The sequence below is a fragment of the Rattus rattus genome, chromosome 2 (genome assembly GCF_011064425.1).
Source record: "Rattus rattus isolate New Zealand chromosome 2, Rrattus_CSIRO_v1, whole genome shotgun sequence".
NCBI classification, from domain to species: Eukaryota; Metazoa; Chordata; class Mammalia; order Rodentia; family Muridae; genus Rattus; species Rattus rattus.
In genome coordinates this window covers 170,450,037-170,521,658 of record NC_046155.1, presented here as the reverse complement: position 1 = coordinate 170,521,658, position 71,622 = coordinate 170,450,037, and the positions used below count along the sequence as shown (strand labels likewise).

Below are 71,622 nucleotides of genomic sequence, written 5' to 3'. Positions count from 1 at the left end.
AAAACCAGAGTTGCATACCATTTAAGGCTTCAGGACACTGGACATCTCTCATTACAGCTCCTCTGCCAGGCTCTCATGGGAAGCTAGACTCTTCTGGGGCTCCACAAGCAGCTGAGATGGGTCCAGGAATCCCGAGCAGCGCCACCTCAGGCAGAGCCCAGCTAGAGAGGACCGGCCGCCGCCTCCGCCGCCGCTTCCACCGTCGCCCACTTCTCCCCGGCGCAGACTCCGTCCCCGAGGAGACACACCGGGAGCACGAGCGCACAGGGCCACAGAATAATCCAGGTTCTCACTTCACTTAAAGTGCCACCAGGCCGCCTTGGCTTGAGGAAATGGAAGCGACTTTGGCAGCTGCGGGAGCGGGAATGCCTATTCCCAGAATGCCTCAGTGGAAGCGCCTAGCTCTGGTGCTCTTCCCCAGAAGACATTCTGGGACTACATTTCCCAGAATGCTAACGTTTGGTTATACTCCAGGCTGTTTTAACTATAGTTAGGTAGTTAGGTCCCTAGAAATAGCTTTTTGGGAGCTTGTTCTCCTGAGTTGCTTTTTTTTGTTTTTGTTTTGTTTTCCATTTGTAAAATGCCACGAAAAACAACTGTAGATACATTTTTTGGGTGGTAGTGGTGATGGTCGTGTCCTGTCCGCCCCCCCCCATCCGTCCGCGTCCCTGTTCCGTCCGTTTCCCCCACCCCGCGTGCGCAAGACAGAGTTTCTCTGTGTAGCCCTGGCTGCCCTGGAACTCCTTCTATATCCAGGGTAGCATGGAAGTCTTAGACCTACCTGCCTCTGCCTCCCAAGTGCTGGGATTAAGGGCATGGGCCACCATGTCCTGCTGTTTTTAATAATAATGTCCACCATGCAATGTTTTTTAAACATTGAAGTCCTGTATTATATTGCATTATAAAAGCTAAAACTTCAATTTTGAAGCTATAGGAGCTTGATTCAGCAGTAGAATCAGAGTCCCTTCACAGAATCCCGGTGAGGAGTGAGGGTACAGCACCTGCCTAGAATCTTCTAGAGAGGGGCTGGGAAAAGTGACCTGGTGATAGAACACAGACTATTTTTGTCAGTGTTAGGTTGCTGTGAAGAGACACCATCACCAAGACAATTCTTAAAATAGAGAGCTTTTATATGGGGACTTTTTAACCCTTTCACACCTTAGTCCATTATCATCGTAGCAGGAAGTGTGGCAGCCAGCTATGAAGAGCCATTCAAATATTTGAACGTTGGGCAGAGGCTACTCTTATCTAAATCACCACACTCCACTCACTCCCTCATCCCCATAGGGTTATAGGTACAACATAACGCCCATGACCAGCAAAATTGCTTGGCAGGTAAAGGCATTTACCCAACCCAGCTCAAGGACCCGAGTTCAATCCTTGAAATATGAAGAGTGGGAGGAGAGAACTGACCCCTGTATATTTCCTTTGACCTCCACCAAAATTGTTGTAGCACACTGATGCACACACACACACACACACACACACACTTAATTAATTAATAAAAATAAACTAATGAAAGAATAAAAAAATGCAGCTAAGAAGTCAGAAGTTTAAAAAAGCCCCAAATACCTCAAATTCCAGACCCTGCCCTCTACCTGTACTAGCTGACCATAAAGTTAGATTAAAATCTTAGAAAATAATCTTGAGAAACAGGAAGCTCCTCCCAGGAACTGATGGACCATAAAGTTTAACAATCTTGAGAAACAGGAAGCTCCTCCTTGTAATTTTTCATTAGTATTCTCGACACTTTCCAATGACACCATCCCTGCCCCCTCGGGTTGTGGTTTCTCCCTTTAAATACCCTTTCTCCCAGCCTTTCGGGGTCGAACTCCACTGCCCCTGCGTGGGATAGGAGTCTCGACCCCAGTGCACTGGTTCCTATCAATAAACCTCATGTTTATTACAGCAAGGACGGTCTCACGTGAGTTCTTGGGGGGTCGCATCATCCCGAGACTTGAGTGAGGGTCTCCCCGCTCCGGGGGTCTTTCACTACAAGGGGTTAGAGCACTTGCCTAGCAAGCTCAAGGCCCTGGGTTCGGTCCCCAGCTCCAAAAAAAAAGAAAAGAGAAAAAAAAAAACCTACAAATTATAAGAAGACAGCTTACTTTGTCTCTGTTTCACTGAAAATCCACTTCAGACCCCACCATGCCACAGCAACTATGTTATTATGACTCTTGCCCGAAGGACAGTTCAACTCAGTGTTACACTCTCATTCCCACTCTCTCCCAAATCATAACAAAAACATGACCATTCACCATGCATGGCTGCAGGAGCCCTGAGTCTCAGAATGAATCTGCTATAAATTGTAGTTCAGGTTATAGGTGTGTGTATAGAACAGTGAGTCACAGAGAGAAGAATATAGACTCTAATCCACTGGTATACACCCATTCATTTCCTTAAAAACCAGATTTATTTTTACGTGCGTGTGTGTGTGTGTGTGTGTGTGTGAGAGAGAGAGAGAGAGAGAGAGAGAGAGAGAGCGCATACAAGAGGGTGTCAGGTTCCCTGGGGTTGGAGTTACAGGCTGTTTGTCAACTTGACGCTGAGAGGGAAGAGGAAGCCTCAACTACAAAGACGCCTCCATGAGACTGGTCTGTAGGGAACTTTATGAGGCCTTTTCTTTATTCATGATTGGTGTAGGAGAGCCCCACTCACTGTGAATGGTGCCATCCCCGAGGAAATGCTCCTAGGTTGTATAGAAAAGCAAGCTTAGCAGCCAGGCCTGTGGCCTTTGATCTCATCTCTCAGGAGGTGGAGGTAGGAAGATCTTGGTGAATTTGAGTCCTGCTTGGCCTACAAGGTGAGTTCCAGGACAGCCATTGTGATCCCACATCAAAAAACAAAGAAGGAAGGAAGGAAGGAAGGAAGGAAGGCAGGCAGGCCAGCCTACCAAGCCATGGACAGCAAGCCTGTGGGGCAGTGTTCCCCCATGGTTCCTGCTTCAAGTGCTACTCTGGCTTCCCTCAGTGACTAACTGTGATTGGCATGTGCAATCCGAATATACCTTTCTTCCCCATGTTGATTTTTGCTCAGTGTTTTGTCACAGTTACAGAAAGCAATCTAGAACAAGGAGTTTTCTCCTGCTTTTGGAAATGTTTTCAGTGTAGCTGTGTTTTTGTTACATTGTTTTGGCTCCTGGTGGATCACACCCATGTACCCACCCAGGAGCTATCTTTGGTTTCATGAATGAAACACACACACACACACACACACACACACACGTGTGCATTAGCTTATTTTTAAAATGCCTTGGCTACCTCGAAGGCTGGGCACCCCTAAATCTTCCCCTGCTTTCCCAGGCCCAATTGGGGAAGTGGCCTGTGGCCTCTTACCTGAAGTCTCACAGGGCTGGTTGGTTTATTTCCTGCCATTCCTGCGCCCCATCCTTCTACATCAAGTCATGGGGATTCTTTCATTTCCTCAACTCACAGGGTCCCGCCCCATGCTCAGCCATTGGCCATTGGCATCTTTTGGTTTTGAGTGATCAAAAACCAATTGAGAACAAGGACTTTTATCATTTGGACATGCATATTCCTGATTGAATCAAAGCATTAGAACCAGTCTCTAACACCTCACTTTTTCTGTCCAAATTAAAAAAAAAAAAAAAACCTCTCAGACATAAATTGACTACAACCACAATTATGCAAATCATAGAATATGATATACATTAGCATCTAGTTCATCATATTTGTCAGTTAAAGTACTCTACCATCATTCCTAACTTAAAGAGTTTATGATCTACACCTGAACTGTGTCTTGATTTTAGCCTGTAACACCATCTGAAAACCATATTTTAACTCTATATCATATCTTTTAATGTTAAACAACTTAAGTTTGCTTATGGGACTATAATTAGTCTTCAACCCCATCAGAGATCCTAGAACAAATTAAATATTACCTGGGTATATAGGTAGTACCAAACATAGCTTTCTACTAGGAAAGCTCATTAAGGATTCCACTGCTTTCCAAATCCAAAGTCCCCAAATCCACATTCTTCCAAACAAAGCATGGTCAGGCCTAACACAGCAATACTCCAGTCCCTGGTACTAACTTCTCTGTCTTAGAGATTTACTGAGGTGAACAGACACCATGACCAAGGCAATTCTTATAAGGACAACATTTAATTGAGGCTGGCTTATAGGCTCAGAGGTTCAGACCATTATCATCAAGGCAGAAGCATGGCAGCATCCAGGGAGGCATGGTGCAGCTGAGAGTTCTACATCTTCATCTGAAGGCTGCTAGGAAAAGATTGACTCTCAGGCATCTAGGACAAGGGTTTCAAAGTTCATGGCCACAGTGACACACCTACTCCAACAAGGCCACATCTCTTAATAGTGCCACTCTCTGGGCCATGCATACACACACACACACACACACTACCAAAAGAAGATGACACTTTTTTTTTTTTTTTTTTTCTGTGGAACCTTGAGCTGACAGGCTCCTCTGTTCATTTCCTGATAGCAAGAGGTCACCTTTTATGTCTCTCTTGAACCTCAAATCCTTAGTCCAATCTTTGCCCTTTCCACAGTGGTAACAATTCACTGGAAGCTTTCGTGTTTCATAGCAAGCGGAACCTGTTGGTCTCTTCTACAAATACCATATTCTCCAGAGTCAATGCACGTGTGTGTTGTGCTCCAAATATTCTAGCCTTATAATTTCTTACAATTCACCACAATTAAGGCATCAGGCATTTTGACTCTGGAGACTTCTAGCTATGGCTCGCCCTTTGATATTGGCAAGATGCTCCTGAAAGCCAACACCAGTTGTCTCACTTAAGGGTGCATTGATCAGGGCTCCTCCTGCTTTCAATGGTCTGGATGCTCTCTTTCATTCAGTGTTTGCATTTTCAAATGCTAAGATCTCTATCACTGACTGTCTGATTTCAGGGTCTTATAGGACTCGACAGCTGAACCCAAACTCTGTAAGAAGTCAGTAAATGCTGACCCTGTTTTACCTTAGTAAGTGTGGTGGATTTTTCCCCGGCTCCTAGATCATAGCTCAAGCTTTGAAAGCTGCAAGACAGCATTGTTCAAGTATGACATCTTCAGATTGGGTTTGTTATTGTCAGTTATCCATACTGCCCATCACCTTGCTTTTGGTCTTTACCAGCATTTATTCCCTCTGCTATATTATCTTGTTCTATTTTTGTGACATCGTCCCCCCACCAGGATAAACACTGTCATTGTTGACTAGCTTCTAGCACAGCTGACAGCAATCCCTTCCAATCTTGGGGAATAACTATGCTGCATAGCCAGTTACTTAACAATTGCTTAATAAATGGAGAATGCAAGCCATACAATACAATAGCCTCTTTAAAATGTTTTAGATCCAACTCATTGTGAACATAACCACCATCTTTGGCAGGTATATGCTGTACAAAGACCGGGAAGGCCCAAGGTGCCTATGTAGCCCCCAACCAAATCCTGTGGTGGTGCCCTTGGCTGAACACTAACCAGTTATTCCTGTTCCACCACCTGCTCTTCCGGACACCTTATCTCACAGAGGTGTTCTGGGCACCCAGCAGTGAAAGCGCAGGAAGCAGGGTGGGGTGGCAGTTTGCTTTCCAGCCTAGTTTGCTTCTCTCTTCTATCCTGTGGTAAATTCCTGGCCTCAGGCACCAAGCCTGAATGAACCCTGTTATTCTCTGCCAACTGGCTCTTTTGCTTTCTAAGCACTTTAACCGCTATCCACAAACTCTCTAAGTACATAGCCAACTCTGATATCCTTTCTAACACACTGGAATTGACTGAACCTTCTGAGTTTTCAGCTTTCTCCCCAACATTTTTCAAAATGGTATACATTAAGAATATGAAGCAAAACCAGAAAAAGCCCTCCAGGAGAAAGGGAGGAGACCACCCTGTGGCAGTAGCTGCCATTTTGCCAACCTCCTTAAAGAATATCATCATTCCACCAAAATCTGCCAAGTCCTCTACTTCAGGTTCAGAGTGACTCACTGTGCCTAAGCCATGGTGGGTGCCACTTGCAGGCTTAGATTTTTCAGAACCTACTTTAGGGTTCTTAAATGCTTCAACCTCCCTTCTAGCCCACTGACCAGAGAGGTAGGGGAGAAAAAAGGTTGATAGGAAAAGGGGGTTGTGAATTTGTTTAGAAGTAGTTCCTTAGAGTGTGAGGGAATCAACCTCTTTTGTCTCCAACTTGCTTTTTGATCATGGTCTTTTGTTGCAACAGTAGAAACCCTAACTAAGGCAGATAGTAGTAGCACGTAGCTTTAATCCCATGTTGTCTGTTCACAGCAATGAAACCCTAAGGCAGAAGTTGGTACAAGGAGTGGGGTATTGCTGTGATAGGCCTGACCATGGTTTTGTTTATTTGTTTTTTGTTTTTTTTTTTTAAGTAATGTGGATTTGGAGACTTTGGGATGCTTTAAGTTGGGCTTAATGGGTCATCCTAGCAGGAATATGGAAGACAGTGGTGCCATCCAAGTAGGTATATGGACACTATTGGTGCCGAGGGCCAGATTCGAGAGGTTTCAGAGAAGAAGGCTAGTGTGTGGCCTAGAGACTTGTGTGCTATTTTGGTGATGAATGTTGCTGTTCTTTGCACTTGTCCAGAGAGTCTACCTCAGGCTAAGGTGAAGAGATATGGATTAATTGTGCTAGCAAAGGAAGCCTCAAAATGGCCTGGTATAAATTCTGTTGCATGGTTACTAAAGTTCACTCTCATGAAGAGTGTTTTGATGAAAAGGAGCAAACGACTAGAACTCATCGTATATCTAGAGATGACCTTGGGCTCCTGATGATTCCCGCCCCATCTCCTCAATGGTGATACCACCATGCCCTGATGTTATGCTTGTGACCTATTTGAGTATTGCTGGCAAGGTCTTTTATTGCTTTTGGGAAGTTCTCTCCCCACCCCACCTCCCCTTTCCACCATGAGTTTCTAACCATCCAAATATTAGCTTCCATGTTATCCTATTCTTGGATGTGTACTTTTGGATGTATTTTTCTGTTTTCCCTTTTTAAGAAAAATTACAGCAAGATGACATGTAGCCCAGGCTAGCCTCAAAGTTGCTCTGTCATGAAGAAAAGCTCTGAATTCCTAATACTTCTGGTTCCACCTCTCAAGCACTAGGTAGTTTGGGTTATTTCCACTGACCTATTGTGAAGTTCTCTTATACATTTTCCAGCTATCTCACGTAGGAGGTTGGTCTGGTGTTGCTTGCATTCAAATGCTGAATTCTGTACTCCAAGATCTGGTTTCTCCAAGGTGAACAGATGCTCATGGATACCAGCCCTTGTAGTGTAAACCTTGCTCCCTGGCTTAAAACTGTTGGTTAAATAAAACTGGTGACAGCCAGTTACTGGGGGGAATAGAGAGAGGTGGAGTTTGAGTTATGTGCTCTTTTGAGTGGGTGGTCTTTGGAGGTTCAAATACTCAAGCCAAGCCCAGCGTCTCTCACTTCCTGCTGCCTGAAGATCCGAATGAACAACTCTCTACCATGCTGGCCCGGATGCTGCTGCGCTCCCCATGATAATAACAGACTAAACCTCAGGAAGAGCCTCCAGTTAAAGGCTTTCCTTTGTAAGAGTTGCTATGGTCGGGGTTGGGGATTTAGCTCAGTGGTAGAGCGCTTGAGTAGCAAGCGCAAGGCCCTGGGTTCGGTTCCCAGCTCTGAAAAAAAGAAAAAGAAAAAAAAAAAAAAAAGAGTTGCTATGGTCACGGCATTGACTAACACACACTCTCTCTTTCTCTCCCTCTCTCTCTCTCCCTCTCTCCCTCACTTTCTCACAAAGAAATGTTTCAAATGTTTTATTTTTTTTTCTTTTCTTTTTTTTCGGAGCTGGGGACCGAACCCAGGGCCTTGCGCTTGCTAGGCAAGCGCTCTACCACTGAGCTAAATCCCCAACCCCAAATGTTTTATTTTAAAATACAACATCTATGTGTAAAATTCAGTTTTAAAGAATAAAGTGGGGGCTGGAGAGATGGCTCAGTGGTTAAGAGCACTGACTGCTCTTCCTGAGGTCCTGAGTTCAAATCCCAGCAACCACATGGTGGCTCACATCCATCTGTAATAAGATCTGATGCCTTCTTCTGGTGTGTCTGAGGACAGCTACAGTGTACTCATATACAATAAAATAAAATCTTTAAAAAAAAAAAAAGAAGAAAGGAGGCTGGAGAGATGGTTTAGTGACTCAGAGCACTGGCTGCTCTTCCAGAGGACCCACGGTTAGTTTCCAGCACCCACATGGTAGCTCACAACCATGCTATTCCAGATCCAGGCTATCTAGTGCCCTCTTCTGGCCTCTGTGGGCATCACAAGTGAGTGTGGCACAGACACACATGCAGACAAACACTCAGATAGACTTGAAATACAAACTAAGTAAACCTGAAAGGAAAGCAACACACACACGGGATGTGAACTTCTGACATCGCCAAGGACACAGGGCCCCAACCTCACCCACTGCCAGGAGGTTCCTGAGGTTCTCCAGCATCACATCGTGGTACAGCTTCCTCTGGGCAGCGTCCAGCAGCCCCATCTCCTCCTTACTGAAGACCTCGGCCACGTCCCTGAATATCACTGCCTCCTGTGACAGCAAACACATGACACCACAGTTCCATATCCAATGCCACTAGGACCCAAGCATCTGTTCACACAGCAACTATTGTCTTAGTTATGGCTTCTATTGCTGGGACAAATCACCATGGCCAAAAGGGCAAGTTGGGGAGAAAAGGTTTTATTAGGCTTACACTTCCATATTGCTGTTCATTATTAAAGGAAATCAGGACAGACACTCAAGCAGGCCAGGAATCTAGAGGCAGAAAGTGATGCTGAGGCCAAGAAGGGGAACTGCTTACTGGCTTGCTAATTAAGGTTTGCTCAGCCTGCTTTCTGGTATAAACTGGGACCTTCAGTCCTGGTATAGCCCCACCCACAGTGGGCTGGGCCCTCCCACACTGACCACTAATTGAGACAAAGCCTTACAGCTGGATCCTAAGGCGGCATTTCCTCAACTGAGGCTCCTCCTTCCCTTCTGACTCTAGATGGTGTCAACCTGACACACATCATCAGCCAGCACACCTATTCACATGTTTCCATGGCTACAGGGGTGGGGTAAGGGGCAAAGAGAGAAAACTGTGCAAGGATCTTGATGTCATTTCCACAGCTGGGTCAGTAGGTCCATCGCTGTTAAATGGGAAGTCACGGATTTCAGAGTCAGAGAGCGCCAACCTGTCAGGATAAGGCGCTGACTAGGCTGACAGCTCTTGGTGCTATAAGAGGAGACTGAGCAAGCCATGGAGAACAAGCCAGTTAGCAGCACCCTTGATGCCTCTGCATCAGCTCCTGCCTCCAGGGGTTTCTTCTCTGCTTGAGTTCCTGCCCTGGCTTCCTTCAATGGTGAATAGGTGACATGGTTCCCAGCTTGGCTCTGTGGTCATGGTGTTTTGTTGAATAAATAGTAACCCTAACTAGGGCGGGCCATGGTGTCACACAGGAAGGCGGATGTCCGAGTTCCAGGCCAGCCTGATGCAGGGGATGAAACCCTACCTAAGACACAGGCTTCAGGAACCTTCAGGAACCAGACATGCAGCTCTCATTCTGTGTCCTCAGGGACACACCTCTGCTAACAGCAGCAGTGTTCAGGGTCATGGGTTCGAGCACAGGCTCTGCAAACCTTAAGCACCTCAGTCCACACTTCAAGGGTCTGCCCTGATGAGCTTGGGCAACTTCTCCATGCCTCAGTTTCCCCGTGTGTGTAACAGTATCTCCATCCCAATATCCCTGGAGGGACTAAATGAGACCACAGAGGGACCCAGGACACAGTAGGACATGCATTAAGCAGCCAATATATGTCCAATAAAACTATCATCATTGTCTGCATTGTGCAATCATGGCCACACAGTGTTCCATAAAGGTTACATTGTGTAGTTATATAATGTATTATTTATTATATATTATATATGTTAAATGTTCCACTCATATACACTATATATATATATATATATGTTAAGTGTTCCATCCACATATGCATAACTTTAAGACAAAACATTCAATTAAGTGAAAGATTAAAAAACTATTTTTAATCACTTACCAAAGTACCCAATAATTTTTTAAAGTGTCCATTTTAGGCCAGAATACAGAGAATCAGGAATACTTACTGCCTATCAACTAACTTGACTAACTTGGAATAAAGCACTGTTATTAGCAAAACAAGCATCTACTCCCCAGAGCTGGTGGTCCTGGGTGGCTGGAGAGCTTGGTTGAACACCATGTAAAACACACCCTTTGCCTTAGCAGTCATGTTTCAGTTTCCTGAATCAGGACTCCTGGTACTCAGTGGTGTCTAATAAGTGCACTGAGTTCCCAGGCTGCTGGTGTGTCTCCATCAGAGCACATGGATCATTCATTCCCAGCTTGTCTGTGCACGTGTCTGTGAGTCTGTCCTTTCTTCATTCCTTCCTCACCAGACTTGTGTCAACCACGGAAGCTGTGCAGTTGGTGGCAGCCAGATGCTCCCTGGTTGTTCAGGAAATGACTGCTCAGGATGCCCAGTGCAGGAAATGAGGGTGACCAGTGATCTGTGCATGTGTGCACACATGTGAGTGTACATATATACAAAGGGTATACATGTAAGTACAGGCTACAGCCCAACCGGGTGTCCTTCCTTAGGTGCTGTCTAGGGGTTTTTTTGTTTGTTTCGGGAACAGGGTCCTTTAGTGGCCTGGAACTTGCCAAATACGCTAGGGCTAGGGCGGCTGCAGAGCACTGGCCCAGCACTCAGGGATCCTCTTTCCAATCCTAGCCCCGTGGGGAACGGGGAAGCAGCCCGACCTACCTGTAACTTGGTCATCGTTCTCTTCTCTTTGAGACAAGGCAGGGCTCTGGGAAGCAAGCTGGGGAAGGAAGGGCTTCGTGAGCACATTGCTAGGACAGTCGATCCACATGGCTTCCTCAGCTTCTCCATCAGCCCCAAGTGCTGTGCGGCTGAGCCGGCTTTCCTACCTACTTCCTGCTGATCCCTAGTGTAAGGCTCCGGGGTACCGGACCACGGGTGCCTCACCTCACTCACAGCAAAGGGTTAGGAAAGCCACATTCTCTATCTCTGAGAGCTTCGGGGGTGCGGGGTGCCCCCGCCTTCACAATGCTGCCTGTGGTGATGGGTTTCCCAGAAAAACAAATGTTTAAGAAGCCCCAAACTCTACAATGAACTGTGTCACCACTCTTAGAAGGGCCTGTTAATTTGATGGCTACCTTACACATACTTTTTTCTGTATAGGAGTGAAATCTCGCTTCCCCGCCCTCTGTCTCTACCCCTAAAAGTTTTATATTCTAGTAAAGATTGCTCATTTGAAAAAGCCTCCAAAAAGTCTCTATTCCCATGTGCATGAAATAAGGACCAATAGAAGCCTGAACACTTTTCTTAAAAAGGGAGTTTTTGGCCATGCGATATGGCTCAACGAGTACAAGTAACTGCTGTGGAGCCTGACCACCTGAGTTCGAATCTCTGGACCCCACATGGTAGAGGAGTGACTCTACTCCCACCGTTTATAAGCTGTGGCATGTCCCACTCTTTAAATAAATAAACAAGGAAATAAATGCAAAAAAAAAAAATCACATAAAAACCAGAGTTGTATACCACTCAAGGCTTCAGGACACTGGCCATCTGTCATCACAACTCCTCTGCCAGGCTCCCATAGGAAGCTAGAGTCTCCCAGGGGCTCCACAAGCAGCTGAGATGGGTCCAGGAATCTCAGGCAGCGTGGTGTCAAGCAGTGCCCAGCATAAGAGGACTTGTGGCCACCACAGCCACCACTGCCACCTGCTTTCCCCGGACTGCAGACTCTGTCCCCAAAGGACACGCAGAGAAGGGCTGCAGGACTCTCCACATCTTCTCTCACAGGTACCCAGCAAGGAAGTCTTGCCCTATAGAGCCAAAGCGACCTCGACAGCCATAGGCGCCAGAACTACATTTCCCAGAATGCATCAGCAGAAATTCCTGGCTCTGGAGCACATCCAGGACATCATTCCTTTGAAAGATTACACTGTTTAAATTAGATTGAGGTCAGCGGAAATCGCTTTCTGGGAGCTCGCATTCCTTTTCAGTTTATTCATTTCTGAAATGCCATGAACGACAACTATGGATACTTTTTTCTTTTTATTTTTCTTTCTTTCCTTCTTTTGTTTTTTTCCTAGACGGTTTCTCTGTGTAGCCCTGGCTGTCCTAGAACTCCCTCTATAGACCAGCTACCCTCAACTCACAGATCTGTCTGCCTCTGCCTCCCAAGTGCTGGAATTGAAGGAGTGGGCCACCACGACAGGCTGTGGATACTTTTTAAAAACATTGAAGTCCCATACTCTATTGTACTATAAAAGCTAAAACTTACCTCACAACTATAGGCGCTCAATTCCACAGCAGTCAGAGCCCCTGCGTAAAATCCTTCTGTGAGAGGGTGTGGCTTAGTGGTAAGAGCCCCTGCCTAGAATCCTCCAGTGAGGGACTGGGGGTGTGGCTTAGTGGTAAGAGCCCCTGCCTAGAATCCCTTAGTGAGGGACTGGGGGCGTGGCTTAGTGGTAAGAGCCCCTGCCTAGAATCCCCTAGTGAGGGACTGGGGATGTGGCTTAGTGGTAAGAGCCCCTGCCTAGAATCCCCCAGTGAGGGACTGGAGGAGTGACCTAGTCAAACAGACTGAGTCAACATTCTGTTGCTGTGAAGAGTCACCACCTAGGCATCTCTCTCTGCCTCCCTCCCTATTTACCCCTCCCTCCTTTCCCTTCCCTAACCCCCCCTTCCCGCCAACTCCCCCCACCTCTCCCCCCCCCCCACCCCGCTCTTGACCAAGCCAGCTCAGTCAGTCAACAGGTTCTCCCAGGCAAGAGCAAGGATTAAAAAGAAAAAAAGACAATTAGATGACACTGTAGCATGACTCCAGCCAGTTCTGAGGCTGAGGCAAGTTTAATTTTTTCCAGTCTTGCTTTTATATCACTCTGGGTACAGGTAAAGAATATGGTCAGTCCTTAATGCACAAACAAAGTGGGCAAGGAACAAGCAAAGCACAAACAAAGTAGTCAAGGGACAAGCAGGGCAAAAATCAAGGCAATAAACAAAGTCCGTGGTCACCATGTTTAGGGGTTTCTCAGGATACTCCAGACACAAGGAATACAATACACTCCTCAGCTGTATTTGCTTTGAGCCTGCTTCATTGTCCCAGCCTGATATCAAATTCCTGCCAAATTACTAGAAGTGGCCCCAAAAGCTCTCCATACCCTTTCAATAATTTGTTATTTTTTTTATTCACTTTAATCCCAATCACAGCACCCTCCCTTGTCTGGTTCCAATCCTACCCTTACCAATGCCTCTCCCCACTGCCCTCTTTTGTACCACCCCACTCTGAGATATCTAATCCTGGCAGAACTAGGCACATCCTCTCCCAGTGCAACCCAACCAGACAGTCCAGGTAGAGGGAAGGGATCCAATGGCAGGGAGCAGAGTCAGAGACAGCCCTGACTCTACTGTTACAGGACCCACATGAAGACCAAACTGCACAGTGACTACAAATGTGTAGGGGTCTAGGTCCAACTCCTGCGTGCTCCCTGGTTGGTGGCCCAGGCTCTGTGAGTCCCCATGGACCCAGGTGTATTGACTCTGTAGGTTTTCTTGTGGTGTCGCTGACCCCAGAGCTTGCTAACATCTGTCCCCAACTCTTCCATAAGACCCCCAGGGCTTTATGCCTGATGTTTACCTATGGGTCTCTGCATCTTCCTCCTTCCTCTGCTGGATGAAGCCTCTCAGGAGACAGTTATGCTAGGTTCCTGTCTGTAAGCATAGCAGAGAGAGCATCATTAACAGTATCAGGGGTTGGCTCTCTGACATAGGATGGTGTGATGGTTTGCATATGCTTGGTCCAGGAGTGGCACTATTAGAAGGTGTGGCCCTGTTGGAGGAAGTGTGTCACTGTGGGGGTGGGCTTGGAGATCCTCCTCCTAGCTGCCTGGGGATGCTCATTCTGTTCCTGACTTCCTTCAGGTGAAGATGTAGAACTCAGCTCCTCCTGTGTAGGATGATGTCACAGGTGAGGCAGGCACAAGATAGAAGGAGGCCTGCCATTGGATGAGAAGGAAGGATGGAGGAGACTAGGACAGAAAGGTAGAGACGGAGAGAGGGTGAGAAGCCACGGCAGGTGATATTAAGATTCTGCTCTGTGTACTTACAGGTTGTTATTAATGTTCCTAAGGGATGGATGGTACCGGGCTTTGTATGTTTAAGTGGGCAATTATATCTTACCATTTAGGTCAAAGGTTATTGTGTTGTGTGTTCTTTTATGTGACGGTTTGAGTGTAGGAAAGTGTGTGGTGGCAGGAGACACTGGGCTGCCGCGGAGTTGGGATGTGTTTCTGCCAAGATAACTAGCAGATATCTTGGGGCACTATGGTACTGGACCTAGCAGGGTAAAAGACAACCGTACGTTTTTTTATTTTTATATTTTTACAAGAACACTCCTGCACCATGCCTGCCTGGATGCCGTGATGGTGCCATGCTCCCTGCTATGATGATGATGGACTGAACCTCTGAACCTGTAAGCCAGCCCCAATTAAATGTTGTTCTTTATAAAACTACATTGAGGGCTGGAGAGATGGCTCAGTGGTTAAGAGCACTGACTGCTCTTCCTAGAGGTCCTGAGTTCAAATCCCAGCAACCACATGGTGGCTTGCAACCATCTATAAATAAAACTACATTGATCATGGTGTCTGTTCACAGCAATAAGACCCTAACTAAGACAGATGGGTCTCAGGCTGGGGCAGCCATTGGCTATCTGTTCCCCCCGTCTCGGCTCCATCTTTAGCCCTGCACGTCTTGTAGGCAAAACACATTTTGGGTTGAAGGTTTTGTGGGTGGATGGATGTCTGCCTCTCTCCTCTGGAAGTCCTGCCTGTCTACAGGAGGTGTCCGCTTCAGTCTCTAATCCCATTCTCTCAGGTAGGGTCGCCTCTAGACTCTCCATATTGTTGTCCATCCCAGGCTTCCAGTCAGTCACCAAATTCCCCTACCATTTTCCATTCTAGCTTCTAGTCCTTTCCATTCCCATCTTCTCCCCATGCAGAGAGCCTTTTGGGGCCACTTGCTTCACCTCTAGACACTTGGCAGGAATCTGACCTTATCAGGACAAAAGAATAAGCCCAGGACAGGAGTCTGGCTTTAGCCTTGGGCTCAGGAAATGGCCCTAATTAAGAACATTTACATTTGAGTTAATGCAAAGCTCAGAGCAGGCTCAGCAGAAGCATGTGTGGCAGTCCTTTTGTCTTGGTCATCCTGACTAACCCCGAGAAAGGTATTTACAGAAACCTTGCTTGTTCTTATTATTCTACATGTAATTAAAGTAGTATAAAAGCAGATTGGAAAATAAAACATCTCCTTCAGCCTCAGAACTGGCTGCAGTCATGTCAAATGTTGTCTAACTGTCTTTTTTCTTTCCAATCCTCACCCCTGCCGTGTAGAACCTGTTGACTGACTGAGCTGGCTTGGTCATCCCCACACCTGATATCATCCCTGTTCCCCTCCTTACCTCCTCTCCGATCAGTTCCCTCTCACCAGCTACCTCTGATGACTAGTTTCCTCTTCTGAGTGAGAGTCACACATCCTCCCATGGGACCTCCTTATTACCCAGTGTCTCTGGATTGTAACATGCTTGTTCTGCACCTGGCTAATGTCCACTTAGAAGTTAGTACATACCACATGTGTCTTTCTGGCTCTGGGTTACCTCACTCAGGATGATATTCTCAAGTTCCATCCATTTGGCTGCAGAGTTCGTTTTAATAGCTGAATAGTATTTCATTGTATAGATGTACCAAATTTCTTTATCCATTCTACTACCAATATACAACAAGCCAGGAGCCAGCATCAAATGAAATGGAGATAAACTTAAAGCAATTCCAGTAAAGTCAGAGACAAGACAAGGCTGTCCTTTATTCTTGCTCTCTACCCAATATAGTAATTGAAATTCTAGCTAGAGCCATAAGACAACAAAAGGAGATCAAGAGGATACAAATTTGTAAGAAGTCAAAGCATCACTATTTGTGGATGCTATGATAGTATACATAAGCAACCCCAGAAATCCTACCATAGAATGCCTTCAGTTGATAAACACCTTCAGCAAAGTGGCTTGATACAAAATTAACTCAAACAAAACAAAACAAAACTCAGTAACCCTCCTTTATACAAAAAATAAACAGGCTGGAAAAGAAATTAGGGAAACAAAGTCCTTCATTGTCGGTGCAGGCACTGACACGGTACCAAGAGCCAGGCATAGGCCTATGAGGTTTAAGAAAAAAACATATATTCGGGTCATTTATGTTACGAGAATGCCAAATATTTTACTTGATTCACCAAATATGTACCCAAAGTTCACCGGATGGAAAATTCCAGGAAGCACAGTGGAAAAGCCAGCTTACACCCTCAGGAACAAGAAAGAGGAACAAAAGACAGGAACTGATTAGCAGTGTTATTGCCTAGGTGTGCCACCTAGGCATGCTCAGGGCCAGGGTGTTCCTTTGTTAGGAACAAAAAGCTTCCACAAGCATCAGTGAGGCTTCAGCAGGGGTCAAACACTGACAGGGGCCCAGGAGGGTCCAACAAGTCCCCCTTTTTCATTTTTTATTAAGCAGTGCCTGTCTTAGGACACTTTGGGGTGCCAACCTCTTGCCCATCTCTGGGAATCTCTGCCAGTTGTACAACCCCTGTCTTAGGTGAGGATTGGTCCCAAAGAGTTGCCCGTCATTGGCTAACTGCTTCTCGTAAAGACTGAGCCAGATTTGGGCAGAGGGATTGTCTCCTTCCTGGGAGAGCAACACCCACTTAGTCGCTGCCTGGGACTAGGAGTGCTGTCTGCACATGTGATAAGAAGAGCAAGGCTGACTACTGCAGCGCCCGAGGGCCATAACACTGAGGGCCATTGTCAAGCTGTCCCTGTAAGAGCACTGACTGTTGATTTAAATTTATTAATTCTTTTTTTTAATTTATTTTTATTTATTGTACACTGTAGCTGCCTTCAGACACACCAGAAGAGGGCATCAGATCTCATTACAGATGGTTGTGAGCCTCCATGTGGTTGCTGGGATTTCAACTCAGGACCTCAGGAAGAGCAGTCGGTGCTCTTAACCACTGAGCCATCTCTCCAGCCCCTTGATTTAAATTTAGAATTCCCAATTGTCAGCAACTTCTCCTGAAAGTTTATATACTGTGCTTGCCTTAACATCAGCGTGGAGGAGGGCAATCCCAGACACTGCAGCCACAGTGGCTGCTACAATAGCAGCAAAGATTCCAAAGTCTTTCCCATGAAGGTTCAGGATCAGCTGATTTTCTCTCCAGAATGACCAACAGGCAATGGAACCATGCCTGAGATCCACATAACCAGGGCAGAGTTCCCTGGTCCCCAGCAGCCTCATGAAGATTGCATCCCTGCGAAGAATTTCCAGCATTAGGGTAAAACCAAGATCAGCAATCCATTGTTCCAAATGTATAAATCCTCTTGAATACTCAAAACATTAACATTAACATTTTTGCTAAATGAATAACAAAAGTAACCTAACTTCTTGGGTCGAAGCAATAGTGTTATTAATTAAATAGCTATACCACTATACCAGCAATAATCAAACCCACTATCCTATTTCTTCTGTTTAAAGCCTGACTCACTTCTCCCAATATTTGTAAGCCTTTCAGAATATCAAAAAGTCCTATAATACTCACAAGCAATGAAATAAAAGCTGGTATATGCCAGGCTTCAATAGTAACAAAATTAGACAGTGTACAATCAATGTAACTTGCATTAAATATTGTAGAAGAAACAAAAGTAACTTTAACATGACCAATAAATAAAAGATTAGGAGTTTTAGCACATGTGCTAACATTTGTTTAAAGTCCAGCTCCCGTACCAATTTCTTTTTCACTGCCAATGTGACTTCATAAGAGACAATTGTGTACTTTGAAATGTCTCTGAGTTTAAGAAATTTGTAGGCAAATGGTTGGAACTGGAAAATATCATCCTGAGTGAGCTAACCCAATCACAGAAAGACATACATGGTATGCACTCATTGATAAGTGGCTATTAGCCCAAATGCTTGAATTACCCTAGATGCCTAGAACAAATGAAACTCAAGACGGATGATCAAAATGTGAATGCTTCACTCCTTCTTTAAAAGGGGAACAAGAATACCCTTGGCAGGGAAGAGAGAGGCAAAGATTAAAACAGAGACTGAAGGAACACCCATTCAGAGCCTGCCCCACATGTGGCCCATATATATACAGCCACCCAATTAGACAAGATGGATGAAGCAAAGAAGTGCAGAAGTGTAGATCGCTCCTGAGAGACACAGCCAGAATACAGCAAATACAGAGGCGAATGTCAGCAGCAAACCACTGAACTGAGAACAGGACCCCCGTTGAAGGAATCAGAGAAAGAACTGGAAGAGCTTGAAGGGGCTCGAGACCCCATATGTACAACAATGCCAAGCAACCAGAGCTTCCAGGGACTAAGCCACTACCTAAAGACTATACATGGACTGACCCTGGACTCTGACCTCATAGGTAACAATGATATCCTAGTAAGAGCACCAGTGGAAGGGGAAGCCCTGGGTCCTGCTAATACTGAACCCCCAGTGAACTAGACTGTTGGGGGGAGGGCGGCAATGGGGGGGGGGTGGGGAGGGGAACACCCATAAGGAAGGGGAGGGGGGGGGGGATGTTTGCCCGGAAACCGGGAAAGGGAATAACACTCGAAATGTATATAAGAAATATTCAAGTTAATAAATAAAAAAAAAAAAAAAAAAAAATGTCTCTGAAAATGTCCAGAACCAATCTTCCAAATGAAAACTGTTATTTCCAATATTGGATTGACCAGCTTATGGTTGAGTCAGAATAACTTTTCACGTTAAAGGAAAGAGGAGAGTCATAACTTCTCTTTGATTTTCTAAAGGCATTTCCTATAGTCTCCATGTTCTCTGTCCCACAAGGTCTAAAAGCTTAAAGCAAGTCAGGTTGTCCAATCTGGGATAGAGGCAAATAAAGATGGGTCAGGAGCATATGTCAAAAACAGCTTTCCAGTCACTCAGCAAGCTCATGGTCAGCATCATTCTTTGTCCCAGCATCAACATGTCTCACTAGACACTCTGGCAGCTAGCATACACCTGCAGCATCCTGCAGAAAAAACACAAACATGCCCTCTTCCCCATATTAAATAGCTGAACAGGATCATGCCATATGCCAGTATGTGGATCCTTCCATTTCACCTAGGCAGAAGTATGCCCAATTATAGGGTGCCGTAAACACTCAAGAATTCGTTGGCATCCAAATTTTAAAATTTAAAATAAAAAGAGCATTATTTAAATAATTGTATAAAAGAGCATTATTTAAATAATTGTATGGCATACAGGGATATAACTCCCCCTTTTTTTATTAAGATATTGTTTTAAAGTTTTATAACACCTGTTTTATAATGTCTAGTCCTTGAGAATTATAAGGAATCTCAATAATATGGGTAACATCTATTTGCCATAACTTATAAGGTATACTTCCTCAAGGATTAACACCATTGTGCGATACAGGAAGAAACTGAGGACACTGAGGACTTGTATTTACAATTTGGCTTGGGTACCAAATCAGTGTCTCTAGCTATTACTGTTCTGATGATATAAAGAATAAGATTGTTTGGCTAATTGTTCCTATGTAAGGCCTACAATCTGCCTGTACATAAATCTATTGTGGCATTCCCTCCCTTGCTAAGGGATCCAGGCAATCCAGTCTGAGTTCTTAAATGGCCTACATTCTCTTAAACCAGTTGTATTAGCACAAGTAATTGTAAAATTTGAGGGTTAGTAGTATCAAAAAAGGAAAAAAAATTACTCAATTGCAAACCATAAAGCTACATATTGGCTATCAGTATACGAGTTGAAAGCTTGATTTTTTTTTTCAACATTTCAAAAACAGCAGCTACAGCACATAATTCAATAATCTGTGCTGAAGCAGGGGGGAACTCAAGAGAATAAACATGTGATCTAATTACAGATGTTGCATTCTCATTAGATGAACCTTCTATACATACAGTAAGCGCATTTTCTATGAGCTGCATGCACAAATTTACAGGAAATACAAAAGCACACATAGAGGGAAACTATCAATTTTGTCTGAAAAGTTTGTATATGTAATAGGCCAAATATTGGTATTCTGTAATAACCAATTTAATTGCTGTTTGGAATAAGGTATGTTTCATCAGGTTCTTTTTCAAAATACTTCCACGACTCTATCCTACAATTCTTTATTAACACAGTAACAGCTTCATAATAGAGTGTTAAAACTTTTACTTGGAGAGGAAAAATAAGTCCATATTAACAGTCTCTTTTGTCAAAGGACTACTGTGGGTATAAATAACAACAGTTGATCATAGTCTGTATAATTAATGTATCTGTTGATGACACATAGCTTTCTCTGTTTTCTGCAAAGCTATTCCTTCCTCATCAGTTAATTGTCTAGAAGAATTAGGATTTGCATCTGCCTTGTGGATATCAAAGGCTTAAGTCCTCCATAGTAAGCTTAAGGTGAGGTCTTATCCAATTAACATATCTTTAGAAGCCTTTAAAAAATAATTTAAAGTAAACTATCTTGAATTTTCTGTGCCACATTTTTTTTTTAAGGATATAACCAACGTCTCAAATATTGAAAAGGAATATTGAATCTTTTCTGGAGTGACAGCTACTTCCCCAAAAGTTAAAGCATGTTGTAAGAGCAAAGGCTTGTAGTAAAATTCCTTCAGAGGGATCAGCTAATAAAATGCCTATATAATGAATAATCTATACTGGGAGAGTCAAAGTCCTAACTTCTTGTACTGAAGCAGTGACAAAAGGGCCATAAGTGATTAACTGAGGAAAAACTTTCCAATGATATCACTTCATGGGCTCTCCAAAATTATAAGCAAACTCACTAAATGAAAACAATTCAGGGGCTGGAGAGGTGGCTCAGTGGTTAAGAGTACTGACTGCTCTTCCAGAAGTCCTGAGCTCAAATTTCAGCAACCACATGGTGGCTCACAACCATCTGATATGAGATCTGACGCCCTCTTCTGGTGTGTCTGAAGACAGCTACAGTGGACCCACATATAATAAATAAATATATCTTTTAAAAAAAAGAAAAGAAAACATTTCACAATCACCAGGACGTAAAGCAACAGCAAAAAAAAAAAAAAAAATCCTCTAAATCTATAATGATTTTACATGTATTTCTTGAAATGGCAGTTGGAGTAAGCAAACCGGCTGTAATGCTCTCACAAGTTCCATAGCCTCACCAACCCTTCACAAATCCTGTAACAATCTCTACCTGTTTGATTTTTTTCTTAATTACAAATATGCATGAGGTAGCATCCTGAGCCTTTCTGTGATTGAACTGCAAACCATAGCCAATGTAACACTGGCAATCTTTAATCACAATCTTCAAGTTTTCCTTGTAACACCAGAGCACGACCACAACTTTGGAAAGCAAAACTTAAACTCCAACAAACCATCCAGTCTCCAAAATCCAGTCTCTCCAAAACACCGAGTCCATCTCTCATGTTATAAAGTTTGGCTGCCAATTCCTGTACACAAACGTGCAATAGTGCAGGCTCTGATACCTCAACAAGGAGACAGCACCCCAAATTCTTTTATAAGTCTGGTTTCTAGAATAAGAATTCCATAAAAATATTATCCCAATTTAGACCCTGTTCCCTGGGTTGGCTCATGCCACGTGTTGTCTAGAACGACTCCATCCGAATTATCAGTTTTAAGCCAACTTTCTGTTACCAATGTTACAACCTTTTAACCATACTCAATAACTTAAAAGCCAATAATCCATAGAGCGTTTTTATACATTTAAAACCAATCAGAAAGAAAAAAAGCAATGAAGTGGCTACAGATATCTTTACTATCTAGACCAAACACAATTTTTACCTTTTCTAGCTCTAATTTTAAGAGAAGCACCTTGTTGCCAGCTAAATCCAATAATCACGGTCAGGGATTTTTCTAAGAGACTCCTAGCTACAGGTACGGGGCTCCAGCTCCAAAGGCCAGTTGAAACTGCTTTTTATTTATTTGTTCCTTTTTTGAAATGAGTCAAAACTAAATCAAGGGGTGAACAACCAGCATTTAAGGTTTTTACCATTTTTTTCTTTTGAACATGAAACACAGAACAACATTCAAGCAACAGAACAAAAAACATAAACTGACAGACATGGACAGCTTGGTGCACCAAGGACAGACAATAGACATAGAGGGAAAGAACTAGATGGTGTCCCACCAAAGGGACCCAGATATCCTACCTAAAGGATCCCAGAACTAGAAATAAACATTTCTCTAATAGGAGCCAGCAAGGAGACAGGATGTCGCCCGCCTTTCTTCTGTCCCTAGGAGAGCTCCAAAACAGCTTAAGCTCATTTTCTTTCTCTTTTGCCAAAGCATCCTTGGAGAGTCCAGGAGGACTGTTTTTCTCAAACCCATTCTCTCATATCTAGGGTGGAAACTATCTCTAGTCAGGATCAAAGACTTAAAGTATCTATGAGGATTCACTTTGCTTCTCTAGACTTTAGCATAACTCTAAAAGAACACGTACACAAAAACATTTTACCATTACCTTGTCCTTTTTTTTTTTTTTTTTTTTTTTTTTTACCAGTTTTACTCACCGCTAGCCCATCTTTATTTTTCTTTGCACATGCTTTCAATTCCCGCAGTGTCCTTCACTGTCTCCCACTTATTGGGGGGTCCAACTTCATGGTGCCATTTTACCCAATACATCCTTTCTCGCTTCGCCGGCCGGCTCCTGGGATGACCTCATCAGAAAAACTCTTCACTTTCCTGATCTTGGTGGGACCTCCATTTGTTGGTGCCCACACTGACATGGTACCAAAAGCTGGGTGTAGGCCTTCAAGGTTTAAGAAAAAAACACATACTCGGGCCATTCGTGTTACGAGAATGCCAAATCTTTTATTTGATTCACCAAATATATACCCCAAGTTCACAGGTGGAAAATTCCAGGAAGCACAGTGGGAAAACCAGCTTACACCCACAGGAACAAAGAAAGAGGAACGAAAGACAGGAACCGATTAGCAGTGTTATTGCCCAGGTGTCCCACCCAGGCATGCGGATCAGGGCCAGGGTGTTCCTTTGTTAGGATATAAGGCTTCCACATGCATCAGTGAGGCTTCAGTAGGGGTCAAACACTGACAGGAGCCCAGGAGGGTCTGACGCTTCACAACAGCCACAGATAACAAAGCCTTTTGATGTAACCCCAACTAAGCAAGTGAAAGACCTGCATGAAAAGAACTTCAGGTCTTTGAAGAAAGTAACTGAGGATGACCAAGGCAACTCTTAAAATAGAGAACATTAATTCGGGGCCAGGTTTACAGTTTCAGAGGCTTAGTCCCTTATCATCACAGCAGGAAGCAGGGCAGCAAGCTCAGACCAGCTTCAAATGTATGAACCTGTAGGGCCCATTCTCACTCAGACTACCACATTCCACCCCCTGGCTTCCATAGACTTGTAACTATAACTCTGACATAATGCAACAGCCGGGTAAACTATAAGGTATGCCATGCACGAATAACGTCCAGTCCATCAATTCTGTCGATATATATATATATATATATATATATATATATATATATATACATATTACTGTAGCATCTGTGATAACTTAAAGAGCTTACAATTCTGTGCTTGATTCATGTTTTGATTTTAACTTGCATTGCCATCTGGAAAACATCCTTTCAAATCTGTATCATTTTTCCTGAATTTTAAACAATTTAAGTTTGATTATGAGACTATAACTAGTCTTCAATCCCATCTGAAATTTGAGAATGAATTAAACATTACCTGAATATATAGGAAGCACAAAAATATAGCTTCCAAAACATAAACAAATTATAGACACAGCTGACTACCTGGATAGATCCCCTGTTCCCCTAACACCAGAGCATCTGTCTTTAGCCTTTGGACCCAGAACCACGTGGCAGACCTCGGATGAGGCAGGAACTATAAAAGACTAGCCTACTCTGCCTTGGCAGAGTTAAGTTGTCAACTATCCCACAACATGTGTCCTTTCCTGGACAGTATATTTGTGGATGCATTGGGGCAATTTCTGTCCAGTGACTACCTTGCTACAACTAGAGCAACTCCATATGAAGGTTTTGATGGTCAGTTTCTTCTTTGAACCATTAAGGGGGTACTGTCAGGAGCAGACATGTCCCTAGTCAAATTTTCTAATAATGAACCGATTAAATGTTGTATTTTGTGGATTTTTGATGGGTTTGAAGATATATATATATATATATATATATATATATATATATATCTCTAATCTGTTAAACCTTGATTTCTCTTAGCTATTTCTATTTGAATAATATTCAAAATACTTTGATATAATCAGACCAGAATCTAACCTAACCATGAGTTTACTATCTGGTCCTTAATTTGTGTTACTTAATCACCCTGGGCCAAAGCCTGTATTCTTTTCTTTTTTTTAATTTTTTATTAGATATATTTCTTTACTTACATTTCAAACATTATTCCCCTTATGGTTTCCTGTCCATAAGCCCCCATTCCCTTCCCTTCCCCCATATGGGTATTCCCCTTATACATCCCCCTTATTGCCCCCCCCATTCCCCTGCACTAGGGGTCCAACCTTGGCAGGACCAAGGGCTTCCCCTTCCCCTGGTGCCCCAACAAGATTATTCTCTGCTACATATGCAGTTGGAGCCCTGGGTCAGTCCATGTATAGTCTTTTGGTAGTGGTTTAGTCCCTGGAAGCTCTGGTTGGTTGGCATTGATATTTTTATGGGGTTGCAAGCCCCTTCACCTCTTTCAATCCTTCCTTTAATTCCCCCCAAGGGGGTCCTGTTCTCCATTCAGTGGTTTGCTGCTAGCATTGACCTCTGTATTGGACATGCTCTGGATGTGTCTCTCAGGAGAGATCTATATCCGGTCTCTTCCGGCATGCTTTTTCTAGATTCATCAATCTTATCTAGTTTTGGTGGATGTATATATATGGGCCACATGTGGGTCAGGCTCTGAATGGCCATTCCTTGAGTCGCTGCTCTAAACTTTGCAAAGCCTGTATTCTTAAATGATTTGCATAGGCACTATGCCTATCTAAGAGTAATATTATTAATTTCAAATTTTGTGTCAATATAAGAAATTTATACCAATGAAAATCTTAAATATGCATCAGTCTATAAATTCTGTACCATGTAAAAATTACAACTTCAGTTTGCATCAGTTATAAAGATTTCTACCAATGTAAGATTGTGGCTATACAATGCTTTGTTTAAGAATAAATTTAGTAATTCAGCCTGTTGGTACCCATGCCGCCATGGTATCGAGAACCGGGCATAGGCCTTCGAGGTTTAAGAAAAAAAAACACATACTTATTCGTGCTATGAGAATGCCAAGGCTTTTACTGAGGTTTACAGAATATATACCCCAAGTTCACCGGGTGGAGAATTCCAGGAAGCACAGTGAAAAAACAGACTTATGTCCTCAGAAACAAAAAAAAGGAACAAAAAGCAGGAACCGACTTAACAGTGTTACCATCCAGGATAAACAGAAAGGTCAGGATGTTCCTTTGTTAGGAACAAAAGGCTTCTGCATGCATCAGCAAGGATCAGCAGGGGTCAAACACTAATGGGGCCCAGGAGGGTCCGACATCATCCCATCTACTCCCTCCCTGTTCAAAATTATGACCATTTCCAAATTATCCCTTAAAATGACAGCCTATCTATAGTTTATAAAATAACCATAACCAGACACCCAAACCCGAGGGATGACAACTCTTCACAACTTCTGACTGTTGAATAGGAACAACGAAACAATTTTAAAGGGTGGGGAGGGGTAGGAAAATTAGAAAACTTGTTTAGACTTAAGAAGAAAGGTCACAAGTTTGTCATATCACGAGACATCCTGACGTCAGATGTATTCCTCAGAACCTTGTGCTTACAGCTTTGTTTTCCACATCTATGAAACTATTTCTTCAGCAGCATCACAGCGCCCAGGCAGGCATGATGCAGGAGGAGCTGAGCTCTACATCTTCACCCGAAGGAAGCCAGGAACAGACTGAGCATCCCCAGGCAGCTAGGAGGAGGATCTTCAAGCCCATCCCCACAGTGACACACTTCCTCCAACAAGTCCACACTTTCTAATAGTGCCCCTCCCTGGGCCAAGCATATGCAAACCATCACATTCTCCTCCCTGGCCTCCATAGGCTTGTTTAAACACATGAGTCTATGAAGGCCATACCTAAACATAGTATAATAAAAAAGTACATTTAGTCCAACGTTCAAAGTCAATAGCAATATCAACAATGTTAATGTTAAAAGTCCAACATTCGAAGTCTTTTCGAGATCCACCCAATCACTTAACTGTAATCCCCGAATTAAGGCAGGCAACCAGCTGGGCAAACTTCAAACTCTGCCATCTCCATGTCTGATGTCAAAGTGGTCTTCAGATCTTCAACTCCGTTTTCATCTTTGTTGTCTGCAACAAACTTCTTTCTCCTGAGCTGGTTCCACTCTCTGTTAGCAGATTTCCTCAGCAGATAGCTGGCAGCTCTGGTGGCTTTAGCATCTTTGGGTCTCCAAGGCAGCTTCAATGTTACAGCTTGTTTCAATGTCTGGGATCCACCCATGATCCTCCAAAGGACTGGCTTCACTTCTCCAGCTCTGCCCTCTGTAACACTCAGATTGATCCACTCCACTGCTACTGCTGTTCTTGGTGATCATCCCATGGTACTGGCATCTCCAATACACTAGGGTCTTCTGCTGGATCTCAGCTCCACCAGTATCCTCTCATAGGCTCTCTTCACGGTGCTAAGCCTCAGCTTCTCTTCATGACCCCTTCATGTCTTCAAAACCTGTACCACCTGAGCAACTCTTACACATTACCAAGTGAAAGATCTCTGTAGGGAGACCCTCCCTCAAGTATCGAGAAGTCGAGGACCCAGACACACGAGAGACCGATCTTGAATGTAATACGCAAAAGGTGAGGTTTATTATGGAGAACTCTGGACCGACATGTATCTCATGCAGAAGACAGAGGTGTCGACCCCGAGTGGCTGGGAGAAGGGCTTTTTAAAGGGAGAGGCTGTGAGCCCCAGGGGATGAGGAGATGTCAAAGGGGAATGCCAAAGATACAGGACTGTCTGATTGTTTTACGCCAAAAGTTTTTATGGTCCCCTGGTTCCTGGAACATAGCTACTAAATCAGGAGAAGGGTCGGGTCCTCAGGTCCTCATTATTCCGAGAGCAAATCTTATCTCTAGTCATCTGTCAGAGTAAATGTTTGTCAGAGTTGATGAAGCATCTGCATCTGAAACACATCTGGTTAGGCTTCAGCCGGGACGTTTTCCTGGAATGCTCTCTGCAAGGCACAGTGGGGGCTTAAACAAACATCACAGGGGCAGAACAGCTACTCACACCGGTGATAAACAAGTGTCAGTGTGTCAGTGTCAGTTCTTCTGCAATTTTAACCATCTGTCTTCCTGAGTCAGATCTTGTTGCTGTGTTTTGAGCTAATTTAAAATTCTATCTCTCACAAGCACAGCTGCAGCATGAGGTACAACCTTGGCTGTCTCTGGAACACAGCTTCTTTGTGCTCTCAGAAAACACTTCCCAGAAGATTCCACCTCAGTGACATCGGTCTCTTTCTTAGCTCCAGGGAACCAGCATCAATTGTCTCAGTCGTCTCCTTCTCTTGAATACAAAGCCAGAGACACATGGCTGAAGCTGCTGAGTTCTGCTGCTGGCAGGAGCTGGAACATGGCCCCCTTGTTCTATTTTTTTTTTTTTTTTTTTTTTTTTTTCGGAGCTGGGGACCAACCCAGGGCCTTGCGCTTCCTAGGTAAGCGCTCTACCACTGAGCTAAATCCCAGCCCCCCTTGTTCTATTTTTATCACTAGCTTCCTCTTTTCTAACTCCTTTACTGTCTAAACGTGGCTGTCCTGGGTTGTGCTCTGTAGATTGACCTTGAATTTAGAGATCTGTATGCCTGTCTCCTGGGATTAAAGGTTTGTATGAAATTGCCTGGAGCTAATTTAGGTGGCTGGGATCTTGCCCCGAGGCCATTACTCCCTTAACTGAACACAGGATTCGGCTCCATTTCGCTTCTGGGTTTCCCTTTAATACTCGAACCATATATTTGTATTTTTCCTTTCTCAACTTCTTTTTTCCCATTAAAATGCCCTTCATGAGACCTAACCAGAGAACAAGATCTACGACAGGTGTTTCTGAGATTTCCTTTGTCAACACAATTAATCTGAGTCTTTTTACCTTAGGCTCTTCAGACAAGGACAAAAAGCAGCCCCACTCTTCACCAAAATACCACAAAGGCAGTCTTTACAGCACATACCGAAATTCTTCTCTGAAACCTCTTGGGCCAGGCCTGCACAACTCAATTTACTCTCAGTAACGGAGACTTCCTTCCACATTCCTACTAAGATAGCTGATTGAGCCCCATTTAAAACATTCCACTGCTTTCCAAATCCAAAGTCCCCAAATCCACATTCTTCCATACAAAAGCATGGTCAGGCCTATCACAGCAATACCCCAGTCCCTGGTACCAACTTCTGTCTTAGTTAGGGTTTTACTGCTGTGAACAGACACCGTGATCAATACAAGTCTTATAAGGGACAACATTCACGGGTTTATGGGTTCAGAGGTTCAGTGCATTATCATCAAGGTGGGAGCATGGCAGCATGCAGGCAGGCATAGTGCAGAAGGAGCTTCACCTGAAGGAAGCCAGGAACAGACTGAGCATCCTCAGACAGCTAAGAGGAGGGTCTCCAAGCCCACCCCACAGTGACACACTTCCTCCAACAAGGCCATACCTTTAATAGTGCCACTCCCTGGGGTCAAGCATATGCAAACCATCACAACCTCCTTGGGGACTGACATCCTACTTGGCAAAAAGAGACAGGTATGTGGGCAAATGACACCTGGTTGTCAAGTTAAGGTGTGAATATCAGAAAAGGCAAGTCCCCTGTCACAGTTGAATACCCCAACCAATGGGAACAGGTAAGTGTTGCATAAAGACATGTTCCTAAAGAAGTGCCCTATCTCTAAGTTCTGATTGGTGGAATAACTTGGCACAGACTTGGTTCAAGGTCCCAGTCAGTTCCCAAGTCTAGTTTACAGCCCTGGTTGATTAATCCTGGGGCACGTGTTCAATAAACTATCCATGTCTCACTGAGATCTGTACGCATGAGGTTTGTGGGGTGACTCCTTGTGATGGCTATTCCTGGTTGTCAACTTGACTATATCGGGAATGAACTACCATCCAGAATTGGAGGGCTCACCTGTGATCCAGATTTTGAGGGTGAAGGACACAGGCTTCTGACCTGGATCTTGGCTTGGAAATCTTGAGGCGTAGTGGCCATGAAAAGCTTAGGCCCAGGCAAGGTAGTATACAACCTTAATCCCAGGAGACTAAGGCAAGGGGATTTCTGAGTTCAAGATCAGCCTGGGACAAAGCAAGTCCCAGATCCAGGTATGGTTGTAAACACCTTTAATCTGAGCCACACCTTCTCATGGAGGCCTACATAAGGACATTTTAAGAAGGAAGGCTCATTCTTCTTCAACTGCTTGCACTTACAGCCAGCACATACATTGGAACCTACTTCTACAGAAGACCAGCGGAAACAACTAGCCTCGTGGGACTGAGCAACTACTAGGTCCTTGGACTTCTCATTCACAGCTGCCCATTGTTGGGTGAGTTTGGACTACAGACTGTATGTCATTACAGTAAATTCCCTTAATATATAGAAGCATTCCACAAGTTCTGTGACTCTAGAGATCCCTGACTAATACCTTCCTGGACCACAACCAATCTAAGCCCCCACCCCTGCCCCACCCTGTCATCCTTCATTGATTCCAGCCTGGAAACCTAATCCTGATTGAGAGTTTGGGACCACACTTAGTGATCCTAACCACCTCAGCGGCTATGATGGTGAATGGGATCTGAGCTTGGATCCACCATTCTCATCTGAAATTTGCCCTTTGAAAGCATGAGGACCCAGAACAACAACAGCTCACCAGGCAACACCCAGAAGACCCAAACCAGGGACATATAGGCCAAGACTTGGTTATGAAGGTTATCAGATACCCAGTCAGGCAGGGTAATTATTGACTTCTCTCAGTCTGACTATTCAAAACCCTCTGTACTAATCACCCGCCCAAAGCAATGATCAAACTCTGGTACAGGATGTTGGCCCCAGGACATTAAGGAAAAAATAGTGCCTGGCCCGCTGAATTTCTTGCCAGCACTGAGGATATAAAACTGAGGGAACAGGATGGAAGACAGATAGATAGGGACCCCTACATTAAAATAGAGCTTACCTGCAACCCACACTGTAAGAGTTCCCACGCCCCCGCCCCCGTCATTATAGTCAAATCCTGGGAAACCCTTCCCCCCTTATGCAGACTGGAAGTGGGACTCACTTGGGTATCCAGAGTTTACCTATGCTGATCTGACCGGGAAGCTGGCCTGAGACCCCATTAAGTCACCTGGCTAAAGCGTTGAAAACTGGATCCAGGATAACGCCCTCTAGTGCTGAGATCTACCCTTTGAGATTTCTAAACCACCTTTGCTTCCTGACATTTAGCTGGTAGACACCATACAGGCTATCTTTAAATTTCTCAACGAAACAAGGTCAAATATAACTAAAGACTGTTGACTTTGTCTGGACCCACGACCTCCTTACTAAGGGTGGCACTTAAACATCTTCCAAAAAGCAATTTCCACTGACCTCACTCTAGTTAAATTAGCTTGGAACTTTCTCATTCTGGGAAATGTAGTCCCAGAAAAGCACCAGAGCAATAAGCACCCGCTGAGGCATTCTGGGAATTGTAGTTCTGGAGCCATCCGCAGACGAGTTTGCTTTAGCTCCGGAAGTCTAGGCTACCTGGCAGTGCTTCCAGTGAGGTGAGAGTTTAGGGCATCCCGCAGCCTTCTGTCCTCTGGTTCCCCGGCGGCGTGTCCTCTCAGGGACGAGTCTCCATTCCGGGTAAAAGCAGGCAGCGGTGGCAGCGGCCCGACCTCTCTAACTGGGCTCTGCCTAAAGCCGCGCCACCCGGGATTCCTGGACCCATCTCAGCTGCTTGTGGAGCCCCAGGAGAGGGAGAGTCTAGCTTCCCACGTGAGTCTGGCAGAGGAGCTGCGATGGCCAGTATCAGAAAGCCTTAAGTGGTAACTCTGACTTTTTTTTTTTTTTTGGTTTTTTTAAACATTTATTTAAGAGGGAAGGGGCGTGTCACAGCTTATGTATGGGGGTCAGAAGAAAACTTATGGGAGTTGGGTCTTTCCTTGCACCATGTGGTGCCCAGAGACTCGAACTCAGTCCGTCAGGCTCAGCTGAAGTCACCTCTACCGGCTAAGCCATCTTGCAGGGCCAAACTCCTCTTTCCTTAGAAAGGGCTTAGGTTTTATTGGTCATTATCTTCATGCCTGTGGGGAAAGAGACTTTGTGAAGACTCTTGCAGATCAATAAGTTTGCTAATAATTAAAAACCTTTTAGGGCAAGACACAGAGGGGAATAATTTCACTCCCATGTATGGAAACAATAATATGTAAGATAGCTGTCACAATTGACAGATCCTTCTGAGAGTGGTGGTCAGTCATGACAGCAATCATCAGAGTTTGGGGCTTCTTAAACATTTGTTTTTCTGGAAAACCTATCACCACAGGCAGCCTTGTGAAGTTAGGAGCACCCAGCACGCCTGAAGCTCCTGGAAATAGAGAATGTGGCTTTCCTAACCTTTTGCCGTGAGTGAGATGAGGCTGCCTTGGTCCGGTACCCCGGAGCCTTACACTAGCGATCAGCAGGAAGTAGGTAGGAAAGCCGGCTCAGCCGCACAGCACTTGGGGCTGATGGAGAAGCTGAGGAAGCCATGTGGACCGACTGTCCTAGCAATGTGCTCACGAAGCCCTTCCTCCCCCAGCTTGCTTCCCAGAGCCCTGCCTTGTCTCAAAGAGAAGAGAACGATGACCAAGTTACAGGTAGGTCGGGCTGCTTCCCCGTTCCCCACGCGGCTAGGATTGGAAACAGGACCCCTGCATTCTGGGCCAGTGCTCTGCAGCCGAGCCTCTCTGAACTGCATGAAGTAAGGGGAAGTTGCTGAGAAGAGAGGTCTGGAGGAGGAGGGATGAGAGAGGACAGTGGGGACATGTGCTCCAAGTGCACTGTACACGGGAAAGTGTAAAAGGAAGAATAAAAAGAATTAGAGAAGAGGGCTGGAGAGACGGCTCAGTAGTTAAGGGCACTGGCTCGCAGTGATTCCCAGACCCACGCCTGATAGCTCACAACTGCCTGTAACTCCAACTCCAGGGGACCCAGCGCCCCCTTCTGGCCTCCCAGGGCACCTGCACACACATGTACACACAGAAAGACACAGGGCATGCACATATATCAAAAAAGGAAAAATTAAGTTCACTTATGTTTTAAAAGTTACATCAGTTTCCACAGTTTGCCTAATTTTATTTTACAATTAAGTGTGAGTTCTCCACATTCATGTTTATGAGTTTTGCATTCTTATTGTGTGTGTGGTTTGTAAGCATGTAGGCATCAGAGGCCAGCTTTCAGGAGTCTCTCTTCTCCAATCTTGTTGAAGTAACGTCTCCTGGTTTGGGGACTCTGTGGAGACAGGCAGATCTCTGGTGCTCAGTAACAGCCACCCCAGCCTAATTGGCAAGTTCCAGGCCACTGAAGGACCCTGTCCCCAAAACAAACAAAATACCCTGGACAGCACCTGAGGAAGGACACCAGAGGTTGTACTGTAGCCTGTTCATACGTATGCATGCTCACGTATAATTAAGTGCACTCACATGCATACGTGCATACATATGTGCACACATGCACAGACCACAGGTCACCCTCATTTCCTGCACTGGGCATCCTGAGCAGTCATTTCCTGAGCAACCAGGGAGCGTCTGGCTGCCATCAACTGCACAGCTTCCGTGGTTGACACAAGTCTGGTGATGAAGGAATGAAGAAAGGACAGACTCACAGACACGTGTACAGACAAGCTGGGATTGAATGATCCATGTGCTCTGATGGAGACACACCAGCGGCCTGGGAATTCAGTGCATGCGTTAGACACCACTGAGCACCAGGAGTCCTGATTCGGGAACTGAAACATGACTGCTAAGGCAAAGGGTGTGTTTTACATGGTGTTCAGCCAAGCTGTTCAGCCACCCAGGACCACCAGCTGGGGAATAGGTGCTTTTTTTGCTGACAACGGTGGCTAAATTCTCTGTTAACTTGTAGGCAGTAGAATACAGAATCCCTAAACTGGACACTTTAAAACTCTTGGGTACTTCAGTGATTAAAAATGGCAGCTTGGGGCTGGGGAGATGGCTCAGTGGTTAAGAGCACTGGCTGCTCTTTCCAGAGGACCTGAGTTCAATTCCCAGCAACCACATGGTGGCTCACATCCATCTGTAATGGATCCGATGCCCTCTTCTGGTGTGTCTGAAGACAGCAACAGTGTGCTTATGTAGAATAAATAAGTACATCTTTAAAAAAAAAAGCAGCTTGTCTGAAACTTTGACTTAAGTTTTGTCCTTTGTTTATTGTATGAATATGGATGGTGCATTTTAAATCAAGCCGTCCAGGGATATTGGGATGGAGGTACTGTTATACAGATGGGAAAACTGAGGCACTGAGAATGGCCTAAGCTCATCAGCACAGAGCCTTGAAGTGTGAACCGAGGTCCCTAAGGTTTCCAGAGCCAGTGCTCTCATCCATCACCTGAAACGAGACTACCGTTGACAGATGCGTGTTCCTGAGAACACAGAATGAGCTGCTTGTCTGTTCTAGAAGGTTCCCCAAGGCCTGTGTCTTAGTTAGGGTTTCTTACTTCTTTCTTTTCCTCCACCCTTGAGACAGACTTTCTCCGTGTAGCCCTATGTAGACCAGGCTGGCCTCGAACTCAGAGTTTATTGTGGCTCCCTGCCTTAGAGTGCTGGGGCTGAAGCCATGTGCCACCACTGCTTGCCTTAGGATTTCTGTTGATGCAACAGAACACCACGGCCAGAAAGCAAGTTGGGGAGGAAGGAGTTCATTAGCCTCACACTTCCATATTGTCGTACATCATTGAAGCGAGTCAGGACAGAAACTCGAAGGGACCTGGAGGCAGGAGCTGATGCAGAGGCCTTAATTACCAAGCCAGTGAGCACCACCCCTGGACGAAATGTGCATTAGTTTCTGCCTCCAGGATCCAGCACTGTTGGAGTTCCTGTCCTGATTTCCTTCAATAGTGAACGGAATATGGAAGTGCAAGCCTAATAAACTCTTTGTCCCCTACCTGCCTTTTTATTCATGGTGATTTGTCCTAGCAATAGAAACCCTAACTAAGACAATGGGCTCTGTGTAAACAGACGCTTGGGTCCTAGTGACATTGAGAATGGAACTGTATCATGCATTTGCTGTCACAGGAGGCAGTGACGTTCAAGGACGTGGCCGTGGTCTTCAGTAAGGAGGAGATGGGGCTGCTGGACGCTGCCCAGAGGAAGCTGTACCACGATGTAATGGTGGAGAACTTCAGGAACCTCCTGGCAGTGGGTGAGGACGGTCCCCTTTGTCACATCCTGTGTCTTAGCTACACTCTACTGCTTTCATTCTAGGTTTATTTCTTTTGTTTTTATGATATGTATCTGAGTGTGTTGTCTGTCTTTATGTCTGTGCATCACCTTCATCTGTGGTGTTCGCAGAGGAAAGAAGAGGGCACTAGATACCCTGGATCTAGCCTAACAGATGGTTTTGAGCCAGCATGTGGGTGCTGCAAACCCAGTCTGGGTCCTTTGGAAGAGCAGCCAGGGGTCTGAATCACTAAGCTGTCTTTCCATGGCCTCCATGGCTTTCCTTAGCTGCAGGGAGTTTCCACAAGCTTGTGTCCTTGAACAAGACAGGTAAGGACAGCCTCCAAATGCCCAGTACTGCTTCTGCTCCTGTGTAGGGTGCGTCCTGCCCCCCTACAACCAAAGAGTTCCATTTGTGGCCTCCCATTTTGCTCAGTAAAATCACGTTGTTTTCTGGCAAGGTATAGCTATCAGATTTATAACAGTAAACTCAACCCCCAAAAGTATCTGCACAATTTACTCACAACCAATTGATAATGATATAAACCGCCCAACTAGATAAGATAAATTGACGTATAAAAATCCATCCCTTAAGAAATATTCATAACTGCCTGGGCCATTTAAGGCCACATGGGTCTGGGTCGACCTCCTCTGCCTCCATCTTGGTTCTTCTCCTTTTCTATCTCCCCTTACCGAAACTCTGTGCCCACCCCACTTTCTTACTGTCCAATTACAGGCCTCGGCATAACTTGTGCCAGCCCCCACCTGCATGTAGACATCAGCCTACGTTTTCCTGCTCCTTTCTCTGTGTCCCAGCTGTTGTTGTTTCCTTTTCTCCACCTGGAATGCTCTTCCCTGCTGAATCATGATCCTCACCCCACCCCCCACCCGTGTGTGTGTGTGTGTGTGTGTGTGTGTGTGTGTGTGTGTGTGTGTGTTCGTGTGCTCAGCAGTCCTTGTCTCCTGCCCACTCTCCACATTCTGCACTTGGCTCTGCTGCTGTCTGAGCACCATCAGACATGTTCCCATTGATGTAGTTGTAACGACACACTCCAAAATCCCCAATGTTTGCTCACTGTGAGGGCTCCGTGAAGCTCCAGTTACCCCTTCTACAGCTGCGGCCACATCCATTCCCATAAAGCCTTCTGTGTCCCTCACACAGCATCCCTCTCCCAACCTGTAACCCCATCCCCTGCTTCTTTCTCCCTCTAACACTAACTGTTCCCATGTGTCATGCACGCCTCCGAGCTGCACCCAGGAACACGGATCTTCTACTTCCCTTGTTTCAGAAGTTGTCCAGCCCCTCTTGGTCGTTTCCCATCCTGATAATTTTCCCCCCTCAGGTCATTTTCTGATTTCCTTGGGGGAATTGTCAGATACTGTTGTGATTTTGTTATTCCTCTAGGCGTCTGAGGCCTTCAGTTGGCAGCTGAGATCTACCTCCCCTTTTGAGCCCTTTCCCCTGCTCCTTTGTGAGCCTGATGATCTTAGATGGGCGAGCAGGTATTTGACAGAAACCCACTCACCCATGCCCTTGTGTTCTGCACCTCCCAAGCCTTTCCCTCATCAGCAACCGTGTTTTGAGTGGTTTGAGTCTTGCCATCTTAATACCTCAGCTCTCTTCTCGTAGTTTCCAAGAGAACTTGTGTGCTGAAGTTGTTCCAATCCCCCGCTGACGTATGTGTGCTCTCAAAGACAGGGATTTGTGTGAGCAGGACGCCAGCTACAGGGCCTCTCTGAGCACCACCAGACCTCTTAGCATGGATTTAGTGCACTCTTCCCATTCTGTTTCCACAGCTACCCACGGGCTCTGTGTGTGTATGTGTGTGTGCATGTGTGCGTGTGTGCATGCGTGTTCAGGAAGGTGTTCAGCAGAGGCTGAAGATGCCCTTGAGCCTTCCCTCCTGGGCTCACCCCAGATTCTCCACGATGCTCAAATGAGGCCTGCTCAAGGCCACACACTCCCGGCTGTAGCTCATTGTTCCTCAGAGCTCTCAGACATTCACCTTTGACTCTGCTCTCTAGTTAATGTTTCTACAGAGACAGGAGAACTAAGGCCTCGATGTCCACATTCCTTACAGATATCACCTTTTATTCTCTATTTTTTTCAGGAGGCCAGAGTCCAAGCAAGATAGAGACACTTCACAAAACAGGAGTAAGGTGCCTTTCACTGGGGAAGCTTCCATGTTGGCACATGACAGGCCATGATGCCAACAAACTGGCCAGAGTTCCAGAAGACGTAATACACACCCAAGAACAGGGTTCTCTCTTCCTGGAGCGAATCCACTCCCCCTGCCGTGGGGGAGCGGAAGAGCCTTCTCAGGCCTCTGAGGATGATGGCTATCTTGAAAGTCTCAAAAGCAACCATTCCAGCATTAGTGAAAATCAGGAATTTCTGTCTGGGAGAGCTCAGAGTTCTCCGAGTGAAACACATCTCAGTGAGAGACGTGACCGTGGGAAACACTGTCCTCAGACCCCGGTGAAAACCAAGCCACAGCCGTTGGCTCTGGGTGTTGACATTCTGAGTTTCATTTCCCATCAAGATAACAATACACTGCATGAAAGAGACAAAGTCCACAGCAGCAGTGACTGTGACGAAGTCATCTGTCCCCTGTTACAACTCACCCAGGATTGTGATTGCACAGAACGGAAGGCCTACCAGTGCAGCCAGGGCCAGAACGCCTTCAGTGACAGCCCTAGTCTGGAACTCCATCAGCAGGTCCTCTTAGAAATGAAGTCCTCTGGACATACTGCACCCGAGGACACCAGGCGTAGCTCCAGTGTCCCCATTCAACAAAGCATTCATCCAGGGAAAAAACGCTACTGGTGTCAAGAGTGTGGCAAGGGTTTCAGTCAGAGCTCAGCACTTCAGACTCACCAGAGAGTGCACACGAGGGAGAAGCCCTATCAGTGCGACAGCTGTGGGAGGGGCTTCAGCCGCAACTCAGATCTCAACATCCACCGCCGCGTGCACACCGGGGAGAACCTTCACAAGTGTGAGGTGTGTGGGAAGGGCTTCACAAAGTGGGACCACCTCCAGATACACCAGAGAATTCACACGGGAGAGAAGCCGTATAAGTGTGGAGAGTGTGGCAAACGCTTCAGCTGTAGCTGGAACCTTCACACCCACCAGAGGGTCCACACGGAGGAGAAACCGTACAAGTGTGACGAGTGTGGGAAGCGCTTCAGCTTGAGCTTCAACCTCCACAGCCATCAGCGGATCCACACGGGAGAGAAGCCGTATAAATGTGAAGAGTGCGGGAAGGGTTTCAGTTCAGCCTCAAGCTTCCAAAGACACCAGCGGATCCATACAGGAGAGAAGCCGTTTGTCTGTAATGTGTGTGGAAAGAGCTTCAGTCAGAGTTCGAATTTTCAAGCCCACCAGCGAGTTCACACCAGGGAGAAACCCTACAGGTGTGATGTGTGTGGGAAGCATTCCACCTGGAGCCTTCACAGTCACCAGAGAGTCCACACAGGAGAGAAACCGTACATGTGTGTGGAGTGTGGGAAAGGCTTCAGTCATGCCTGGAGTCTGCAGGTTCATCAGAGTCTCCACACCGGCGAGAAACCGTTCAAATGCAATGTGTGTCAGAAGAGGTTCAATCAGGCCTCAATCCTCCAGGACCACGAGAGAGTGCACACAGGGGAGAAGCCCTACAAATGCGACACATGTGGGAAGGCCTTCAGCCAGAGGTCCGGTCTCCAAGTCCATCGGAGAATTCACACTGGGGAGATGCCGTATAAGTGTGCGGAGTGTGGGAAAGAATTCAGGTGGAACTCGGGGCTTCGCTCTCACCTGAGGGTCCACACAGGAGAGGAACCCTACACAGTCAGCAGTGTGGGAAGGGGAAGGACTACAGTCAGGCCTCACACTTCCACACACATCTGAGAATCCACATCAGAGATCACATCTAATCTGCCACTAGAGGGTCCACAGTGCAGGGAACCCCTAGTTTGTTCTGCACTCAGGCGGGCTCCATGCTGCTGGTTGTTAAAAATGCCACCAAACCCAGAGGCTTCAGGAGAGGCATTATCTTGGTATTTTGCCCTCAACTCATTCTTTTACCGAGCTCACTATGATAAAGGAAGATAGTATTTTTAGAGTGGACCTTCTTAGGACACAGACAAAACTAGAGACTTATATAGAAAAGGGTTCTGACTTAATTATAAGAGGAAGAATTGTCAGTTGTCAGGAATAAAACCAACAGAAAGCCATCGTGACTCACACTAACGCTGAGATTGTTCAATTATGGGTAACCCATTGGCAAAGAGCTTGTAGCAACTGTATGGGAGAAATTATCAATAAACATTCTAAGAGCAAGTGACTTCGGTTTATACCAAGGTTTAATTCGATGCTCCCCCCATATAATAAAAAGAACACTGATAATCCTGAAATGTTTACATCTTCTACCGATGCAAGTGAGATGGGAATGGCTGGTTATAAGTCAGAAAAAGAAGTAAGCAAAGCCACATAGACTTCAGTTCAGACCTCAGAGCTGAGTACTGTTCTCAGGGTATTGTTAGATTTTTCCGGAATCTCTGACTACAGTTACTGTCAGTATGCAGGAAGAGTTGTTTTGCATACAGAAACCAATGAACTGATTCAGGATGGATCAAAGTTAACTTCCCTGTTTTATGGAGCTACAACAGTTGATCAGAACTAGAAATCACCCAGTGTAGCAGATCCCATATGTGTGTACCATGTACCTAGTACATGGTGATGATGAAATTGATCAGCTGTTGATAAGATATGTGCTAGAGGGGTTGGGGATTTAGCTCAGTGGTAGGCAAGCGCAAGGCCCTGGGTTCGGTCCCCAGCTCCGAAAAAAATAGAAAAGAAAAAAAAAAAAAAAAGATATGTGCTAGAAGCTTCAGAGTTCTGTGAGAAATACCATATTAACTACAAGGGTTTAAAAGGTGTGTTTTCTGCCACCTGGCAAGAAAAGTAAGGAAATTATAAGAAATTGTCTAATGTGTTCTTTATATAATCAAACTCAATTGCCGGTAGGAAGTAACCGCAAACGTACCCACAGAAATGACACTTGGCAAATGGATGGGTTTCACTGGCAGAGTCACAAACTCCTTGGAACAAGGATCCTTGAAGACTAGGCGGGTAAGGATTCGGCGGTGACATACAGAAACAAACACAGAAGCAGTTTGAATCTCAGTGTATTTTGCAGCTCTCAAGCAAGGGTTTTTATGCATAGAGAAACAGTTATTACAGCTCTAAAAAGTGTGTTCAGTGAAGCAGTCAAATAGAACAATTATCATAATCATTTGGTACAAGAAAATACAAAATTATTCAAGTATTACAACTTCTGAAAAGAATGTCCAATGAAGCAGTCGCGGATGGAACAAGTAACACCATTATCACTTGTTATGAAAAAGCACAAAATGGGCTGGAGAGATGGCTCAGCGTTTAGGAGCACTGACTACTCTTCCAGAGGTCCTGAGTTCAATTCCCAGCAACCACATGGTGGCTCACAACCATCTGTAATGGGATCTGATGCCCTCTTCTGGTGTATCTGAAGACAGCTACAGTGTACTTATATATAATAAATGAATAAATCTTTTTAAAAAAAAGATATTTAAAAAAGCACAAAAATCATTTGATGTGGATGGCATACTTCCAAGAGTAGGTCCATAAGATCTTTATGGGCACTTAATTAGTAATGTCTAATTCCTAAACAAGTTAATAAATGTTTATGTGCAAGCATTATCTAACATCTAGTTCCTGCATTTATAAATCTTCAAAGTATAATTTAAAACTATTTTAATCCTTAAAGTGATGCTTTCTTTACTGATATGCCAAAGCCCACCTCCAACAACACACAAATAGCCATACAAGATCATTTATTGTTGGAAAAGATTTTTTTTTCTGTCTTACCATTATTATGTGATTTTTTAAAAATGATTCGTGAAGTAAAACACCTACTTCCCTGGAGATAAGGTCATAAAATCCCAGTCTAGGCTATCAGGAACATCTCGCGAATAAGAAAGAGAAATAGAAAAAGCTAGAACAGACGAATTGCCATGAGAACCACGGCTCAATATTTCTCTAGAGCCAAGAGTTCCATAACCGGTTCCAGGAGGCCTCCTTCCTTTGAAGTTTTCACCTCAGTCTGTGGAACTTGTCATGCAGAATCTACTGGGGTCGGTGTCGCATATCTCCCTTTTTAATTTTTTAACTGAAGCTCATAATATCTCTTTTGGCAGTAGAGATGGAGGAAAAGACTAGTTGGGAGATGACTGGAAAAAGAAGAAGGAGAATTATTCCTGTAGCCACGGCGACATCAATAATCCAATGTAGCCAACTTACAGGGCTTGATGGCCGTAAACCAGAGCTAATAGTCTGAGCGAAATCCCCTAAACCTGTGAATTGATTATGCGCTTTGCTCAGAGCAGAGATCTGAGCTTGTAATCATTGTCTTCCCAAATCCCCAGCAAGTGACTTTTAGTAAGGTTGCAATTATGATTCCCATGGTAAGATAATGGCGTTACGCACGTGTATGGAAAGCTGTCATGGCACCTGGTAGAAAGCTGAACTTCAATATTTTCCACCTCTTGTCCTAATTGTAACACTGCGTCCTCTGAAGCATCACGCTTTACTTCTAAGATTTTTATCTACAATGTGTTGCCTTGCACGTGCTAGAGACATTTTTATTTACATCATTAATGAAAGGTGCAGTCTTCATCTCTGAGACTCGAGCGACTGTTGAGGCCGTGAGTGAGGTAAGGATGGCTAGGAAAGCAGTAATACCTAAAATTAAAGCCACAACCAAAGGCTTTGGTCTGATTGGTGCATTATCCCCTTTAAGCGTTTGTAAGGCTTCATTATCAAACTGAACATCGTCTTTTAAGTCTACAGGAAGCATGACAAAGGAAGGTCTTTGTAATATCAGAATAACTGAATAGGATTCAGTTAAACTAGGATCTACACGATTAGTTGAAATACATCTGGAACAGCTAGCCTGATAAGATCGTTCTAGTTTAATGATTTTTAAATCTGAAGACCGTCCAGCGAGTATGCCATAAGGAGAGCCTAGGCAAGATCTAATTGCCAAAGGAATGCTCTTAGATTCTTGAGGATTTTTATAATAAGCCACACTAGTTCCAGCAAAAAGTCTAAATAATCCTGGAAAAAAACATTAGAAACTTTACCTGAGGGAGAATGACTAACATAAATAGGTTCCCCCCATCCTGGAGTGAACCATCTATTATTAGGCTCGTTTGAAAATATTTCAGGCTTATATCCATGAGAAAGCAATTGCTCTTGGGTTAAATATGACCCATAATTAGTAAATGGTGTAACCATAGAATAGTCATGATTTTTTTTTCTTGAGTTTTCTATGGATCGTGTACTGAAGCCCAGTAGTCAAACCCACATTTAAGCCCACTTGGACTTTCTTCTTCTTCTTCTTTTTTTTTTAAAGATTTATTTTATTTATTATATATAAGTACACTGTAGCTGTCTTCAGACACACCAGAAGAGGGCATCAGATCTCTTTACAGATGGTTGTGAGCCACCATGTGGTTGCTGGAAATTGAACTCAGGACCTCTGGAAGAGCAGTCGGTTCTCTTAACCGCTGAGCCATCTCTCCAGCCCCGGACTTTCTTCTTTGAGCAAAGATGCCCACATTTTATCATTATCCCGATATTCTCGTAGACATGGTTCCAGAGCCATGGTTTCTGTTAGCTTTACCATGGTATCACTGGCTCAGGACCTTGTCTGAGCCTGTATTTCACAACACATACAGACCGGACAGCAAATGTTACAGATAGATTTTTAAAGATCGGCCAATATCTCAATTGTTTTGAGCACCACCCAAAAAAAAAAAAAAAAGTAAAAAGATGCCCCAGACACCAGGAAGCAGTATTAAGAGAACAACACCCCATTTCCTAAAACATGGGTTTGGTGGCTTTTGGTCATTCACTGGGTGATGACCATTGTTAAAGGGGGATTTGTTACAAGTTGTTTATAGTCTTGATCAGGAAGGAAACGAGGTCTAGAAGATTGTATTAAGGAATCTAACTCTTTCTTTTTCTCTTCTCCATCCTTCTTTCTTTCGTATCTAATGTTACGAGAAGACTGGTTGAAAAGGAAAAGGGGGAGGATATAGGAATCGTGTAATAGAAATAAGGGTAGATTATTGGGTCTGCTCTTAATCTATAGGGCTGCTTCTTGCCGACAATTTTACACTGGTATAGATCTTTGTATACTGACAGAAAATTAAGGTTATAATTGGTTAAAACATACTATGTATGTGTGTTTCAGCTCTTGAAATATTGAAGCAATGCAATTCATTGAAAAATACAACATGAAGTTCTATCTGTTGGAAGCTGCCATTACAGACTGTCTAGGATAATTAAGAAACGCAAGTAAATCGTCAGTGAAATTCATGGTCATGTTAGATACCAGTCTTGTTAATTACAGAAAGATGAAGTTAACTAAGGAGGTGATACAGGCCATGCTGGCATTTTTAGATATGCCATAGATAGATAGTTGGTCTTCAAAAACCTCATAGCTCTACAGTGTTTAATGATGTTTTATATATAAAAACGGCTTTTCTGGCAGTGAGACATGTCTGCTCCTGGCAGCACCCCCATTCTAATTCAAAGAAGATGGTGAACATCGAAGAGCCTCCATATAGAGTTTGCCTCAAAAAAAATGGCAAGCTTACTACTGGGCAAGAAGATTGTTCATACTTCAACTGGAGACAAAATGCTGACCAACAGGACAAACTAGACTCAGAGGAGTTGACTGCCAAGCTTTGACAGGACAAGATAGGCAAGCCCTCCATAATTCCTGCTTCAAAAAAAAAAAACAAAAACAAAAACAAAAAACAAAAAAAACGTCTGTCATATCTTGGGCCAGAAGGCTTAAGATGGGCAGTGTTGTTGTAAAAATATAAAAATTAAAAAAGTAAGTGTTGTCTTTTACCCCGCTTGGTCACACCGCGGTGCCCCAAGAAATCTGCTAGATATATTGGCGGAAACACATCCCAATTCCGTGGCGGCCCAGAACAGCCCCGCACTCCTTTTCCTACACTCAAACCGTCACGTAAAAGAACACACAACATAATAATCTTAGATCCAATTGATAAGATATAATTGCCCACTTAAACATACAAAGCCCGGTACCGGTACCATCCATCCCTTAGGAACATTAATAACAACCTGTAAATACACAGAGCAGAATCTTAATGTTACCCGCCATGGCTTCTCACCCTCTCCTCCATCCTGTCTCCTCTGTCCTAGTCTCCTCCTCTTCCTTCAAACTTCTCTCCCACCCATCCTTCCTTCTCCTCCAATGACAGGCCTCCTTCTATCCTGTACCTGCCCCTCACTTGTACTTTACAAACTCAATGGGGAGAAGGTTCTGGTGAAGTCACCTGATTCCTGAGTACAGGACTAGGCATCTGTCCTTGGGGCAGTGGAATTGGCATTGAAATACAGATAACTCCAGGGCAAACCACAACTGGGCAGTCTGAAGTTCTAGAGAAATTTTGGGTAGCTGTCCAGGAAGCCAGCTGTCTTGATGATTTCTACAGTTTTGGAAGCTGCTTGCTCTGCACTTCCTGCATATTCAGGTAATAGTTATTCCTTATCAAGGCTACATAATTTAAATTCAATGGCCAGCTTCAATACCACAGGAGGGCAGAGTGTGCAGTCAGCCATTAGTCACTCAGCAGACTTATTCTGAGGGAGCAAAACTTAATTCTCTAGGTCCAGCATAAAGGAGATACACACACACACACACACACACACACACACACACACACACACACACCCCACTTGGTAGATGAAGCAAGTTCCAACAAGGTTCAAAACCTTCATGCATACATACATATACATACATAAATATAGACATATGTACATATGCACAGACAGACAAATGTATTGGATGAATGGAGCAAAGCTCCAACAACTTCGTTTTCTCCCTTATCCCTTTTATACCCACTAAGACAAAGTTTTTATGTAAGAATAAAATGACTTCATAGCCACAAGTTATATATTCTCTAAAAATAATCACCACAAAAACATATTCTCCAGAAACAGATTAAAATCATTACACATAGGGGTTGGGGATTTAGCTCAGTGGTAGAGCACTTGCCTAGCAAGCGCAAGGCCCTGGGTTCGGTCCCCAGCTCCGAAAAAAAAAAAAAAATCATTACACAAAAGGAAATCACAAAAGGATTATTGACTGTGTTTTTCTTTCAAAACTGATAATGAACTAAACATTTCCCATCTATCTTTCTCTCCACGAGTTTCCTGTAATCCCAAAGCAGTAATTCTTCTGTCGCAGATTAACAAAGTTTAAGCAAGCCAGTCTAGGAAAGCACTTTTTTTTGTAGCTAACAATTTGTATTTACCATGAAACAGATCATCTAGGTCTGTTTTATTTGTATTTCATGTTTGTCTCATTTTTGAAGTCTTCATCAGTTAAACTGGCTAATTATCCGTTCTATGTTCATACATTCACCACGAAATTGTGGTGACCTTCCTTTCCATGGTGCACACTGAAACCTATGACCACATGCCTAGATCAGAAGATCAAGGAACTCCAATCCAACCTAGAATGACTGTTTTTTAACATCAACTTGTCCCAAGCCTGTTTTTCTTGCTCCTGCAATTATGTGGTTATAACACACGAAAGACCCCTGTACTCTCTCTAACCTATGCAGCTCTTCCCATTCCTTAAGGAAATGGGGACATTCTAATCTTGATTCTAACATTAGACTTTCTGTCAACTACCCATAACTTTCCAAAGTAATTCAAATTAACTCCCTAAAACTACTTACGTCAGGAATCCCATCCAGTCATGAATTCTTCCAAACAGCACTATCTCACGAAAGCTCATCTTCATGTTGCTCTACAGGAAGCGTGCCCAACAGAATGGGCTGTCCCCCAAGAAGTAATCACACCAGGCTAGAAGCAGTGAAGGTCTCTTCGTACCCAATCGCACCAGGCTAGACATTTGAGGAAGGTAGCAAGGAGAAACAGAGAAGGCACATCAGTAGCAAGAAGCAATCCTGGAGCAAAGCCTGTGGGACCGAGCTTCTCCAGGATTCACCCATCGCAGAAGAATTGTGTTTCCAGGAAGGTCACTGGTGCACTGCAGCTCTTTATGCATGGCATCTGCCCTTTATCATCTTACGATTCAACTTATGTTGTCTAACAATTAAGAAGACAGGGGCTGGAGAGATGGCTCAGCGGTTAAGAACACTGACTGCTCTTCCAGAGGTCCTGAGTTCAATTCCGAGCAACCACATGGTGGCTCACAACCATCTGTAATGGGATCCGATGCCCTCTTCTGGTGTGTCCAAAGACAGTGATAGTGTACTCATATATGTAAAATAAATGAGATTTTTTTTTTAATTAAGAAAACATTTTGAGCGGCTGGAGAGATGACTCAGAGGTTAAGAGAACCGACTGCTCTTCCAGAGATCCTGAGTTCAAATCCCAGCAACCACATGGTGGCTCACAACCATCTGTAATGGGATCTGATGCCCTCTTCTGGTGTATCTGAAGACATCTATAGTGTACTTATGTATAATAAATAAATATTTTTTTTAAAAAAGAAAACATTTTGAAAAGATGTTTTTATGTGTAAGTAGATTTTTTTAGGTTGATACATTCAAGTTATGGTGGAAAGTGATTTAAGGACAGAACTCGGAGCTCAACAAGATGGGATCGATAGTACAACGCTTTCTCCAAAGTTGCCAAAGTGAGTGTAATTCTCACCGGATGGTTCTCATAATTGTCACATAATTGTTCTTACTGTCCATAGTTTCTTGTTATAAGGAAAAGCCTCTCATTAGACTGCAAGGGGAGATGGTGGAGGAGGGCCTTGGGCACTTTGTTCAAATGCTGATTTCTGTGCCTCAGAACTGGTTACAGTGTGGACACAGGGATTTTAATAAATATTGAAAACAATCTCCTGTATCAATGTGGTATAAAGAATGTTCCCCCAGCTATCTCTGTTTGGCTAAGGAAATGCAGAACAGCCAGTGATTGGGCAGAGGACACAGGGAGGCTGAACTTCCAATCCAGGCCAGGGGCCTGCAAGAGGAAGAGGGAGAAGAGGGCCACAGATGAGGGAAAGATCAACAGAGTCACCGCAGTGTCAGGCATGGGGCAGATCTGCCAAGGGAGGCTCCTTGAGGATGGACAGCTACAGAAGAGGAAGCTAAAGGGAGACTAAACACAAGCAACTTGTGGGGGTGGCTGGGTAGCAGCTAAGAGCGTCGAGAGTAGGAATATCCACTCGGTTGTTGTGCTTCGAGCTTGAATAAACCTGTAGGGCTCTGTCTCAATTGTTTTGGGAGGTAGCAGGGTTAGGGAAAAAAACCTGACAGTTTTAAGTTTCGTCCAATAGAGGAGCTTCTCTTTGGGAGAGCAATTACTTTCTTTTTCTTTATTTTATTTTCTCAAGACAGAGATTCTCTGTGTAGATCTGGCTGTCCCAGAATGTGCTCTATATGCCAGGCTGGCCTTGAACTCAGAAATCTACCTGCCTCTTCGTCCCGGGTGCTGGGATTAAAGGCTTGTGGCTGGGAGATTCTTTACAAATGTCAGAAATAACAGGTGAATGGAAATTGTTCTCTAAATGTGTGGTTGCCATGTATAAGACAGGGCAGGGAAATCTCAGCATCCATCCAGGTCTACACAGAAAGGCTGCAGGAAGGAATTTAACCGAAGCTGGTGATTGGCAGAACCAGCGCTGGCTGAAGCATCCCTTCCTCATAGGACGCGCCCTCTGTATCTGCTGGGCAGAGCTGCATGTGGCTCAGGGCCCAGTCATTCCTGGTGCAACTGGAGAAGGGCCCTGTAAATAAGACTCTTGTGAAAATGTTCACCCGTCTCCATCCTGCGTTCATATTGATTTGTGATTCCTCAGTATTCCTGTAAGCGATCTTCAGTCAGCGTCCCGTATTTATCGGCCTAGTAAGGTGAACTGAAATGTGTGCAATTGGAATTATGGGGCCAGAATTCCACAGCCAACAGGGTTTTGTTGTTTTTGTTTGTTTGTGTGTTTGTTTTTACTGTAACCGATATTCCAAATGTATTTACAAAGTATTTGGTGTTGATGAAAGGTTTTTACTAAACTTGGGTTGTCAAGGTCTTCCTTCTCCTTTTTTCCTTCTAGTTTTAGGTCAGACTGTCCTCCAGGACTCAGATTGATCTGAGACTCTGCATTGCAGTTCAGACTGATTTGTGCTGCTCCCACAGATTCTCCAAGGCTGTGTCTCAGATGAAGAACAGAGTTATTTCTTTCAGCTCAGGGCTCTGAAGTCAAGCAAAGGTTAAGCCCCCACTGGAGGATCTGGGCAGGTTGTGGTTTGAGTGAGAACACCCCCATAGGCTCATATGTTAACATGCTTAGTCACTAGGAGTAGAACTCTTTGAAAGAATTTGAAGGATAAGGAGGTATGACCTTGTTGGGGAAAGTATGTCACTGGGGATGACTTTGAGATTTTAAGTGCACATGCCAGGCCCAGTGTCTCCTTCTCTGTCTCTCAAGTATGGATGGATGTAACTCTCAGCTACCATGCCTGCTGCTGCCATGCTCCCGCCATGATGATGTACTAAACTTCTGAAATTGTAAGCAAACCCCTAATTAAACGTTTCCTTTTATAAGGTTTGTCTTGGTCATGGTGTCTCTTCACAATAATAGAACAGTGACTCAGATAGCCTATTTTCTACCACCAGGTCACGCCCCCAGCTCTTAAGGGATTCTGGGCAGGTGCTCTACAATTGAGCCAGTCCCCCACCCTTCACAGGGGGATTCTAGGCCAGGACTCTGACTTGTCTCCTGAATTAGGTAAGTGCAGCTGTGCAGTTTACTTGTTAGCTTTTATAATGCAATGTAATACGGGACTTCAATGGGTTTTTGTTTTGTTTTGTTAAGTATCCACAGCCAGTCCTGAGGGGCCTCACCTTGAATCCCACCTCGGGGGAGGCAGAGGCAAGCTCATCTCTCAGTTCAAGGCCAGCCTGTGAGAGATGGCGTCTTAAAGCAGATGAGAAAATTAAAAAATTCCAGGGCATCTGGTACTGACTCATTCACCGGCCCTCCGAATGACTCTGGGCGTGAGTAAATAAGTAACAAGTCCTACCCCTGTGATGTTTGTCCAAGTTTTTATTTTGTTCTAAGGATGCTGTTCTAGCCATTGTGTCCTACAGATAGAGTTCCAGGAAACCGGAGCCAAGCCTATCCAGATGTTTATCAGGTGCAGGAGTTTCATCAACTCTGTCAAACACTAACCCTGAGAGGACAAAGGAGAGGCCTGCTTCAGGAACAATGAGGATGTCCTGACCTTCCTGGTGGAGCTGGCTGATCATAAACACTATCATGAGGACTGTGCTGTGACTCTGGGAGTTCCTCCTTGTGGCATTTTTTGGCATCTCCTTTGAGGTCTTCCCCTACCCCTAGGTCTTGTAATGTTTCCCTTTAAATAGTCCTTCTCCTAGCTGCTCGGGGTCGACACCCCTGTCTCCTGTGAGAGATACGTGTCAGCCCGGAATTCCGAAAATAAACCTTGCCTCTGCTTATTGCAACAAGATTGGTCTCTCGTGTGTCTGAGGCCCGCGACTTCCGGATACTTGAGGGAGGGTCTCCCCACGGAGATCTTTCACCTGGACTACAGAGGGAGTTCCAGGACAGCCAGAGCTACACAGAGAAACCCTGTCTCAGAAAAACAAAACAATAACAAAAACAAAGAAGTATCCATAGTTGTCTTTCATGGAATTTCAGAAATGAAAAAACCAAGTTCTCAAAGGTGAGCCTTAAAAAGGTTCACCGACGCTTTGCCATTCTGGGAAATGTAGTCCTTGGAAGGTGCAGCCACTGCGGAATTCTGGGAATTGTAGTTTTGATGCCAGCGGCGGTCGCAATCGTTTCCGCTCCCGGGGTGCGAAGGGACGTGTGAGTGCTTCCTGTGAGGTGAAACCTGGAGAGTCTTCTGGCTCTTCCTGTGCGCCTGTGCTCCTGATGTATCCTCTCAGTGACCGCGTCTGCAGCCCGAGGAGAAGTGAGGCATCCAAGTCCTCTCTAGCTGGGTTCTGCCTGAGGCGAGGCTGCCCTACACTGACCCACCTCAGCAGCTTGCAGAGGTCCCAGGAGAGTCTAGTTTCTCTGGGGAGCCTTCAAAAGGAGCTGTGATGAGAGATGGTCAGTGTCCTGAATCGTTAAGTGGTATGCAATTCTACTTTTTATGTGATTTTCCCCATTTGTTTATTAAAATAAACAAATAATATTTTTATTTTCTTAAATGTATCAAATAACTTTATTTAATAATTACAAATGAATGAATGAATGAATAAATAAATAAAGGAAGAGGTCAAAAGACAACTTGTTGGAGTCAGGTCTTTCGTTCCTCCCAGTGTTGCCCAGAGACTCCAACCCAGCATTTTAGACTCACTGGCAGTTTCCTTTACCGCTGAGCCATCTCATAGGCCCAAACTCCCCTTTCCTTAGAGAGGGTTTAGGTTTTTTGTTTGTTTTTTTTTTTTTAATTGATCATTTTCTTCATGCCTGTGGGAAAAGAGACCTTGTGAAGACTCTTGCAAATGAACAACGTTTGCTAGTAATTAAGTCTTTTAGAGAAAGACACAGAAGAGGACAATATCACTCCCATGTATGGAAACGATAATATGTAAAATTAGCCGTCACGTTGACAGACGCTTCTCAGAGTCATGACACAGCAATCATCAGAGTTCCGGGCTTCTTGAACATTTGTTTTTCTGGGAAACCCATCACCACAGGCAGCATTGTGAAGGTAGGAGCACCCAGTACCCCTGAAGCTCCTGGAAATAGAGAATGTGGCTTTCCTAACCCTTTGCTGTGAGTGAGGTGAGGCACCCATGGTCCGGTACCCCGGAGCCTTACACTAGCGATCAGCAGGAAGTAGGTAGAAAAGCCGGCTCAGCCGCACAGCACTCGGGGCTGATGGAGAAGCTGAGGAAGCCATGTGGACCGACTGTCCTAGCAATGTGCTCACGAAGCCCTTCCTCCCCCAGCTTGCTTCCCAGAGCCCTGCCTTGTCTCAAAGAGAAGAGAACGATGACCAAGTTACAGGTAGGTCGGGCTGCTTCCCCGTTCCTCACAGGGCTAGGATTGGAAACAGGACCCCTGCATGCTGGGCCAGTGCTCTGCAGCCGAGCCTCTCTGTACTGCATGGAGTAAGAGGGGAAGTTGCTGAGAAGAGAGGTCTGGAGGAGGAGGGATGAGAGAGGACAGTGGGGACATGTGCTCAAAGTGCACTGTACACGGGAAAGTGTAAAAGGAAGAATAAAAAGAATTAGAGAAGAGGGCTGGAGAGACGGCTCAATAGTTAAGGGCACTGGCTCACTGTGATTCCCAGACGCACACCTGATAGCTCACAACTGCCTGTAACTCCAACTCCAGGGGACCCAGCGCCCCCTTCTGGCCTCCCAGGGCACCTGCACATACATGTACACACAGACACAGGGCATGCACATACATAAAAAAACTCTTAAGTTCACCAACATTTTAAAAGTGACATCATTTTCCATGGTTCGCCAAATTTTATTTTTCAGATCAGTATGAATTCCCCATACTTGTATAGTTTATGAATTTTTATCATTTTAAAATTTTGTATTACTATTGTGTGAGAGGGTTGGTTATAAACGAGCAAAATCATGTGTGTTGACCTTAAAGGACAGCTTTGGGGAGCCTGACTTCCTTCTTCCGCCTTGCTCCAGCATGTTCTCCTATTTCTGGGATTCCCTGGAGACAGGCAGATCCCTGGTGCACAGTGGCAACCATCCTACCATATTTGGCAAGTGCCAGGCCAGGGAAAGACACTGACTCAAAAACAAAACAAAAAGGTGGCCAGGACCTGAGGAAGGACACCAAAGGATGTCCTCTAACCTCTACATGCATGTGCACCCTCAGTTCCATACATACACATACATGCATGCACACATGTGTACACACATGCACAGATCACTGGTCACCTTCACTTCCTGCACTGGGCATCCTGAGCAGTCATTTCCTGAGCCACCAGGGAGAGTCTGGCTGCCACCAACTGCACAGCTTCCGTGGTTGACACAAGTCTGGTGATGAAGGAATGAAGAAAGGACAGACTCACAGACATGTGCACAGACAAGCTGGCAATGAATGATCCGTGTGCTCTGATACGGACATGCCAGCAGCCTGGGAACTCAGTGCATGTATTAGACACCACTGAGCACCAGGAGTCCTGATTCAGGAACTGAATCATGACTGCTAAGGCAAAGGGTGTGTTTACATGGTGTTCAGCCAAGTCTCCAGCCACCCAGGACCACCAGCTGGGGAGTAGATGATTGTTTTGCTAATGTCGGTGGCTATATTCTCTGTTAGTTGATAGGCAGTAAGTATCCTGATTTATCTATAGTCTAGCCTAAACTGGGTACTTTAAAGAAATCTTCAGTATTTTAAAAAATCTTCAGTACTTTGGTAAGTGGTTCAAAATAGCAGTTTGTCTGAAACATTCACTTAATTAAATTTTTGTTTCAAACTTATTGTTTGTATATAGACCATACATTATATTCAGTATAGATACATTATATATATATTGCAACCTTTACAGAACACTATGTGACTATGAGCATCATAATTCAGACAATGATGATAGTGTTGTTGGACATGTATTGGCTACTTAATGCATATGTGCACATCATACAGTGTTCTAGGTCCTTTCTGTGGTCTCATTTAATCCCTTCAGGGACATTGGGAGAGGAAGGAACCACAGTTGAGGAAATGTGTCCATAAGGTCCAGCTGTAAGGCATTTTCTTAATTAATCATCATTGTTGCAGGGCCCAGCCCACTGTGGGTGGTGCCATCCCTAGGCTGATGGTCCTGAGTTCTATAAGAAAGCAGGCTAAGCAAGCCAGTAAGCACCATTCCTCCAAGACATGTGCATTAGTTCCTGCCTCCAGGATCCAACCCTGTTGGAGTTCCTGTCCTGATTTCCTTTAATAATAAACAGGAATATGGACGTATAAGCCTAATAAACCCTTTTCTCCCCAACTTGCCTTTTTCTTCATGGTGATTTGTCCCAGCAACAGAAACCCTAACTAAGACAATAGATGCTGTGTGAACACATGCTTAGGTCCTAGTGGCATTGGATATGAAACTGTGGTGTCATGTGTTTGCTGTCACAGGAGGCAGTGACGTTCAGGGATGTGGCTGTGGTCTTCAGTAAGGAGGAGATGGGGCTGCTGGACGCTGCCCAGAGAACGCTGTACCACGATGTGATGCTGGAGAACCTCAGGAACCTCCTGGCAGTGGGTGAGGATGGGGCCCTGTGTCCTTGGCGATGTCAGAAGTTCACATCCCGTGTGTGTGTTGCTCTCCACTGCTCTCCTTTCAGGTTTACTTAGTTTGTATTTCATGTCTATTTGAGTGTTTGTCTGCATGTGTGTCTGTGCCACACTCACTCGTGATGCTCACGGAGGCCAGAAGAGGGCACTGATCCCCTGGATCTGGAGTTACAGATGGTTGTGAGCCAACCTGCGGGTGCTGTGAGCCCAGCCTGGGTCCTCTGGAAAAACACCCAGTGCTCTGTATGGCTGAGCCACCTCTCCAGCCTCCACTCTATTTTTTGTTTTGTGGCAAGGTCTTGCTATGTAGCCTAGGGTTGCCAGAAATTTGTAATTCTCCTGCCTCAGCCTCCCAAGCATGAGAGTGTCTGGCTTTGTCCACTGTGCCTGACAACCGCATGCTCCTAGGGCCTCACACTCCAGCCCTCTGATCTCCACTTCTTTTTTTTCCTGCTTCTATTTAGTGTCTCAGGCGCTGTCCTCTGCATCTCTCTGGCCACAGTGCTCTTCCCTGCTGGAACTCCTGTCTCTGTCTCTCTGCCTCTGTCTGCGTGTGTGTCTGCGTGCGTCTCTTTCTCTCTTTCTCTCTCTCTCTCTCTCTCTCTCTCTCTCTCTCTCTCTCTCTCCGTCCCCCCATCTCTCTGTATGTGTATGTGTGTTTCTGTCTGTGTGTCTCTGTCTCTCTGTGTGTCTCTGTCTCTGTCTCTGTCTCTGTCTCTGTCTCTCTCTGTGTGTGTGTGTGTGTGTATGTCCCTCTCTTTCTCTCCCTCCCTCTCTCTGTCTCTGTCTCTCTGTGTGTATGTATGTATGTGTGTTTCTGTCTGTCTGTCTCTCTCTCTCTGCCCCCCTGTCTCTCTGTATGTGTATGTGTGTTTCTGTCTGTCTTTGTGTCTCTGTCTCTCTCTGTGTCTCTGTACCTCTCTCTCTCTCTCTCCCTCTCTGTCTCTGTCTCTCTGTGTGTGTATGTATGTATGTGTGTTTCTGTCTGTCTGCCTCTGTCTCTCTCTCTCTCTGTGTCTCTGTCCCTCTCTCTTTCTCTCCCTCCCTCTCTGTCTCTGTCTCTCTGTGTGTGTATGTATGTATGTGTGTTTCTGTCTGTCTGTCTGTCTGTCTGTCTCTCCCTTCCCCCCTCCCTCTCTCCGCCTCTCTCTCTCTTCATTCATCTGCTCAGGAGTCCTCACAGGCCCTGCTGTATGTGTGTCTCCCCCTCGCTCTCCCATTCTGCATTTGCCTCCAGTGGTGTCTGAGCATCTCCAGACCTGGTACCACAGAGTTAGTGCTTCCTTCCCATTTTCCGTCTGCACATCTACACGCAGGCCCTGCAAGTCAGGTGCTCAGCACAGGCTGAGGTGACCTTGAGCCCTCACTCCTGGGCTCACCCCGAGTTTCCCACTGTGGTCAAGTGTAGATTGTTCTTCCCTTTAGACATGTGTTCCTCAGAGCTCTCAGACTCACCTTTGACACTGATCTCTAGTCAGTATTTCCAGACAGAAATGAGGACTCGGACCTCTGATGTCCCCATCCTTGCTGATATCACCTTCTATTCTGAGTTCTTTCAGGAGGCCAGAGTCCAAGTACAATGAAGACAGTCGACGCACCAGGAGTAAGGTGCCTTTCACTGGGGAAGCTTCCATGTTGGCACATGACAGGCCATGATGCCAACAACCTGGCCAGAGCTCCAGAAGACGTAATAAACACTCAAGAACAGGGTTCTCACTTACCGAAGCGAATCCACTCCCCCTGCCGTGGGGGAGCGGAAGAGCCTTCTCAGGTCTCTGAGGATGATGACTCTGTTGAGAGTCTCACAAGCAACCATTCCAGCCTTAGTGAAAATCAGGAATTTCTGTCTGGGAGAGCTCAGAGTTCTTCGAGTGAAACACATCTCAGTGAGAGACATGACCTTGGGAAACACTGTCCTCAGACCCCGGTGAAAACCAAGCCACAGCCGTTGGCTCTGGGTGTTGACATTCTGAGTTTCATTTCCCATCAGGATAACAATACACTGCATGAAAGAGACAAAGTCCACAGCAGCGGTGACTGTGACGAAGTCATCTGTCCCCTGTCACAACTCACCCAGGATTGTGATTGCACAGAACGGAAGGCCTACCAGTGCAGCCAGGGCCAAGAAGCCTTCAATGACAGCCCTAGTCTGGAACTCCATCAACAGACCCCCTTAGGAAAGAAGTCTTCTGTACTTAGTACTCACAGGGACAGCAGGCGTAGCTCCAGTGTCCCCATTCAACAAAGCATTCATCCAGGAAAAAAACGCTACTGGTGTCAAGAGTGTGGCAAAGGTTTCAGTCACAGCTCAACCTTACAGACTCACCAGAGAGTGCACACGGGGGAGAAGCCCTACTGCTGCGACAGCTGTGGGAAGGCCTTCAGCCGCAGCTCAGATCTCAACATCCACCGCCGTGTGCACACCGGGGAGAGACCTTACAAGTGTGAGGTATGTGGGAAGGGCTTCACGCAGTGGGCACACCTCCAGGCCCACGAGAGAATTCACACAGGAGAGAAGCCATATAAGTGTGGAGACTGTGGCAAACGCTTCAGCTGTAGCTCGAACCTTCACACCCACCAGAGGGTCCACACGGAGGAGAAACCGTATAAGTGTGACAAGTGTGGGAAGCGCTTCAGCTTAAGTGGCAACCTAGACATCCATCAGCGGGTCCACACGGGAGAGAAGCCGTATAAATGTGAAGAGTGCGGGAAGGGTTTCAGTTCAGCCTCAAGCTTCCGAGGCCACCAGAGGGTCCATACAGGAGAGAAGCCATTTGTCTGTAATGTGTGTGGAAAGACCTTCAGTCGGAGTTCACATTTTCTAGATCACCAAAGAGTTCACACTGGGGAGAAACCATACAGGTGTGTTGTGTGTGGGAAGCGCTTCCCCTGGAGCTTGAGCCTACACAGTCACCAGAGCGTCCACACAGGAGAGAAACCGTATAAATGTGAGGAGTGTGGGAAAGGCTTCAGTCATGCCTCGAGTCTGCAGGCTCATCAGAGTGTCCACACTGGCGAGAAGCCGTTCAAATGCAATGTTTGCCAGAAGCAGTTCAGCAAGGCCTCAAACCTCCAGGCCCACCAGAGAGTGCACACTGGGGAGAAGCCCTACAAATGCGACACGTGTGGGAAGGCCTTCAGCCAGAAGTCCAGTCTCCAAGTTCATCGGAGAATTCACACTGGGGAGAAGCCATTCAAGTGTGAGGAGTGTGGGAAGGGATTCAGCTGGAGTGCGGGGCTTACTGCTCACCAGAGCGTCCACACGGGAGAGAAACCCTACACGTGTCAGCAGTGTGGGAAGGGCTTCAGTCAGGCCTCCTATTTCCACACGCACCAGAGGGTCCACACCGGACAGAGACGCTAAAGTTGCAGCATCTGCTGTAAGAGCTTCAGTCAGAGATCACATCTTGTCTTCCTCTTCCACCAGAGGGTCCACGTGCAGGGAACCTTTAGTTTCTGCCGTCAGGCGGACTCTGTGCTGCTGATGCTTAAAAGCCCCCAACACACAGAGGCTTCAGGAGACTCCATAGGGGCTTCATTTGGCCTATTTTGCCCTCAACTTATTATCCTACTGTACTCATTATGCAAAGGGAAGATAGTGTTTTAGAAAGGATCTTCTTAGCGTACAAATAAAGAAAAGAATCAAAAAACGTATATAGAAAAGCGTTCTGATTTGATTATAAAAGGAGGAATTGTCAATTGTGAGGAAGGGACCCAACAGGAATTGTAGCGCATCGCACTAATGCTGAGGTCATATCATTATGGGTAATCAAAAGATTGGCAAGGAGCTCGGGAGAAATTAGCAACAAGTATCCTAAGAGCAAGTGATTTCAGTTTATACAAAGTAACTGGATTCGCCCCCAGGTTAGGGAAAGAACACCAATTCCTGAAGTCCTCACATTTTATACCAGTGCAGATGAGCTGGGAATGGCTGGTTATAAGTCAGAAAAAGATAATCACAGTCACTCAAAGCCCACGTGCTTTGGTTCAAAGGTCAAAGCTCTGTGACATCCTGTGGTACTTTTAGATTTTCTTGTATATAGAAAATGCTCAACTTACTCAGTATGACCAAAATTAACTGTTTATTCAACTACAAAAAGTAATCATGGAGAAACCATCCATTGTATATCGCACATGTCAGATTCTGTTCAGGCCCTCTAGCGCAAGGCAATGGTGAAATTGTTCACCTAATGGTAGGAACTGTGCTGGAAGCTTCAAATTTTCGTAAGGAACACTGTATTAAGAGTAAAGGTCTAGGGGTTGGGGATTTAGCTCAGTGGTAGAGCGCTTGCCTAGCAAGCACAAGGCCCTGGGTTCGGTCCCCAACTCCGAAAAAAAGAAAAAAAAAAAAAAGAGTAAAGGTCTAGGGGTTGGGGATTTAGCGCAGTGGTAGGGCGCTTGCCTAGGAAGCCAAGGCCCTGGGTTCAGCCCCCAGCTCCGGGGGGGGGAAAAAAAAAAAAAAAAAAAGAATCCAAGAGTAAAGGTCTGGGGTTGGGGATTTAGCTCAGTGGTAGAGCACTTGCCTAGCAAGTGCAAGGCCCTGGGTTCGGTCCCCAGCTCCGAAAAAAAAGAAAAAAGAAAATAAAAAAAAGAGTAAAGGTCTAAAGGGGGATTTTTCTATCACTTGGCAAAAGCCAAGGAAGTTATGAGAAAATGTCCTATTTGTACTTTATATAACCAAACTCTGTTACCTGCAGGGAGTAACCCAGAAGGTACCGAAAGAAATTAAATTTGGCAAATGTATGTGTCTTGCAGAATTTGCACAATTAAAATATGCATAATGTATCATATTCAGGATTTCAATGGGCAACTGCTTTAAGTTCAAAAAACTTGATTCTGTAATTGTACATTTATTTGACGTTATGGCAATTATGAAAGTACCTGGGCAGATTAAAACTGACAGTACTCCAGCACATGTCTCTAGTGGAATGAAGCAATTGTTTTTGCATATCCTAACATGAAGTGTATTACAGGAAAACCATACAATACTATATGACAAAGCAGTTGTAGAGGATCTAATTGTGCTTTAAAAGAGACGCTGAACAGAAATGGGTAACAAAGACTCCCAGAGGTAGATTACATAGTGCTTTATTAACTTTAAATTCTTTAAACGCTAATGATCAAAAACCAAGAGCAGCTGAGAGACGATGAATTATAGAAGGAAAAGTGCTGAATTAGCCTGCTTGAGAATGAAAGACAGGAAATGTGTTACACTGGGAAGAGGTTTTGTGTTTGATTCAACAGGAGAAAAAAGAATGGTGGATTCCATTGAAATTTATAAAATCAGATTTGACAGGGGAACATCCCCTGTAGATCTTGGTGGCAGACAGAAAGAAAAGTCAAAAGGATCAGTAACAGGTAACACATAACTGCTGATCCCTCTACAAGGGAACGGCTCTGAGGGTGGCTGAGACCTAGAAATGTCTCCCACCTGAACTTGAGCAATGCATAACTTATCAATCTTGTTGGCTACTAAATCCTCAGGACTCTTCGTGCCGTCTGTCCATATGACATGGATGAGAATTTATTACACTTTGCTTGTTGTGGTGGTTTGAATAGGTTTGGCCCCCATAGGCTCGTGTGTTTGAATGCTTGGCCTTTGGGGAATGGCATAAGGAGGCGTGGCCTTTAGGAGGAAGTGTGTCATTGGGGGGGAGGGGAGTCTTTGAAGTGTCCTCCTATGCTCAGACTTTTCCCAGTGTAGATGAGAGCCACCTTCTGTTTGCCTGCCAATGACAGTGCCCTTCAGCTATCTTTGGGTCAAGATGTAGCACTCTGAGCTCCTTCTCCAGCACCATGGCTGCCTGCATGCTGCCGTGCTTCCTGCCATGATGACCGCCGCAGACCACCCAGGGGAGTGTGTCAGCAGAGGAACCAAGGCTTGGATTTCAGGTAGAGAACAGATTCGGCATGACAGACAGACACAAACTGGAGGTGTGTGTTGCTGCAAAAAGCTTTACTTCTTGGCGTAGATTTAAGCAGTTAGAACAGGTCCATCATAATTGGCAGTCATCCGGCTCTTATTCATTACCCCACCAGTGTCCCTAGCAAGGAGGAAAGCTGAACATACAGTCTAGGAAACAGTTCTCAACCACAAACAATAGTTTAAAAAAACTGCAGTTATACTGCCAGACTTGTGGGCACCAGGTATGCATTCATCATTTACCTTTGTCATAATAAAGTTTAAACTCTATATTTATGGCCCCTCAGATTAATAAGGAAACTTTTGTAACCATAGTTAACTCTTGATAAGTTTGTTCAACTCGTTGGAACTTGTCTATGATCTTTTTAAAAGAATCGTTACTATTTTGAATCATGTTAAACAAAACTTTCCCAAAAGGGGGGAAAGGCTTCTCTGGAACAGCCATGTTGTTAGTAACTGCAATTAATTTCTCTTCTATTTACTGGGAGCTAATGGATACAGCAGTTGAATTCATCGCAGCTGTTGAGTTCATCAGGATCAGGATGGTGTGAGACGTTTCCGTCTCTGAACTTTTAGTTCCTGAGACATCTAAAGGTACACGACCATCTTCCCACACTGCTATGTTCTTAAAATCAGATGTTGTTGACAGGCTTAAAGTTGCTAAGATCACCAAGGCACACATAAGGCACCTCCACCGCAAGCATAGACCCCAATCATCATCTATTCGTAGGGAGACGGCCAGGACCTCCAGGAGGCCAAGCCACTCCAGGCACAGGCCTCTGTTCTGGATAGAAACGACGCACAAGAGCTTCAGGTCACACAGACTCCACTGGAGTGGGTGTGGCGGATGACAATGGACTGAACCTCTGAAACTGTAAGCCACCCCTAATCAAATATTTACCTTTATGAGAGTTGCCTTGGTCATGGTGCCTCTTCAGAGCAATAAAAGCCACACTAAGAGGTTGGTACCACACACTGGTGTTATTGTGACAGGCCTGACCATGCATTTGGAGGACTGTGGACATGGGGGCTTTGGGAAGCAGCTGAATGCTCTACGTGGGACTTAATGGCCCACACTAGTAGAAGCATGGAAGACAGTGATGCTGAGGGTGATTTGAACTGTGGGGGCTCCAGAGGTTTCAGAGGATTTCAGTGTGTGCACTAGACACTGTTGTGATATTTTGGTGAAGAATGTGGCTCCGGGTTGCCCTTGTCTGAAGAGTCTACCGGAAGCTAAGATGAAGAAATTTCACTTAATTATACTGGGAAAGGAAATCTCAGAACAGCCCAGTTTAGGCTTTGTTCTGCTCCCTCACCCGTAGCACCCCCCAGCTCCCTATCCCACCCCCTCACCCCCCCGGGAAAGAGTTAGGTCCAAATCCATGGCCCGCATAGCAGACTTGCCTGCCTCGGATCCTCGGGCAATGGCCTCAAAGAGCGGGAGCTTCATTTTCTGGATTATTCTCAGCATTTCATCCAAATTCATGAGCATCTTCAGACACCTCAGAGAAGGTCCGAGTTTGCAGAGGCTCACCCACGGTGTAGGGATAATCTCTTGTGTGCTATGTTCGTACATCACCTGTCAATAAAAGGCCCATGACCTATAGGAAGGGGTAGAATAGAAGGTGGGGCATCCTACAGAGAGGGGGAGGGAGGAAGGGAGGAGAGGAGAGAGAGAGAGAGAGAGAGAGAGAGAGAGAGAGAGAGACAGACAGAGAGAGAGACAGAGAGAGACAGAGAGAGAGAGAGAGAGAGAGAGAGAGAGAGAGAGAGAGAGAGAGAGAGAGAGAGAGAGAGAGAGTGTGTGTGTCTGGGAGAGTTAGATGTGGGAAGATTCCCCCTGGACAGAGGCATGGAACTGAGGAGCGGTAACTAACCTTGTGGCAGAGATAGACTAGAATAAATGGGTTATTTGCTTATTTGAGCTGGTCAGGGAACAAGCCAAAGCTTTTTTTTGCCCTCGGCATCAATTAATAACTAAATAAGCTAGGGACTGGGGTGCGGGAGGAAAAAAGTGTAGTTACATGTGGCGTCCAACATAAGGGCTCTCAGAATCCAGGTTTAGAGCCTGAGAACGCTCAGGTGGAAGACGGCTTTTACCCTTTTACCGGGAAACCCCAGGGCGGCAGTGTGGAAGGGAACTGTCCCCTGCTGAGTAGAAAAGCCAGCTCTTCTACCAGCGCCTAAGGGCACAGTAGCAGTGGCTTCTACCAAGCATGGCAAGCTCCAGAGAGGGAATGACACGGACTAGAAGTAGCTAGGCAGGCAGAGGGGAAACTGCACCGCAGTCCCGGTCCACGTGTTAAAGCCTGCAGCTGCCCAGGGCAGGGAGGTTAAGAGCTTTCATGGAACAATGAGGCTTGTGTGTAACACTACTCTGTTAACGGCAGCCCAGAGCCACCTAACCAGAGTGGACAGGCGTCAGAGGACAGGCCCAGCCCGGTGTGGCATAGCACGTGGGCCCAGAACTGCAGACTGGTGACCACCTCCATTTCTGCCTCTTCCAGGTCAGAGAAGAACTGGCGAGTGGAGGTGGAGGTGGGGGTGGGTTGGGGGTTGGGGGTTGGGGGTGGAGCCAGCTACAGGGAGATGTCCCAGTTAAACTACAGAGGAAAACAGACACAGAAGAAATCTGAGCTTACTAGAACTTCTGGCCAGGTAAGATGTGTTTAAAATTATGCTTTAACGCTAAAGAGGGAAAGAAGCTAGGTCTAAAAATTACAGACGGGCTGGAGAGATGGCTCAGCGGTTAAGAGCACCCGACTGCTCTTCCAGAGGTCCTGAGTTCAATTCCCAGCAACCACATGGTGGCTCACAACCATCTGTAATGGGATCTGATGCCCTCTTCTGATGTGTCTGAAGACTGCTACAGTGTACTCATATATAATAAATGAATAAATCTTTAAAAAAAAAAAAACAAAAAAAATTACAGATGAAAATTAAGTAATTTGAAAATAATAAAAATCGAGTGGAAAGTAAAACTAAAAGGAAGAAGCCATGTGAAGATGGAAAGAGCTTAGAGAAAATTAAATACAGAAAAAGATATTAAATTTTAAAAGGCGGTTAAAGAGGGATAAACAAATGCACATAGGCAATTTAAGTCTCCCGAGAAAAGAAAGAGAAAGAAAAAGTCTAAAAAAGGAGAGAAAAGAAATAGTAGATAAAAATGTTTTCAGAGGTAGATAGATGCTAGAGAAAGTAAACAAACTGAACATAGGAAAAAAATCAGAGTTTAAATAGTAAAGTCTCCATGGAAAACAGAGTTAGAGAGATTTTAAAAAGTAAATACTTTCCATGTTTAAAATGGTAGACACTGTAAAAGAGGGCATTTGAACCCCATATTTTATTTTGACTGTCAACATACAAAATAATCTTATGAACGGCAATGCCTATAGCTCTATATATCCTCTTTAAGAAAGATCAGAATAGGGTTGGGGATTTGGCTCAGTGGTAGAGCGCTTGCCTAGTAAGCGCAAGGCCCTGGGTTCGGTCCCCAGCTCCGAAAAAAAGAAAAGAAAAAAAAAGAAAGATCAGAATAAAACAGACTTAGGTAAAGAAAGGACTGAAGAATAGATTTCTGAATTAAAGGCCATATAATGGAGAGTAGAGGATTCATTAAATTAGAATAAAGAACCTTCTGGAACCTAGAGCGACAACAAACAAGGCAGCTTCGGGTGAGAGAAGCTCACAGAGGCTTAGGGAGGACAGAACGGCAGTCTGTAGAGATGCTGGGTAAGAAAGCCTCAGCTGTAAACCACATCGGATAGACGGGTACCACATATTGTCAAGGATCAATTACTAGGTGAAGGTCTATTTGCTGAATCAAAAACACAGGTGCTGTTCAGTGTTGCCTTAGAGCAGTGTCATACTTATGTGTTTCATTTTGCAAAGTTTGGATTTCTTTTTAACGTGCACAATACCACAGATTCACATTCAGAATTCCAACGTGGTTTTGCCTTGAATTCCGAAAAGAGCGATTCCCAGATTAAACATTATTTAAAGGTGATGGCTGACAAATGCCTTTACGGATTTACACTGAGGATGCTTTCACCATCTGTATGCATTAAACATACAACCATGTTTCAGATATTACGGTATAAAAAACGTTACAATTATATCTTACAATCTTATGGGACAAGCAGTTATGGAAAAAATCTAACAGGACTTTAAAGAAAATGCTCACCGAAGAGAAGGGGGATGTGGGCTCTCCCAGAGATAGATTAAATAATGATTTTTTTCACTTCGCTTTTTAAAATATCAACGTGACAGGCAGTGTGCCTGCTGAAAAGCCCTGGATTTTGAAAAGGACGGCTCAATTAGGTCAGCCTGTAAAAGTGACTTCAGAGTGGAAGAAAGGAAGTATGTTACACTGGGGAAGATATTTTGCATTGTTTCAACAGGAGAAAAGAAAAGCTGTAGATTCCATCCAAATGAATAAAAATAAAAATCAGATTGGACCAGAGGAGACCCCCTGAAGATCTTAGTCTTAGACAGGAAGAAATAAATCAATAAAGCCAACAGTACAGGTAACGTGTATTGCTGGACCCTCGACATGGAAACAGCTCTGAAACAGGATAAGCCAAAAAAAAAAAAAAAAAAAAAAAAAAAAAAAAAAAGTCTCCAGCCGGAACTTCAGCTACGCAGAGCCAATAAATCCTCAAGATTCATCCTATCAGCCTTTATTATGGCATGGATGGAAACTATGTCAGAGTTTGGTTATCTAGACCAAACTAAGTTATAAAGAAGACAGATGCTTTTCACCTGTTCATGCAAAGAGCAGAGAATCATATGTAGCTGATGTGTGCACACTGCACATTCCAGACATGCGTTAATGCAGAATTGCATGTTACTTGTGAAAGGCTGCATGTTTACAGAACAGGAAGACCAGACTCCGGTGACGTTGGATCCATCCTGGAGGATGCTGAGACACCGAGACACATTTATTCCAGCATCCCGCTTGATCCAACCTTAGACGGCCTTAATAGCTGTTTCATCTAAACTTGCTTCCAGGACAGCCTCAAAGAAAACTGCTGACCCCAGATGACCCCAACTGATCCAGCCTCACAGACTGTTCCAGTTAGGACTTCATTTAAGTCTTCACTTTCACAGCAGACAGAGACTGGGCTGGCCAATATAGCCATTTTCTTGAGCACCACCCAAAAGGAAGCCCCTCAGAGAGCTGGAAGCAATTTTAAGAGACTGATGCCCCATTTCTCCAAGCGGGGGTGGGGTGGGGGTGGGGTGGGGTGAGTTGGCCATTCGTTGGATGATGATCATCGTTAAAGCAGGGTTGGTTACAAGTTGTTCATGGTCTTTATCAGGAAGGAAACAAGGTCTAGGAGATTGGACTCAGGGATTTCTCTCTTTCTTATCCTTTCTTATCTAACAGGGGAAGAGGGAGGAGAAGGTATGAAAAGAAAAATGGGGGGATATAGGACTAATAGGTTAAAAGGGTAAATTATTAAATCTATTCTTAAACTATAGTGCTACTACTAGCCAAAAATCCTACATTGGTATAGATCTTTGTACACTGATGCAAGTTTAAGGTTCCAACATACTGTGTATATATGTTTCAACTTAAGGTATTGTTCCTATGCAGTTCATTTTAAAAATGCAATGTGAATTTCTAGTCCTTGAAAGCTGCTATTACAAACTGTTCAGGATAATTAAGAAGTGTGCGTTAGTAGTGAGACAGTCAAACACATGGTCATGTTAGATACTAGTTTTGTTAATTACAGGAATACTTCCTAGGTTAAATAGATAGTAAGTAGCTAGAAAAAAGCAATTCACATATACTATGGATTCTCCCAGCCCACAAGTACACCAACGGAGAGGGGAGTGGGATGGATGGGACAAGAGGCATGAGAAATGGAGGCTGATCAAGTATTCTGATCAAGTCTCGCTTAATCCAGCAAAAAGCACTTGCTTATAAGCAGAAAAATCCTACAACACAAACTGTTTGTCAGGGTAACGATAAACATACGTCACATCAGAAACCAATGGCATAAGTTTTGATTTCCCATAAACTTCTTACCTACAATAAGTTTCAATTTCCTGAAGTTTCTAACTAACAACAGAGTGAAACTCATTCTTGTGTAGAAGCAGGCTACCAGGAAGTCTCCAGTATTCTTGGCTGGTGGTAACCCCCATGTATGCTACTTGGAAACAAGGGCTCTTGAAGCGGAAAACACCGGTCTCAGGCAAAGAAACGCATAAGCCGGCCGGGTGGCCCCAGACAATGGATAAATTGTCTTCAAAAACTTCAGAGATCTAAGAAAATGACTGTAGGATGTCATACAGGTGAAGGCAGGTACAAGATAAAACGAGGCCTGTCATTGGACGAGAAGGAAGGATGGGCGGGAGAGAAGTTTGAGGGAAGAGGGGGAGACTGGAACAGAAGGAGACGGGAAGAAGCCGCCGAGAGAACATGGAGGCTGATGTTAAGATTCCTCTCTGCCCCTTTACAGGCTGTTATGAATGTTCTTAAGGGATGGGTGTGTACAAGGCTTTCTATGTTTAGGTGGGCAATTATATCTTATCGATTGGATCAGAGGTTATTGTGTTGTGTGTTCTTTCTTGTGGTGAATTAAGTTTAAGAGAGTATGTGGCAGCTGGAACACCAAGCCGCCACGGAATTGAGATGTGTATTTCTGGCATGGTGGGAACTGGATGGATAGAGAGATTGTTGCCAGGCTCAGAGAGAGGCCATCGGCAGTGTGATATGGGATGGAGCAAAGCAGGTAAGAGATTTTGCTGACTGAAATTAAGATATCTATCAGATATCTTGGGGCACTTCGATGCCGGACCTAGTGGGGGTAAAAGACAGCCATTTTTTTTTATAATTGTACAACATATGACATTTAAAGATGGTTTGCTAATAAAGGGCTCTTTTTGATACAGTCAGTGGCAGAACCCCCACTGTACTTCAGAGGTGATGGGTATGGAAGAGCTTCCACATGGAGTTTGCTTCTTATGTGGCCAACAAGGCACTGCACAGTAAACTGCCCTTTGGTCAACGGCAGATAGGAAAAACTGTCCAAGCTGGATAAATGGGATGTAGGGTGGGATGTAGGGACGTCAACTGCCGAGCTTTGCCAAGACAAGGTAAGCAGCCCTTCATAATTCCTGGTTCACAGGAAAGCATGTCAGACAGACTGGGCCAGAAGGCCTGCTCAGCACTCCCTGCATGCTCTGGTGACATTTATTGCTTCATGGATCTCTGATGGAGTTGAAGACTAGATAGTTATAGTCTCACACCTGAGCTTAGTGTGTTTAGGATTCAAAAAATGTCTTTAGGTCTAAGCAGATTTTTTTTGGTTGATAAATGCAAGCTGTGATAAGAAGTGATTTAAGTACAGACTCTGAACTCACCAAGATGGGATCCGTAGGAGAGCGCTTTCCCCAATGTTGCCAAATGCAAACGGACTGGACACTGTGAGTGTCGTCCTCACCTGATAGTTCCCATAATTGTTTCAGAAAATGATCTTATTGTATATAGTTTATTGTTGTAAGAGAAAGAGCCTTTCACTGGACTAAAAGGAGGAGACACAGGACAATCTCCTGTATACTGTGTGAAAGCATCACCTGTCAAACTAAAACAACAAAACAAAACCGATGGCCTATTAGCAAAGCGCAGGACATGGAATATGGGAGTTCCGGTAGAGAGATTGGGACTCTGGGAAGGAGTCAGAGGTGGGAGTTTCTCCCTGGACTCTGAGGAAGTCAGACGTTTAAAGTGGAGGAGAGGGAACCAGACTTGTGGCAGACTCAGAATTGAAGAATGTGTTGTTCAGGTGTAGAAGCCAGATGGGGGACAAGCCACAGCGTCTGGCCTAGGCATTTATTCAGACCTAAGTCTCCGAGCCATCATTCAGGAACTGGGGCGTGGGTGGAAAAGCCCGTGGCTACAGATCTCTTCACAGGCTCTTTTGTGAATACATCCTAGTTTCTTATTTATTATCTTGCCAATGTATTTTCAAAGCCCCTCCCGGTTTCAGCTGTTAACACCACGCCAGTGCTACGAGAGCTCACTTCACTGCAGGACTGGTCTCTGGATGAGGTTTATCTACCCCTGATCTCCCTGAGGATGCTTCTGTTCTGTTTGGTACAGCCAGGTCTCACTGTGCAGCCTTCTGTCCTGGACCTTGCTGTGTAGACAACCTGACCTAAAATCACAGTTGTACCTAACTCCACCTCCTGAATTCCGGGATCAAGGCGTACATCACCATGGCTGGTCCACATGATTTTTTTTTTTTATTTCATGGATGGAGCTCATGTGTTTAGGAACACACCCTTGAACAGGGCTCAATGATAGGGTCCTTACCTAGAGTCCACCAGGGATGGCTGGGGGCGTGTCTAACATCTGAAAGGTTCTGGGTTCAATGCCAACATCATCTCGAAAAGAAAGTTCTAGGACTTGAGAGAAGACTTAGTGGTTAAGAGTTCTTGCTGCTCTCGCAGAGGACCCAGGTTGGGTTCCAAGGGGCCCACAATGAGTGGCTCACAACCACCCCTTTGTCCAGTTCCAGGATCTTCTGTCCTCTTCTGGCCTGTGAAGGTACTGCATGAAAGTACATCTTTAAAAATAAAAAATCTCAGGGGTTGGGGTTTAGCTCAGTGGTAGAGCGCTTGCCTAGCAAGCGCAAGGCCCTCAGTTCAGTCCCCAGCTCCGAAAAAAAAAAAAAAGGAAAAAGAAAAAAATAAAAATCTCCCTTGGTTTCTACTGGCCTTAGGGAGGTTGTAAGTTAAAGTCTGAGTTTTAGAAACAGAATGACTCTCTGTAGCTGTGGGTGGGAGGTCAGTATCTTTTGATGGAAATTCTAGAGCTAAACATTACAATAACTGAAAAAAAGTTAAACACTAAGTGTGCTCAACAATGTATTGGCAATGGAAGAGAAAAACGAATGAACTACTAAACAGCGTGGTAGAAATCACTAAATCTAAAGTTTAGACTGAAACATTGTTACCACACCAGAGGTGGTGCACTCCTTTAACCCCAGCACTTAAAAGGCAGAAGCAGGCAGATCTCTGTGAGTTCAAGGCCAGCCTGCTCTACAGATCAAGTTCTGTGACACCCTACAGAGAGAAACCCACTGAGTTCCATGACAGCCAGGACTATACCGAGAAACCCTGTCTGGAAGAACATAACAAACGTGAAAGCCATGAGAGAGGACTGAGAGGCCGATGAGGGGCTCGGGCAGGCGAGGTACTTGCTCTGCAAACCTGCTGGCCTGAGCTCAATCCCAGGAGTCCACGTTGCAAACCAGTGCTCTGATCTCCACAAGCTTGCCCCTGCCCCAGCACAGACAGGCAAATGAATCGGTAGGGAAAGGCAGGTGTGATGGAATCCACCTATAGTCCCAGTATGTGGAGGCTAAGGCAGGGGTGGAGCCATGAGTAGCCCTGGAGCCAGATCCAATTCTTCCCAGCTGCAGTCTGAGAATGTCCTGTCTGCCCAGAGGCTTTCTGGAGAACACACGCATCAGCAGTCACCCACAGACAGACAGACAACCGCGGTCCCTTAGCAGTCACCCACAGACAGACAACCACAATACCTCAGCAGTCACCCACAGACAGACAACCGCGGTCCCTCAGCAGTCACCCACAGACAGACAGACAACCACAATACCTCAGCAGTCACCCATAGACAGACAACCCCGGCCCCTCAGCAGTCACCCACAGACAGACAACCACGGTCCCTCAGCAGTCACCCACAGACAGACAACCCAGCATACCCATGCCACACCATGGCTCTCTTCTGAGGGAGAAACGGAGAGGACGAGAGAGAGCACAAAATGTGTTCAAAATCCCACAATATGCCCAAGTGAGGCAATGTTAACCTGTGAAAGGCACATGACCAGAAGAACAGAAGGGGAACTCTCCCTTAGAGCTGATGGACTGTAACAAACGGTGAAGGAATGTTGAAAACAATTCTGACGGCCCTTTCACAGCCATCAGATTGTGAGCCATCAGATGTGGGTACAGGTTAACAAAACTCAGGTTCCCTAGAAGAGCACACACTCTTTAACTACTGAGCAGTCTTTCCATCCCCACAACAGTATTTTGTGTATATTGTGTATGCTACAGTTTTTGCATACATGGGCAGGTATGTATGCCATGTGCATGTGTTTGGAGGCCAAAGGATGATTTAAGGGTTTTGCTCTGTCACACTCCCCTGTTGTCTGGAAACATAGGCTGTCAGCAAGTCCCAAGGATTGGACTCTCTCTGCAGCCACAGCAGTAGGATTATAGATCTGGCCACACATGGCTATTAGGGATTCGAACTCAGATTCCCTTGTTAGGTGCTCTCACCCACTGAGCCGTCTTCTCCAGCCCCATTTATCTCTCTTAACAATGCATCTAACTTTTACATCGTGTGGCTTTCTAGGTTAATGTACTCTGCGCATCTCTCAGCCACTGGAGTTAATGCCACCGCTTCTCATCCGATGCTTGCAGAGACATTGGGCTGCAGAGCAGAGAGCTCCTTGGTGAACCAACCAACTTTAAACAAAGGTGCAGTGGCCAGCCTTTTACACAGTTACAGCTGATACAAAGTTACCTTTGAAGGTCAGAGATGCATTGTGAGTACAACCTTTCACTGCAACCCTGCAAGACACATAAAGAAACACAGTATCGGTCCTTGGTTATGAGAACTTTTTAGTCAGCACTTCCATATTCCATTAACTTTGGGCTTTACTAAGAATAGTGGCCACTGTTACGTATAAAGAGAAGGATAAACACATACAACAAATTTTCAGATGGTCAGCACCCGTTCACCTGTCCCTTTCTGCCATTATAGTCCATGACTGCTGATACAATCTTGCCAAGAGAATCACAGCCTGTACTGCTTCCTTAAAAAGGTCTAGTTCTGCCACTCTGGTGTATTGTGATTTTAAAGGGTGCACTAGATCTTGAGTCTGAAGAAGTCTGGTCCTGCTTGCAATGGTTTTATAGGGTTTAGCACCAGGATGAACCCTTTGAAAACTTGAAGGTGGACATCTTCACAAGAGAGAGTATCGTGCTTTGGAGCCAAGGTTGACCACAAACCTATGATCTTCCAACTTCAGCCTTCCGAATGCTGGGATTACAGACAAATGCCACCATATCTGGTGTTATTTGGGTATGGATTTTCATGAGGTGTGGAAGATGGGAATGGTGACTAAAGCCCTCACGACACACATCACATATGGTTTTTCTCCAGTATGAACTCTGGTGAGCTTGAAGACATGAGTTCTGACTGAAACCCTTCCCACACTCCTCACACTTGAAGAGTTTCACTCTGCTGTGAATATTCAGATACACTCAGGTTAGAGGGGAGACTGAAGGACTTTCCACACTCCTCACCCTTGTGAGGTCTCTCTCCCATGTGGACCCTCTGATGGTAGGGAAGGTCTAGGCCCCTGCCAAAGATTCCTAATATCTGTAAAGTTTCTCTCCAGCGTGGCCTCTCTGATGACAAACTGAGAACAGTACATAAAGCTCTTCCCCCACACATCACACTTGTACGGTTTCTCCCCAACGTGGACTCTTGATGGGAATGGCAGTCAGAGACCTGGGTGAGAAGCCTTTCCCACACGCATCGCACTCGTATGGCTTTTCTCCAGTGTGAACTTGCTGACACACCCGATAGTCAATGGGCTGACTAGCGCTCTTGTCACTCCCTTCACACTTGTAGGTTTCTCTCCTGAGTGGACTCCGATGAGCATGAAGATCTGACCCCAAACCAAAGCCCTTCCCACACATCACATTTGTATGGTCTCTCTCCAGTATGGACTCTCTGGTGGGCTTGAAGATGTGAGGAGTGACTGTAGCCCTTCCCACGTTTCACACATGAATCTCTTCTCTCCAGTATGGACACTCAGAAGTACTTGAAGGTTGGAAGTCTGACTGCAGCCTTTCCCATATTCTTCACATGTATAGGGATTTCCCCCCCCCCCCGGAAAAGCCTTTCCTGCGTACCTCACATGTATAGGGTCTCTCTCCAGTGGGGACTCTTGGGTGGCATGTTCATGGTGAATTATGGTTGAAGCCCTTGCCACACACATCACACTTGTGGGGTTTCTCCCCAGTGTGGATCCTCTGATGTATGTGAACATGCGTGGCCTGACTGAAGCCCTTACCACATTCTTCACATTTGTGGAGGATTTTACTCCTGTGGACCCTCGGATGGACCCAGTGTACGCCCCCTCTGGTGGCACTGGAAATTTGAGCTCTGACTAAAGCGTTTGCCACACTCTTCACATCTATCTCTAAGGTTTCTCTCTGGTGTGAGTCCTGTTGTCACAGTCAATGGCTCTGCCCACAACTGTCACGTCTGTAGGACTTGCCCTCTGTGTCACTGGTCTGATAGTCAAAGGGACTCTTGTTGAAGTGGTCACTGGATTGGTCTCACTTCCTCCCCTGGGTGTGAACGCTGACTAAAGCAGCCCTCTGCTGGGTAGGCGGTGTGGTGAATGGGAAGCCCCGAGCCGCAGGCTGTGCAGCTGCGGTCTCTCTCCTCCAGGCCATCCCTGGCCAACAGCACCATCGATGCACCTGTCACATTCATCACGCCGGTGGGGTTTCTGCTCTTTGTAAGTTTTAACGATGCTTTCCTCATCGGACCTGCAAACGCACGCAGGTCACGTTTCTCCCCAGCTGGCTTGTTTCTGCTCTGGATGTGTGACTCTTACAGGCGCCTATTTTGACAATAATTCTGAGATTAAAAAGTCTTCGTGTTCGACGCGGCTGGAGCTGTCTCCTTTGTGATTCTTTGCATTGCTCCCATTTTCA

General features: G+C 45.1%; 3 protein-coding genes and 1 pseudogene across 4 annotated transcripts in view; 2 read left to right on the top strand and 2 right to left on the bottom strand.

Annotated features, from left to right (window-relative positions):
* Positions 1-373, bottom strand: part of LOC116892496 (zinc finger protein 235-like) — a 10,667-nt gene extending 10,294 nt beyond the window's left edge. Inside the window, exon 1 of the mRNA XM_032894241.1 lies at positions 19-373. The gene's annotated coding sequence lies outside the window, so the exon portion shown is untranslated. The remainder of the gene's footprint in view (positions 1-18) is intronic.
* Positions 374-31,845: 31,472 nt separating this feature from the next.
* LOC116892500 (zinc finger protein 235-like) lies at positions 31,846-38,921 on the top strand. The gene is given in 4 exon segments (XM_032894247.1): positions 31,846-32,016; positions 34,453-34,579; positions 36,708-38,420; positions 38,423-38,921. Coding segments are annotated over 4 exon segments (2,058 nt in total). The 5' UTR covers positions 31,846-31,887; the 3' UTR covers positions 38,512-38,921.
* An 11,625-nt stretch (positions 38,922-50,546) lies between these two features.
* LOC116892498 (zinc finger protein 235-like) lies at positions 50,547-56,582 on the top strand. Of its 2 annotated transcripts, none has more exons than XM_032894245.1 (3): positions 50,547-50,678; positions 52,770-52,896; positions 54,488-56,582. In XM_032894245.1, exons 1-3 carry the CDS (start codon positions 50,550-50,552, stop codon positions 56,290-56,292), a joined length of 2,061 nt encoding a protein of 686 aa, XP_032750136.1. In that variant the 5' UTR covers positions 50,547-50,549; the 3' UTR covers positions 56,293-56,582. The 2 variants fall into 2 exon arrangements, with proteins under 2 accessions (XP_032750136.1, XP_032750135.1); XM_032894244.1 differs by having other exon boundaries at positions 54,479-56,582.
* A 3,605-nt stretch (positions 56,583-60,187) lies between these two features.
* Positions 60,188-71,398, bottom strand: LOC116893397 (annotated as a pseudogene).
* Positions 71,399-71,622: the final 224 nt, after the last annotated feature.

What these genes read in the sequence shown, in the direction of transcription:
- LOC116892498 (XM_032894244.1), top strand. Translation starts at nt 50,550, where the DNA reads ATGGAGAAGCTGAGGAAGCCATGTGGACCGACTGTCCTAGCAATGTGC. An exon ending in GAACGATGACCAAGTTACAG is followed by an intron (nt 50,679 to 52,769) that starts GTAGGTCGGGCT and finishes TTGCTGTCACAG; the next exon opens with GAGGCAGTGACGTTCAGGGA. An exon ending in CAGGAACCTCCTGGCAGTGG is followed by an intron (nt 52,897 to 54,478) that starts GTGAGGATGGGG and finishes TTCTATTCTGAG; the next exon opens with TTCTTTCAGGAGGCCAGAGT.